At 47.1% G+C, this 71,842-nt stretch overlaps 3 protein-coding genes and 3 pseudogenes across 7 annotated transcripts; 4 read left to right on the top strand and 2 right to left on the bottom strand.

Moving 5' to 3' along the window:
* The window catches only part of LOC147974280 (wall-associated receptor kinase 2-like), a 1,462-nt pseudogene extending 307 nt beyond the window's left edge, over nucleotides 1-1,155 (top strand).
* LOC147974279 (wall-associated receptor kinase 3 pseudogene) lies at nucleotides 1,077-2,303 on the top strand (annotated as a pseudogene).
* A 21,788-nt stretch (nucleotides 2,304-24,091) lies between these two features.
* LOC147974278 (uncharacterized) lies at nucleotides 24,092-24,952 on the bottom strand. The gene has a single exon (XM_087519432.1). The coding sequence runs from the start codon at nucleotides 24,950-24,952 to the stop codon at nucleotides 24,092-24,094; it is 861 nt and encodes a 286-aa protein (XP_087375558.1).
* Nucleotides 24,953-53,425: 28,473 nt separating this feature from the next.
* LOC147974277 (wall-associated receptor kinase 3-like) lies at nucleotides 53,426-56,000 on the top strand. 5 transcript variants are annotated; one of them, XM_087517387.1, is made up of 4 exons: nucleotides 53,426-54,416; nucleotides 54,515-54,664; nucleotides 54,784-55,878; nucleotides 55,927-56,000. In XM_087517387.1, the coding sequence occupies exons 1-4, from the start codon at nucleotides 53,426-53,428 to the stop codon at nucleotides 55,998-56,000; spliced, it is 2,310 nt and encodes a 769-aa protein (XP_087373513.1). The 5 variants fall into 5 exon arrangements, with proteins under 5 accessions (XP_087373513.1, XP_087373511.1, XP_087373512.1 ...); XM_087517385.1 differs by adding an exon at nucleotides 54,699-54,710 and having other exon boundaries at nucleotides 54,784-56,000; XM_087517386.1 differs by having other exon boundaries at nucleotides 54,784-56,000.
* An 8,496-nt stretch (nucleotides 56,001-64,496) lies between these two features.
* Nucleotides 64,497-66,209, bottom strand: LOC147974276 (uncharacterized). Its single transcript, XM_087519416.1, has 4 exons — nucleotides 66,009-66,209; nucleotides 65,432-65,866; nucleotides 64,971-65,345; nucleotides 64,497-64,877 (listed from the first exon to the last, which is right to left on the bottom strand). The coding sequence occupies exons 1-4, from the start codon at nucleotides 66,207-66,209 to the stop codon at nucleotides 64,497-64,499; spliced, it is 1,392 nt and encodes a 463-aa protein (XP_087375542.1).
* A 723-nt stretch (nucleotides 66,210-66,932) lies between these two features.
* Nucleotides 66,933-69,871, top strand: LOC147974275 (uncharacterized; annotated as a pseudogene).
* Nucleotides 69,872-71,842: the final 1,971 nt, after the last annotated feature.

Here is a 71,842-nt window from a genome sequence, read left to right as displayed (position 1 = left end):
CACCATCAGGATCCACACAGTGCAGTCTGTAAACATGGGCGGCTGGTCCGGCCAGTGGAGCCTCGGTGGCGCTGAGACCAGCGGTGGGTTGTCATACTTCCTGGAACCGGGATACAACGAGCTCATCGTCACGGGCTGCAATGTGAAGGCAATGCTAAGGGGGAATGGGAGCCTCATCAGCGGCTGCACCTCTTTGTGCGGCGCTGGTTCTGTTAAGCCCGACATTTATTGTCGGCCAAACGGCAACGGCAGTGCCTGCACCACAATTGGTTACTGCAAGTCACCCATCGTGACTGCCAGCACGTCCTTGGGCATGGAGCTCAAGCGGCTCAACTACTGCCTTCCCAATCCCAAGGGCAGTGATTTGCCCGTGAATGTGCTCATCGCCCAGACCGGTTGGTTCGACTTACAGCAGTACTTGGACGTGGCTCTGAACATTACTACCAGCGACCACAAAGGTCGGGGTAAGGCTGATCAGCTCACTGTCCCCGTGAGTCTCGGGTGGGGGGTGATTCACGGCCCAGACAATTATCCTATCATCCGAGTGGAATGCCCGGAACACACAGCCCAGAGCATCTGCAAGAGCACCAACAGCTATTGCAGACAGGCCGCATACGGAGGCGCCTATTCCTGCCGGTGCATGAAGGGCTATGAGGGAAACCCTTACCTCACCGGAGGATGCCAAGGTAGCTTTGTTTACGTATCACTGTTTTTGTAAACTTGATTCTGTTTTTGCTTAACCTTACTCTTAAACAAGACAAGATGACATAGGTTGTGTACATGTAGAAGTCCAAGTCAAAGAGTGCGATCAGAATGGAACATATGGCTGCTTAGGCGACTGTGAGGAACTGCAGGGATCGTTCCGGTGCCACTGCCCCAAAGGAACCCGTGGCGACCCCACGATACCCGGTGGCTGCGTCAAGTCAGGTATGATGATCACCACATCACTAGACTGTCGATTACTGCGAGTGTGTGCAAACAATGAGACAATTAATTTGTTGGGTCGTCCGTTCTACCTGTACATGCTTGCTCAAATGTTATAGTAAACATATGTATGCCTATTTCCTAATTTTCAGGTAACTTGGACTTAATCATTGGTTTCTCGGTTGCTAGTGGCCCATGCATCCTACTTTTGATTCTTGGTGCACTCTTAATAACTCGTGATCTTAAGCAACGCAAGGTGATGGCGTTGAGACACAAGTTTTTTAGTCAAAACCGTGGACAACTGTTGAAGCAATTGGTATCTCATAGGGCAGACATCGCAGAGAGGATGCTCATTTCTTTAGAGGAGCTAGAGAATGCCACCAACAATTTTGATGAAGCTCGTAGGCTTGGTGGTGGTGGGCATGGCACTGTCTACAAAGGCATTTTGTCAGATCTGCATGTGGTGGCCATCAAGAAATCAAATATTGTGGTCAAGAGAGAAATTGATGAGTTCATAAATGAGGTTGATATGCTCTCGCAGATCAACCATAAGAATATTGTTAAGCTTCAAGGTTGTTGTCTTGAGACAGAAGTACCTTTACTCGCTTATGAGTTCATTTCCAATGGAACGTTAAGTGACCATCCTCACGTGGAGGCACCTAGATCACTACCTTGGAAAGATAGATTAAGGATAATAAGTGAAATAAGCAAAGCTCTTGCTTACCTCCACTCTGCCATTTCAGTCCCCATAATCCACAGAGATATTAAGCCTTCCAACGTACTTCTTGATGATGCCTTGACAGCCAAAGTGTCAGATTTTGGAGCTTCAAGGTATATCCCCATAGATCAAACAGGAACAACAACTGCAGTGCAGGGAACTATTGGATATTTAGACCCTATGTATTATTACACGCGACGACTAACCGAAAGTAGCGATGTCTATAGCTTTGGAGTCCTTCTTGTTGAGTTGCTTACAAGGAAGAGACCATCATTTTGTATGTCCTCCGAAGGTGATTGTATTGTCACTCGGTTTGTTGAATTACATGAGGATGACAATCTGGTCGATATACTGGATCCACAGGTTGTGGAGGAGAGGGGTAAAGAAGTGGAAGAAGTAGCTACTTTAGCTGTGTCGTGCATGAAACTGGTAGCAGGAGAGCGACCAACAATGAGGCAAGTGGAAATGGTGATGGAAGCTCTCCAACAACCTAAGGAGTGTGTACTGGGAGATTTGGCCGCTGCATCATCGAACTATCCATCTACGAGCAGAAGAGCAAAACAAAGTGAAGCGAGCAGATGTTATAGCCTGGAAGAAGAGTTCATGTTATCCGCAAGATACCCTCGGTAGTTCTGCTTTCTTGTGAGTGGATTTTGATCGATGTATGGTGCATCTCTGTTGTTATTGTCAGTTGTAAACTGACTAAGTCAGTATGCATTTTCTTTGAAAAATATGTTTTATTCTATTGTATTAACTTTTTTCAAATAGCTGTGTATATCTGAAACAATGAATTGGACTCTATTGTGTTCATTTCTCCTGCTCACTTGACCACGATGATCATCAAGAATAACCTTCGCTTTTATTCAAGAGAACAATCAAGAGATGTAGTGCAATTTATTGCACCTCTATTATCGATTGAACTACAAGTTGTACTCCCTCCGTTTCTAAATATGTCTTTTTAAAATTTCCAATATAGACTACATACAGAGCAAAAGAGTGAATCTAGACTTTAAAATATGTCCATACATCCATATGTAGTCAATATAGAAATCTATTAAAAGACATATAATTAGAAACGGAGGGAGCAGTAGTCTATCCCCGCAAAAAAAGAAGAAAAAAACTCATATTAGGCTAATGTCAACCTTCTCATAGTTAGCCGCTAAATACAGTTCGCAGACGAGGACGCTAGCTTGCTGCTACAGTGGTAATGTGGGAGGCTGGAAGTCTGGGCCCCTGCCGCGCCGATTGTCTAGTTATTGCTGTAAATTTGACTAATCTTTTGTATGTTTAGTCACGTGTACACTTGTGCGAAGTTCCACAAGCGACAACCTTATCATCTACACTTGTGCAAGCGACGCGCGATGTTCCGGATGTACATGAAATTGTCATGTATGCTATGCCTATTGATGAATGCACTTTGAGCGTTAAAGACGAGGTCGTTCATGTGTGGAGCAAGACGATGGGATAGGACTTCGGCAATAATTTTGGTCACCGCATGAATGAGACTAATTGACCTATAGTCAGCCACGCCCTCCACGCCCTGTTGGAACCGCCAGTCCCTCGCAGCTGCCCTCCTCTCGCGATCTGTTGCCGTGGCTCGAACCAACGAGGAAGAAAGAGAAGGAGGAAGAAGAACAGGGACACGACGAGGTGGTTTTCCGGTGCACAAACACCTTTCCTTGAGCACGAATTCAACACACACCCCACGCCATTACAACGATCGCCATGGCGACTCCTATACCTGGACAACACCGGGCCATGACCCGCACGCACCTGCCCACTATGCCACCCGGTCCGGCCCGCTCGACGCGAGCGCACGATGCGCTCCCGCGCGCTCCCCACGCCAAGCCCTCAACAGACCAGCGTGCTCGCCGCGTCCCCCGATCGCCAACGGCTATGCCGCGCACACGCCCGTGCGGTGTTCACCTGCATGGACACGCCCATGCACACCTACAGGCACGCCTACCCCGCGGACCCGGTGCACCCACTAGTAGAAAAAGGGTCAAATGTGAGACACATTAGTCCCGGTTTGTAACAGAACCGGCACTAATGTGTCCATTAGTGCCGGTTCCAACGGCTAGGCGGGAGGAGCTCTTTAGTACCGGTTCGTGGCGAACCTTTAGCACCGGTTCGTGCCACGAACCGGTACTAATGAAAGTGGTGGCAGGATGTAGTCAGAGTGGGGCCCCTCCAACACCTTTAGTACCGGTTCGTGCCACGAACCGGTACTAAAGGTGTTGGAGGGGCCCCACTCTGACTACATCCTGCCACCACTTTCATTAGTACAAGGTCGTCCTATATAAACCCTTCGTCCACCAGCACTCTGTTCTTCCCCCTTTCCCTCTCCCTCTCCTCTGTTCTTCCCTTCTTCCTCTCAAGTTCATCACAAAATTTGCCCCAAATTTGTCAAGATTTGCAGGCCCCCATCCATTCAAATGATCACAAAGGTTAGCAACTTTGTCCTTTCATCTCTCATTGCTAGATTAGCTCTTGCATTGGTTTATATAGTGATTAATTGTGGATTTTAGTAATTTGGGAGGAATTATATGTGGTAGTATTTGATTTATATGCAAATTGAGGTCAGAATAACACTTAGTTTGCATATGTAGGTGTGGTTTACTTAGTGCCTTCTAAATCTCCGTCGTAACCACCGTCGATCGCCCGCATTGTCCCGTCGCCGGCACCAACTTGTGGTGAGCCTCTTGTTCATGAAATTTTATATAAAAATTGATGTTTGTGTGATTTGGATATATAGTTACTCGTATAATTATCATACCCGTACGTTGCTTGTTATACATAGTGCCATGGTTTTGATATCCGTCCCCGTCGGCCCTCGTCCTTGTTATGATTCGGATGTGGTATATTCTCTTTTAAAACTAGTTGCATTTCGTGTTTATGACAAATTATGCCCATCAAGTTGACATAGATATTTTTTCTAGGAGGTATGTGAACCGGAAATTCCAACCGACCCTATTGTCGAGAGGTTAAATTTAGTTGAAAGAGAAAACGAGTACTTGAAAGAAAAATTGAAAATAATTGAGGGGGAGAAGATGGAATTGGAGTTGCATGTTGCCGATGTCGTCGATGATCACAAGATCAAGATGGAGAAAATGCGCTTCAAGATTAGAAAGATTAGAAAATATGCCATCGATAGTGAGGCTTGGTATCATTATGCTGTTGGATCAATTGTTACCTTAGTTGCGATCTTGATCGCATTTGTTGTTGCATTTAAATGCTTTAGCTAGGAAGTTATTTGTTTGTTGCATTTAAGTGTTGTATGAACTTTATGTATGAACTTTATTAATTGTATTAATTTGGTGTTTTCGGTTCTGTATATTGAAGATGGGCCGGCAATGGATGTATGATGACCGATGCTCTCCCGAGTTCATTAATGGCGTGCAAACTTTTCTGCTTGCGGCTGAGGCAAACAAGCGGGCGGATGGTTTTATGGCTTGTCCATGTGCTGGCTGTAAGAATGAATTAAATTACTCTACGTCAAGAACCATTCACGTCCATCTGTTTAAGTACGGTTTCGTGCCCCACTATAATGTTTGGACCAAGCACAGAGAAAGAGGGTTTATGATGGAAGACAATGAAGAAGAAGAGGACGACGACAGCTATCCTGGCCATGGGTTCCCAGAATACGATGATACAACAATGGGGGAAGAGGCTGAGCCGGTAATGCGGGAAGAAGCTGAGCCGGCAATGCGGGAAGAAGCTGAAGAAGAAGCATCAGATGAGCCCGTTGATGATCTAGGTCGGGCCATTGCCGATGCAAAGAGAAACTGCGCAAGTGATTTGGAGAAGAAGAAGTTGCAGCGCATGTTAGAGGATCACAAAAAATTGTTGTACCCAAATTGCGTAGGTGACAAGAAAAAGCTGGGCACCACACTGGAATTGCTGCAATGGAAGGCAGAGAATGGTGTATCTGACAAGGGATTTAGAAAGTTGCTGGTAATGATAAAGAATATGCTTCCAAAGGAAAATGAATTGCCCGAAAGTACGTACGAAGCAAAGAAGGCTGTCTGCCCTCTAGGGTTAGAGGTGCAAAAGATACATGCATGCCCTAATGATTGCATCCTCTACCGCGGTGAGTACGAGGATTTGAACGCTTGCCCGGTATGCGGTGCATTGCGCTATAAGATCAGCCACGATGACCCTGGTGATGTCGAGAGCGAGCGCCCCAGGAAGAAGATTCCTGCCAAGGTGATGTGGTATGCTCCTATAATACCACGGTTGAAACGTTTGTTCCAAAACAAAGAGCATGCCAAGGCGATGCGATGGCATAGAGAAAACCGTAAGAAAGATGGAAAGTTGAGAGTATCGCTGACGGGTCGCAGTGGACAAAAATCGAAAGAAAGTACGGGAAGGAGTTTGCAGATGACGTCAGGAACGTATGGTTTGGTCTAAGCGCAGATGGCATTAATCCTTTTGGGGAGCAGAGCAACAACCATAGCACCTGGCATGTGACTCTATGTTTGTATAACCTTCCTCCTTGGTTGTGCATGGAGCGGAAGTTCATTATGATGCCAGTGCTCATCCAAGGCCCTAAGAAACCCGGCAACGACATTGATGTGTACCTAAGGCCATTAGTTGAAGAACTCTTACAACTGTGGAATGGAACAGGTGTACGTGCGTGGGATGAGCACATGGGGGAAGAATTTGACCTAAAGGCCTTGCTGTTCGTGACCATCAATGATTGGCCTGCTCTCAGTAACCTTTCAGGACAGACAAACAAGGGATACCGCGCATGCACGCACTGTTTGTACGATACCGACAGTATATATTTGACTAATTGTAAGAAAAATGTGTACCTGGGACATCGTCTATTTCTTCCGAGCAGGCATCTCGTAAGAAAGAAAGGCAAGCATTTCAAAGGTGAAGCGGATCACCGGACGAAGCCTCGCCACCGTACTGGTGCTGATGTACATGATATGGTCAAGGATTTTAAGGTGGTCTTTGGAAAGGGTCCTGGTAGACAACCTGTTCCGAATGACGCTGACGGACGCGCACCCATGTGGAAGAAGAAATCTATATTTTGGGACATGCCCTATTGGAAAGACCTAGAGGTCCGCTCTGCAATCGACGTGATGCACGTGACGAAGAATCTTTGTGTGACCCTGCTTGGCTTCTTGGGCGTGTATGGGAAGACAAAAGATACACCTGAGGCACGGGAGGACCAGCAACGTATGCACGGAAAAGACGGCATACATCAGGGTCATGCAAGCTACGCTCTTACCAAAGAAGAGAAGGAAATATTTTTTGAATGCCTGCTCAGTATTAAGGTACCGTCTGGCTTCTCGTCGAATATAAAGGGAATAATAAACATGGCAGAGAAAAAGTTCCAGAACCTAAAGTCTCATGACTGCCACGTGATTATGACGCAACTGCTTCCGGTTGCATGGAGGGGGCTTCTAGCAGAAAACATTCGATTAGCCATTGTGAAGCTATGTGCATTTCTCAATGCAATCTGTCAGAAGGTAATCAATCCAGAAATCATACCAAGGTTAGAGAATGATTTGGTGCAATGTCTTGTCAGTTTCGAGTTGGTGTTCCCACCATCCTTCTTCAACACCATGACACACGTCCTAGTTCACCTATGCGAATAGATTAACGTTTTGGGTCCTGTATTTCTACACAATATGTTCCCCTTTGAGAGATTCATGGGAGTCTTAAAGAAATATGTTCATAACCGTGCTAGGCCAGAAGGAAGCATATCCAAGGGCCATGAAAATGAGGAGGTCATTGAGTTTTGTATTGACTTTATTCCTGACCTTAAACCGATGGGTGTTCCTGAATCGCGACATAAGGGCAAACTGGATGGAAAAGGCACGCTAGGAGGGAACAAATAATATGTACGGACGGACATTCTCTCACTCAAGCACACTACACAGTTCTACAGAATTCCGCCTTGGTGGCTCCATATATGGATGAACACAAGAATTTGCTATGCTCCAAACACCCGGAGCGGTCTGATGGCTGGATTACAAGTGAACAAACCAAGAGTTTCGCTAGCTGGTTGCAGACACGTACCATGCATGACGGCTCTATTGAAGATGACATGTACTTGTTGTCTCAGTTACCATCTTCGAATATAATGACTTTCAAAGGGTACGAGATAAGTGGTAATAAATTTTACACGATCGCCCAAGATAAGAAGAGCACCAACCAAAACAGTGGTGTCCGCTTTGATGCAGAAACCAAGACGGGAAAGGAAACATATTATGGTTATATACAGGACATATGGGAACTTGACTATCGACGTGGTTTGAAGGTCATTTTGTTTCGGTGCAAATGGGTCAATATGACACGAGGCGGGGTAACACAAGACCCGCAGTACGGAATGACAATAGTGGATCTGAACAATCTTGCGTATGCAGACGAACCATTCGTCCTAGCCAATGATGTGGCACAGGTTTTCTATGTGAAGGACATGTCTACCAAGCCGAGAAAAAGAAAAGATAAGGAAGCGAATGCATCGTACGATGAGCCAAAGCGGCACATAGCTCTTTCTAGGAAGAGAAACATCGTGGGAGTGGATGACAAGACAGACATGTCAGAAGATTATGAAAAGTTTGATGAAATTTCTTCATTCATAGTGAATATTGACCCGAGTATCCCGTTAAATGATGAAGATTTTCCATGGTTACGGCGCAAAGGGACACACGCGAAGAAAAAGTTTCACACCCAAAGATCTGGGATGTGATCGGCTTCACTATCATCACTTTCTTCTGTGTTTCACATCCAGGAGCGAATCTCTGTAATAGTTAGGGTAGTTATGTGTTCTGGCATTTGAAACGCGAAGAAATTTTATGTGCAAACAAATTCTTTCATGCCTTTACTGATTTTCAAAATTTAAGTTATTCACAAACTAGTGATTCACACTAATTTCAAATAATTCAAAATTTGAACTATTCAAATTTGAAAACTACGGGCACTAACAGAAAGTTTGTAATTTTTTGTACCTAAAGCAAAAATATTCACAAAGAAACTCTAAATACAGAAAAAACAACTCAAAAATAAATAAAACAAAAATAAATAAAGAAAAAAATAAAAAATTAAAAAAGCCCGCCTACAGGGCCAGAGCGGCCTACATACGACTAGAAACCCAACCTGTTGTTGGGCCGGGATGCAGGCCCGCAAAGGCCCAGTAGGCCCATAGGGCAGCACAGAACATGTAGGCCTAGTAGGCCTGCTTTGGAGAGTTGCTCGAGAGAGCTACCGCACGGGGGGTTATAAACCAGTGCGGACGCCCCTCGGCTAGCGAGGTGGGACTAAACTTGCCGCACCGCACCTGCACCAGCGCACCCCCACTACTAGGGAAAACCTTATACACAGAATGTTACCAGTAGCGATTGTTAAAAAGAGGCGCTACTGCTACTTAGCAGTAGCGCGTCTGGTAGAACGGCGCTACTGTTACCCGCTTAGCAGTAGCGCGGCAGGGACAGAACGCGCTACTACTATAATTGCCACACCGTTCCCGACGTGCTAGGTATAGTAGTAGCGCCCTTCTACGAACAGCGCTACTACTACGGGTTTTAGCAGCAGCGCGTTTTGCCTCCCCACACTACTGTTAAAGCTATTTTCACCTAACCCCCCGCGCGGCCTGACTTTCCTCTCCTCTGCTTCCTCCCCCAATTCTCCTCTACTATTCCTCGTCGCCTCCGCCTCGCGCCGTCTCCCCCGACCCCGCCTCGCCGCCGTCTCCCCCGACCCCGCCTCGCCGCCGTCTCCCCCGACCCCGCCTCGCCGCCGTCTCCCCCGACCCCGCCTCGCCGCCTTCTCCCCCGACCCCGCCTCGCCGCGCCTCGGTGCCGCCGTCTCCCCCGACCCCATCTCTTTCCCCGCCCTCTGTAAGCACTCTCCCCTTCCGATCCCTCTTCTCTGCTTAGTATGAACCCTAGCTATTTAGTGCTAGTTAGTATGAACCCTAGGCTATTTTTAGTGCTAGTTAGTTAATTACTTATATGGTAATTAGGGCAGTAGTTCCTAGGTACTAATTAGTTAGTAAGAACTAGGTACTAATTAGGTATTAGGTACCAGGAGTATTATTTATAGTAAGTTTATTTTTAGTAAGAACTAATTAAATTAATAGAACTCGTTAGTAAGAACTTGTTGCTATTTTTTTAGTTAAAGCAATTTTTTCTCGCATCGACGTGGACGATGCATATCCCGCATCCTCGTCGTCGAGTCGGTGGAGGACGACACCTGCTTGAAAAAATGGGCCATGTCCGGGACTGAGCTCCGCCGGGGTGGTACTGGGAGGCGCTACCTACCGGGGGGCGCAGGTTGGTGAGGAGCCAGCCTGTCGTTGACCCGAACCTTCTTTGGTGGCGGTCGCGTGGGCCAGTGACGGTCCAGAGGCTCGAGGACTCCGAGGAGGTGGTGCGTCACCGTGTCAGTGAGGACGCGCACGCCCGTCGCTACTTGTTTGCGTTGGAGCACAGGTTCTCTAATACCTAGCAGGTTCTCCAGGGATCTCACTGGAGCTATGATCCCGTGATGGTTCCTTCTCTGTGGGTGTCCACGGCCCGCGCCAATACCCGTCGTGTGCTAGGGTTTTAGTTATACTAGTGATGTTATATGTATGACACTATTCGGGATGTATTAGTGATAATATTCGACGATGTACGGACGCATGAGATGATTTACTTTTGCTTATTGAATGCATGCTAATTTGAGTCCTATAAGATATTTTGAAATGTATATCTTGTGTTGCTCAATATCCAAGTGGCCGGTCATGTTTGGAGGTTACACCTCCGAGTGGCCTATGTTTTGCCGGAGTGTTGATTCATTTCCGTTCCGGCAAATTTCAGGCGCTCGATATGTCCTATTTTAGCAAAGGTCGTGCCATATTTTTCCGTGAATTTTGGCATGACTTTTGCCAGAATATGTAGGAAATATCGAGTGCCCCGGATTTGTGTGTTGAGTATCCTGGTAGTTGTCTTCTATCGATTTTCAGTTAATGTTTTAACTATGAACATAGGAAATGTCTAATGACAAAAAGGATTTCGGTATTTGCAAATACTGCGAAGACAAGCGCTGCCTGTGCGACGGAATCTTCCAAGATGATGATAGGCGCTTCAGCATCAAGCTGGACGAGAACTTCGAAGTGGATACAGTAAGTCACAACGACAAGTCTTTTTTTGTAATTAAGCATGACATCTGCTTCATTTGCTTCAACTTATATATTTTTTACTATTCTACTAGCGTATCCCTTGCCATGCAAGAGTTTTTGTATTGGATAAGATAGGTTTTAGTCATACTATGGAGGTAAAGAAAGTTTACTTGAAGACCGAGCATGGTTATATTTTCCACGCAAAATTATACAATTCAGACGACTACACCTATGTTGGATGCAAAACATGGCGAGCACTATGCAAGACTTATGCATTTGAGCCTGATATGGTTATCACCTTTGATATTCGTCCGGAGGATGATATTGAAGGTAATACCGACATCTGGGTCGATGTGCAGACGCCTCCAGTTACACCATTATGTAAGTTTCTCAACCATATTTATGTCTTTGATATTGTTTATTCAAAAATAGTTGACAACTAATTTGTATTGTCAGCTTATTTCGGTGCAAGCAAACATGTCCAGCGCTTGGTAGACTGGACCTACTACTGTCCCAGGGCTGAACTAAACTGTGAGGAGCTAGGTCATTATGTTTCATGGCTTGAGAATCTTGATACTGTCAAGACAAATTTTCTTCCTGGACTTAGAAATGTTAGTACTGAAAACGTGCCACCAATAGTGTTCGTAATGAACTACGGTCACATCTATTTAGGAAGGATGGTAAGATTTTTAATATTTGTCCTCAGTGCATCTTTTCCATACATTATTTGTGAAGCTAAACTTCATTGCTATGTATGTTACCATACGATGTTCTTCAACAGGGACTCCTGATGAATGTTGTGCCTTATGGGATCGAGACTAAAGGTACCATGAGTATTATTAGCTTACGGCCAAGATATCCTACATGTTACTTTAGTGCATTCAAGATCAGCGATGAATGCTTAATAGTGCAAGAATGGACCAAATATGTGATGGGGGAGCGCAGAGAAGTACTAGGGGGCAACAAACAGATGTGCTACCCAAAATTAGGAGACAGGTTCATCTACATGCTCCAACTTGATCAAGGAGGAGAGCTACACATGTTTTATGTTATTTTACCTAAGAGAGAGCAGCAGGAGTGATTAGCTAGCTAGAAATGAGTTTGAGGATGATGATGTGCTACACTATTACTATGATGATAAAATAGCTAGTGTTGGTGGTAATGACTATGATGATTATTATTAGCTAGTGTTGGTGGTGATTAGCTAGGTAGAATGAGAGTTTGAAGATGATGATGTGTGCTACAATATGACTATGATGATTAAATAACTAATGTTGGTGGTAATGACTATGATGATGATTAAATAGCTTGTGTTGGCGGATTAGATTCAAGTGGAGGCAACATGTGGTGCACATCGAAAGTACTACTAGTCCAAACTAGATCAAGTTTGGATTTGTAGTATACTTTTGACATGCACCACATATTGCCTCCACTTGAAACTAATCCACCTTCATTTGACACACTATTATGGACATAATGATGTAAACCTCATAACTGGTATTGTACCAATATTTGTACGACGGCGCATAAATACACTAAAAATAAAAAAATAAAAAAAGAATACTAGTAGCGATGGACAGAAAACGCGCTGCCAGTAGTTGCATTAGCAGTAGCGTGGGATTGAACAAACGCTGTAGATACTTGTCCTAGCAGTAGCGCGTGCGGTCACGCTTTACTGCTAAGCAATAGTTGTAGCGCCTTATTAGTAGCGCCGGTGCCCGCGCTACTGAGAGGCCCAAAACCCTCGCTACTGCTAGGCTTTTCCCTAGTAGTGCCCCTTTAGTACCGGGTCGTGGCACCAACCGGTACTAAAGGGGGGCCTTTAGTACCGGGTGGAGCCACCACCCGGTACTAAAGGGGGCGCGGTTCCCGCCGCTTGGCCTGGCCAAAAAAGGCCTTTAGTACCGGTTGGTGGGTCCATCCTATATAAGAAAACACTTCAAAAAATTCAGTTTCTCATCTGCTTCTTCTCCTCTACCCCGTCGCCCGCCGCCCCCGTCTCCATATCCCTCGTCGCCGCCCCGTCCCCGTCCCTGTCGTCGCTGCCCCGTCATCCCCGTCCCCGTCCCCGTCATTGCTGCCCCGTCGTCCCCGTCCCCGTCGTGCCCATCGTCACCGCCGCCCCGTCCCGGCCCGGCCCGCGTCGTCCCCGTCCCCGTCGTTGCCGCCCCATCCCCGTCCCAGTCGTCTCCGCCCCGTCCCTGTCCCCGTCGTCGCCATCCCCGTCGTCGCCGCCCGTCGCCGTCCCCGTCGCCGCCCCCCGTCGCCTCTCGCCTCACCGGTGAGCACACACACACACATACACTTTGTTTTTCTGTTTTTTAGTTACATATACTTTTTTCTTCTGTTTTTTATTTATAGAAATATTTATAGAAATGTTAGAAATTTTTCTGTTTTTAGTTATAGAAATAGTTATAAAAAAGTTACAAATTTTTGTTTAGTTATAGAAATATTAGAAATGTTATACAAATGTTAGTTATATAGAAATGTTATAATTTTTTTCTGTTTTTTAGTTATAGAAATATTAGAAATGTTTTAGAAATGTTAGTTATATAGCATTGTTAGAAATGTTATAGAAATGCTAGTTATATAGAAAAGTTAGAAATTTTAGTTATCAAAATCCAATCATTAAAAAAATGTTACTTTTTGCGGGCATATAGTATTTGTTCTCGACGATGCCCGGCCCGCATCCTCGCCGTCGACCCTTCCGCGATGACGTCCGGCTGACCCATGTCCGGGATTGGGCTCTGCTGGGCTAGCACTGGAAGGTGCTGCCTGGAGGGGCGCGCCGCTTGATGAGGAACCCAACCCCGGGTCCCGTCGTCGACCATGATCTCCTTTGGTGGCGTTATCGTGGGACACTTTCGGAGCGGAGGGAGCCGGCCCCACCAGAGGTGGTACGTCGCCGTGTCAGGGAGGAGGACGAGCACGTCCATCGCTACATGGTTGCGTTAGAGGGCGGCAGGTTCTCCAATACCTGGCAGGTTCTTCAGGGATCTCACTTGAGCTATGATCCTGTGAGGGTTCCTTCTCTTTGAGTGTCCATCGCCCGCGCCGCAGGAACCGCGAGTGGCCTAGATTCTTCTGTAGTATTCGATCTTTATTAGCTACCTAGCCAGTGATGTATTAGATATATAATATTCGAGACGATGTATTCGAGATTATATATTATTTGAAATGATGTATTCAAGATTATATCTATTATTCGAGACGATGTATTCAAGATTATATCTATTATTCGAGACGATGTAATTTGAATACTAAATTGTTTTATATTTATTTTGGATTAGTTAAATAAAAGTTATGGCGGACAATACCGGCAGAGAGGGACAAGAGACCCTGTTCGATATCATACACCATCCTCACGGGCCAGATGATGATCAGAATGAAGAAGATTATGACGGCTCCGAATTTCTAAACAACACCGGGGAGGGTGATATGTTATTCGATCGTGACGACCGAATTGATGAAGTCATGAACTATGATTATGATGATGACGAAGAAAATGTTGATCTTGAAACAACAAAGACCGGCGAGGTATATATATTTATATAAGCAGGCATCTGGTGATCATCACATGTTTTAAATGACTTGAAGATATATTAACGAATTGACCTTTCTTCTTTCAGCCATCCGGATCGAGCAAATCTTCAGGCAACAAGAAACGAGGCCCGAACAAAAAGTTGAAGGAGGGTGTAAAGTACAATATCGAGGCCATCAAACCTAATGGCGAACCATTAGCGCCTAAGAAGATTGCGAACATGTTCATTCGTCAGTGCGGAGTTCTTGTGAAGGACCAACTCCCGATCTCCCTTCAAGCATGGAGAGAGTCAGCAAAACCACGTCCAGATGTTACTTTTGTCGACGACAGACAAAAAGGTCTGCTTTGGGAAACTCTCATGGAACATTTCACCCTACCAGATCATTTCACAGATGCAGATGTGGAGAAAGTCAAGGACGCTGCTCTTAGGAAGATGGCGGTTGCATTGAACAACCACAAGAATCGTGTATGGGACAAGTACGTCAAGGGAGGAAGGAAGACTCCAGTATTCGAGGGAACACTAGAGAAGCAAAGTGCTCATTGGGACGATTTCGTGAAATTCAAGGATTCGGAATTAGCTAAGGAACGGTCGAGAATAAACAAGAAGAATGCTGAAAAAAGGATAAGTTCCATAAGCTGGGGCCAGGTGGCTACGCGGTGGCAATGCCTAAGTGGGATAAGTCTGAGAAAGAGATGGAGGATGCAGGTGTCACTCCGGTTACTAGGAGCTGGCCCCCCAGGTGCAGGACTTGGTTCTATGTGCATGGGGGGGAGTTGAACCCAAAGACAGAGCCAAAGGCATGTCTGAACGGAGCCGACGATAAGCTACTTGTTGCAATAGAAGAGGCTCGATCGGGGGTGTTCCGGCCCAACAGAGAGAACGATGAGCTTACGCGTGCCCTGGGAAATCCTGAACACCCGGGAAGAACACGAGGCAAGGGCGCTATTCCGTAGTATGAGGGGTTTTCGGACTGGAACGCCGACTACAGAACCCGTGCGAGAAAGAAGATTGTGGAGGAGAAGAAGAGGAAGATGGAGGAGGAGCAGAGCAAGCTAGACTATGAATGCCTTCAAGGCCTAGAAGCAAGGCACGCGGACTTGGCAGTCAAATTCCGGCGCCAGCAGGAGCAGATCGACTCACTTAGCCAGCAAAGGGGGTCTCAGCAGCTGCAGCAACTAGCGGATGATCCACCATTGGATAGCACCGTCCCATCCATGCCGAGAAGCAGCGTGGGTTCCGCCCCGGGCGACGCAATGCTGGATAGATACCCCGTGGATGACATCATGGAGAACACTAACTGCGAGCTACACTTCACAATGAAGAACCTATCCATGAAGGTGGCGGATGCCGTTGCTTTTACAAATCCCCCCGAGGCAACCTTCCATTGCAACCGGATTCCAGCGGGCTATGCTCGTGTCTTGGTTGATGAGGTGGTGGACCCATATTCGGGGCTACAGCTTGACATTCCTGGAGGTGACGATGAGCACACATTGGGAGAGGCCATACATCGTATCATCCTATGGAGAAAGGATTGCATTGTCTTTCGAAGGCCACGGACACCGCGTCACCTGACTCCTCGTCGAAGTCCGCCACCGAGTCAGCAGACTCCCGCTCCTCCAAATCCACCAACGTGTGAGGCCACTCCTCCTCCTCCAAGTCCGGCAAAGTGTCAGGCCGCTCCTCCTCCAAGTCCGACACAGCGTCATACGTCCACTCCTCCTCCAAGTTCGGCACAACTTCAGGACACTCCTCCTCCAAGTCCGGCACAGCTTCAGGCCACTCCTCCTCGTCCAACTCAGCCACGTCAGCCGTCTCCTCCGCCTCAGCAATCACGGAAGAGAGCCGCCGCAGCTATGGTGCATAGCGGTACAAGTCGAGGTAGTACGGGAGGTACAGGCGGAGGCAAGCGATTTCAATATGGTCCAAGCAGCCTCGCGCCTCTTCCTCAGAGGCCTTACGACATGACCGAGGAGCAAAACAATTCCATAGTGCGGGCAGAAGTGGATGCCCATTTTGCACCGAAACCGCCACCGCCGCCAAGGGAGAAAGTGCCTGAGGAAAAGATTGACCACTTCATTCGTATGGCTGCACCACTAGCTCCCAAGCCTGTTGACACAGACTATGAGCGCCACCTCAGGAAGTTAAATCGAGAACGTCTATAGAAAGAGGCGAGCTCGAGCTCGAGCAAATCAGCTGGCAAAAAATGCGGTAAAACCGTTCCCCAGCTGGGAGAACAGGCGGCGCAATCAATCCCCCCGCTTGTTGTGCCAACAACACATAAGAGTACACGCTCCCAATATTATTGTGGGCAAACCGTTAACGTTCCCCAGCTAGGCGATGTGGTAATAACCGAGGAGCATATAAGGCAGGCTGAAATCCTCAAGATCACTGTTGGACAACTCCTCGAGATCGAGCCCATGCCTCTGCTTACAGAGGAGGAAATAAAATGGAAATATATCTGGGCCAACCTTTGGTTGAGCCAGACGAGGTCAAGAAGTTCCCAACGAGAATGTATGAATTGCATCAATGGTACATGAACATTACCAAGATTTCCAATCAAGAGTCCCTCATGGTGGATGTCAAGAAGGATCTTTACTACCATGAGAAAGCTGTGGCCGTTGAGTATTCTGAACTATTTCAGTTATACAATCAAGACACACTTGACAAATCTATCGTCAGTTGCTATTGTCTGTAAGTGATTTCTTTCTGTAATTTAAGTCTCAAGCTAGCTGTAGTGATCCTTTTGATCAATCATTACCTGTAACTATCCTTACTATATTCTTTTCTATGGTATTATGCAGGATGAAGATGTATGAAATGAAAAAAGGTGGACGCTATGGCATTGGGTTCATTGACCCAAACACCGTTAATGAATACACATGGAAATTAGATGCATATCATGAAAAAAGTGTAGAGGACAGCATGCTAGAGTTCTTGAAGCGCCTCAATAGCAATGAAGATACACTAGTAGAAAAGGGGGCAACGGTCCGGGCTGGGTCAGCCCATTAGTCCCGGTTCAATCAAGAACCGGGACCAATGGGGGCATTGGACCCGGTTCGTGAGCCCAGGGGGCTGGCCGGGCCACGTGGGCCATTGGTCCCGGTTCGTCTGGACCTTTTGGTCCCGGTTGGCGACACGAACCGGGACCAATGGGCCTGGCTCCTGGCCCACCACCATTGGTCCCGGTTCGTGGCCTGAACCGGGACCAAAGGCCCCCCTTTAGTCCCGGTTCCAGAACCGGGACTAAATGGTCGGTCCTCGTTGCGATTCACAGTTTAGTCCCACCTCGCCAACCGAAGGGCGCCCACACTGGTTTATAAGCCTGTCCCTCTCTTCATTGTTGAGCTCCTCTCAAAATGAAAATAGATGCCCCTATACAGGAAATTTGACCTAAATTCATAATGAATTTCTCTGAAATTCATGGAAATTGATTATGAATTTAGGTTGAATTTTCTGTATAGGCGCATCTATGTTCATTTTTTTAGTAATTTTAATCACAAACTTGAGATTCACACAAATTTCAAAGAATTCAAATTTTATCTATTCTAATTTGAAAACTAATGGCACTAGTAAAGTTAATCACAAACTTGAGATTCACACAAATTTCAAAGAATTCAAATTTTAACTATTCTAATTTGAAAACTAGTGGCACTAGCAAAGTTAATCACAAACTTGAGATTCACACAAATTTCAAAGAATTCAAATTTTAACTATTCTAATTTGAAAACTAGTGGAACTAGCAAAGTTAATCACAAACTTGAGATTCACACAAATTTCAAAGAATTCAAATTTTAACTATTCTAATTTGAAAACTAATGGCACTAGTAAAGTTAATCACAAACTTGAGATTCACACAAACTTCTAATTTCAAAGAATAAAATTATCTAAGTATTTTCTGTTCAAAACATTATAAGCAAAAGGAAACTTTAATAGCAAAAAGAATTATCATAAATATTTCTTTTGTTACAAACTAGTGATGCACATAAATTTCAAAGAATTCAAATTTAAACAATTCAAATTGGAAAATTAATGGCACTAACAGAAAGTTTATAATCTTTATTACCTAAAACCAAAAATAATAACTGAAAAACTAGTAAGTATTTTGCTGTTAGTAAAAAAACAAAAAACTGGATTTTTTTTAAAAAAAATGCCGCCTACTGGGCCACCACAGCATGCATACGACTAGAAACCCGCTAGTTGGGCCAGGATGCAGGCCACAGTAGGCCCAGTAGGCCCACAAGCACAGAGAATGGATTTAGGCCCGTAAGCCTGCAGTAGAGAGGAGCTCGAAGTGGTCGGCTCCGCAGGGCTTATAAACCACTCCGAGCCCCTCTCGGCTAGCGAGGTGGGACTAAACATCCCAACGCACCGCGGCAGTTCCAGTACACGCCCTTTGGTCTCGGTTAGTGGCACCAAACGGGATGAAAGGGAGCCTTTGGTCCCGGTTCGTGGCACCAACCGGGACGAAAGGCCGCTGCTTCCCGCCCTTTGGGCTGCCAAAAAGTGGCCTTTGGTCCCGGTTCGTGGCACAAACCGGGACTAAAGGGGTGCATTGGGCCCGGTTTGTGCCACGAACCGGTACCAATGGCTTTGCTATATAAGCAAAGACTTGGGAAACTTTCGCATTTCCCTCGCGGTTGCCCCCGACGACACCGAGCACATCGACGCCGCCAGGCTGCCCCGACGCCGTCCGCCGCCCCTGCCGTCGCCCCCGACCGCGCCGTCGCCGTCGCCCGTGCCTCGCCGCCCCGTGCCCCCCTGCCTCCTCGCCGCCGATGCCGTGCCCCTCACCGTCGCCGTCCGCCGCCCCTGCCGTCGCACCCGACAGCGCCGCCGCCGTCGCCGCCCCGTGCCCCCCTGCCTCCTCGCAGCCGACGCCGTGCCCCTCCTCGTCGATCGCCGCCCCGGCTTGCGTAATTTCCTAATTTAATTAGAATGTATAGTTAATTTAGTTGTATAGTTAGGATGTATAGTTAATTTAGATGTATAGTTAATTTAGTTGTACTTAATTTAGATGTATAGTTTAGATGCAAAAGTTAGAATTTTTTTCTCTTCATACATTTTTTTGGTGATATTATTGTTGCATATGCAAAAGTTTGTGTGTTCATATATATGCAAATAATATGTCAAATTTTTCATAGAATTTTTATGATTTTTTTGTTGTAATTTTGTTCATAGAATTTTTATTTTGTTCATAAAATTTTTATTGTTTTTTCTGTTGTAATTTTGTTCATATTGTGTAGGAATCTGAACATTATGTATGATCAAAGTCATTTATGTATATGTTCATATTTAGAAGAAAAAGAAGGAGAGAAAAAAGGAAAATAAGAAAAGGAAGAAGGAGAAGAAGAAGAGGAGAGAAATAACAGGAGAAATAAATAAGAAGATGAAAAAGAAGAAGAAAAAAAGAAGAGAAGAAGAAGGAATAGAGGAGAAGAAGAAGAATTCTTCTTGTTCTCCTCTATTCTTCCTTCTTCTTCTCCTTTTTTTTTCTTTTTTTTCTTCTCCTTTTCCTTTCTTCTTCTCCTCTTTTTTTCTTCTTCTTCCTCTTCTTATTTTTTGTTATCGGGTATGTCGTTGTCGACATACCCCCCCTCCCCGATAATTAACTTTTAGTAATTAGTACTACTTAGAAAGTGTTTAATGGAATTTGTTAGAACTAGGTAAACTTGTTTATTTTTAGTAAGTACTACATTATTCTATTTATAGTAAGTGCTTAGTAGTTGAACTAGTTGATTTAATAAAACTGGTTTATTTTACTATAGAAGTAGTTTATTTTTAGCAAGAAAATTAATAGAACTAGTTTATTTTTTTAGTTAAAGCAATTATTCCCGCATCGACGTGGACGATGCCTATCCCGCATCCTCGTCGCCGAGTCAGCGGCGGACGACACCTGCTTGACCAGATGGGCCATGTCCGGGACTAGGCTCCGCCGGGGTGGTACTGGGAGGCGCTACCTTCCGGGGGGCGTAGCTTGGTGAGGAGCCAGCCCGTCGTTGACCCGATCCTTGTTTGGTGGCGGTCGCATGGGCCAGTGACGGTGCTGAGGCTTCCGGACACCGCGGAGGTGGTACATCACCGTGTCAGCGAGGAGGACGAGCACGTCCGTCGCTACATGGTTGCGTTGGAGGGCAGGTTCGAGAATACCTGGCAGGTTCTTCAGGGATCTCACTGGAGCTATGATCCTGTGATGGTTCCTTCCCTTTGGGTGTCCACCGCCCGCGCCGATACACGTCGGGCGCTACGGTTCTAGCTGTACTGGCGATATGTATGATATATAGTATTCGACGTGTATTAGTGATAATATTCGATGTACGGACACATGGAGATGATGTAGTTTTTCTTATAATTGAAGGCATCCTAATTTGAATACTACTTTATTTTGCGATTTGATTTTTCTTATTGAATGCTCAAATTGGAGAGCACTATGTAAGGCATATGCATATGATTAGTTGAATAATAATGATCTAATTTAGTCTTTGAATTATGAACGTATAGGAAATGTTATCATCGGACGACGAAAGTCTCCCGGGGTAGTGCAACTGGTGCCACGATGATCGAGGTGAGTGCGACAGGCCTCACCTGGATGATGGTCGGCGCTTCAGCATTAAGCTCGAGGAGACCTTCGAAGTTGAAACGGTACGCAACGACGACAAGTGTTTTTTTTCATAATTAAGCATGACTTCAACTATTTCAACGTGTAATTTTCATCTTTTACAATTCGAGTATAGTTTATCCCATGCCATGCAAGACGCTATGTCTTGGAGAGGATGGATTTTGAAGACCATGAATATTTTGAAACGAAGAAAATTCACCTAAGGACCCATCATGATGTGGATTTTGAAGTAAAGTTGTATAATGCTAAGAGCGTAACCCATTTTGGTTGCAAAAATTGGGAAGCATTTTGCAAATTGTATGGTTTTGATGAGGGTATGCTTGTCACCATGGATCTTGGTGATCCTAAAATCGAGCAAGACAATATGGACATTTGGGTCCTTGTTGATACTCCTCCAGTTCTACCGCTATGTGAGTTTCTCAAACATAGTTAATTATTAATTAATTTATATTGTTCATTTCAAAATAGTTGACAGCTTATTTCCATTGACAGCTTATTTTGAAGTATCAAAGAATGTGCAGAAGATGGTAGATAGAACTTACTACACCGATGGCTCTGAGTTAACATACAAGGAGAAAACTCATCTGGTTGGATTTTGTAATGATCTTGAGAATTACAATATCTACAATCGAACTGCTCAACATTATGGTCAATACGTGCCACTAGTGCACGTGTTGAACTACGGTAACTACCATGGAGATACCATGGTAAGATTTTTTACTATTAGGACATCTGTGCATCTTTTTGCATACTTCTAAAACTAGTACATCATTGCTAACTACGAAGTTATTACTATGTTTTTCAACAGAGAATCCCAGAGGATTGTGTGCCTCATTTGATGTATCAGAATGGCGGCAGCCTTCGTGTTTTGAACATATATCCAGGTCATCCTATGAATCTCAACTGTCCATACCGGATTTCAAAAAGAAGTGGAGACATGAAAATCAAAGGATGGAAAAAATGTATGGACAGTCATAATGAGCTTCTTGGAAGCAAAAGGAAGCGAGGCGTAAGAATTGGAGGCAGGATGATCTCCATTCTTCATAATGGAGAGTCAGGGTCTATATTGTTTTATGCTATTTTACCTTAAGTGTGTTTAGGTCCTACCTGATACTGATGATCATGTGCTAAGAACAATTATGTAGGGTTGGGTTCGATGACTATAAGGATGATGATCGTATGACTTATTATTAATAACGAGTAGAAGTTGTATGATGATGCTTGATTAATTAGTAGGACTTGTTATTATATATGATGATGTATGATGCAAGCATGCATGAGTAATTATATATATATATATATCTACGGGTGAAATGAACATAGCAGTACCATAGGTAAACCAAGGATGAAGATATAAGAGAGGACAATTCTCTCTATTAGCTAGCTAATAACAACCTAAAAATAACCCCCTAAACCCATAAAACAGCCACTTTTTTTTTAAAAAAGAAAAACCTCAGCTCCAGCCAGCTGCTGACGCGTGGAAGCCTTTTGGTCCCGGTTTATGTCATCAACCGGGACCAAAGGCCCCCCTGCCTGGGCTGCCGACAGCGGCCACGTGGAGGCCCATCTGTCCCGGTTCTGGTTTGAACCGGGACTAAAGGGTGAGGGTATTAGTAACGACCCTTTAGTCCCGGTTCAGGAACCGGGACTAAAGGCCCTTATGAACCGGGACAAAAGGCCAGTTTTCTACTAGTGATATACTACTTCCTTACAACTTTCAGTGAGTCACACTGTCTTGTACTACAAATTCTCTGTTTTTTCCTACTAGCTAGCTACATGTTTTTGCTTACATATGCCCGCTTAATTAAGACATGCAAACGTGTGTGCATGCAGATTTCACTGGATCTTGTGTATCATTAAAGTTGACGCCGGAACAGTTGAAATACTGGACTCCCTACTCAAAAAACAAACTGACTACAACGTCTAGTATGGGATAGTCAACAGGTAATTTCAATCATTATTAACTGTATATCTCGGCCTGTTTAGTTCGTCATTTCTTGATATGAACTATTTAATAACCCCTTTATTCATTTTCTTTGTCAGCAGGCAGGGCTTGGGCAAGGTTCATCAGCGTCACTCCAGGCCAATGGAAACGAAGACTGAAATGGTTTCGACCCAAGGTAAGTATTTAAGTAGTAGTAGCTAGCTAGCTAGCTGCCATATCTTTAATTATCATGCTTGATTAATTATTATCTGATCAAATTCCATTCTCGTAAAGGCCCTTGAGCAGGCGCAGGGGACTGATCTGTGTGCATACTGCGTTTGTGAGAACATTCGCATGATGGCGTCCGAAAGGAGCAGATCTCAAAGACAGGAATGGGTACGTTTGTCAGAACACTATTCACAATTTTTACACCATTATCGATATCTAGTCACACAACTAATACACATGCATATTGATCTCCTTCTTAACAGTTCAGAGAGGTGCGGGAGAAGCTCCTACCAACGGAGCGCGTACAAGCACTTCAAGAGGAAATAGCGGGATTTTTGCTCGACCAGGTCATAAATCCGAACGGAGAATACTATTACCCGCTATCGCCCCCATGAACCACTTCCAATTGTCATTGTGCTCCGAAGGCACCAATTAGGCTAATGCCACTGGCTCCGAAGGCAACATAGTAGGAAAAATTGTATATAGCTAGCTAATTCTATATATATATATATACATGTGTGTATGTATGAATTAATATGGTGGTTTGTGAGACATTTGATAATATATATATGATCGGTTCTACTAGAAATTCTATTTATATATATGCATAACGTGTACAATGTGTAGTATCGTAAAATACCAGCAAACGAAAAAGAATTAAATGGAAAACACAAAATTAAATGAAAAAGAAATGATAAACCCAAAACCCCCCAACCTTTTAATACCGGTTGGTGTCACCAACCGGTACTAAAGGGCTCCCTGCCCCCGGAGCTGGCTCGTGCCACGTGGTTGCTCTTTAGCACCGGTTCATGCTGAACCGGTATTAAAGGGGGGGGGGGCTTTAGTGCCCACACTTTAGTGCCGGTTACCGAACCGGCACCAAAGGGCCTTACGAACCGGTGCTATTGCCCGGTTCTGCACTAGTGACCCGACCTGTCTGGCTCGCGCCCATACACACGCTAGTCGAGCCTAGTGCACCGCCGCGGCTTATTCACCCAACACTCGCGCCCTAAGCCGCGGCTCATAGCAGTCCGGCGTCCTTGACGTCGTCCACCAGCAGGGCTCGCTCCGGCGCTAGCGCCTTCTTCATTTGCAGGCATACCCGCTTGAAGTGTCCACGGTCGCCGCATTTGTAACAGCGACCGTGCCGGTTTCCGCCGAAGCCCGACGCCTCGCTGCACACGTCATCGTCGTCCCGTGCTCCACCTCGTCGCTGCTCCCGCGCCCTCCACTGCGCCGCCATGTATAGCAGCTCGCCGTCAGCCCGCTCGCCGCCCGCCTGTCCGCGTCGCCGTAGCCGTTCATCGAAGGCCTTCAGGCGACCCAGCGCGTCCTCGAACAACAGCGTGAACAGGTGGCAGAACTGCTCCATCTCAGCAACCGCCGCGTACAGGCGATCCGGGACGCAGTCCAGCAGCTTCTTCACCATCGCCGCGTCCTCCAGCGCCGATCCCAGCCCGGCGTAGCGCGCCGCCATGCTGCTGATTTTGCTGGCGAAGTCATCCAGTGTCTCGCCGCTCCCCATCCGCAGCAGCTCGAAGTCGCTCCGCAGCGTAGCCGGCCGCGCCGCCCTGACACGATCGGCCCCGACGAAACGTGCCCTGAGGCTGGCCCAAACCTCTGCCGCCGTCTTGTTCGAGGCCACCTGCAGTAGCAAGTCCTCCGCGAGCGCCCCGAGCAGGTAAGCTCTCGCCGGCTTGTCCTTCTTGGCAATCACCGCCGCCGCGGCGTCCTCCGGCACCACCACCGCCTCCCACAGCCCGGCCGTGTCGAGGTTCGCCTCGACCTTGATGGCCCACGCCGTGTACTTGTCACCGGTTTGCTGCGGCACCGCCTGCGGCAGCGATCCACCCGCACCGCCGCCGTAGGGGACGATCGACATCGCCGGTGCGCCCCGACCTTAACCTGGCTCTGATGCCAACCGTTGGAACCGCCAGTCCCTCGCAGCTGCCCTCCTCTCTCGCTCTGTTGCCGTGGCTCGAACCAACGAGGAAGAAAGAGAAGGAGGAAGAAGAACAGGGACACGGCGAGGTGGTTTTCTGGTGCACGAACACCTTTCCTTGAGCACGAACTCAACACACACCCCACGCCATTACAACGATCGCCACGGCGACTCTTATACCTGGACAACGCCGGGCCACGACCCGCACGCACCTGCCCACTACGCCACCCGGTCCGGCCCGCTCGACGCGCACGCACGACGAGCTCCCGCGCGCTTCCCGTGCCAAGCCCTTAGTGTGCTCGCCGCGTCCCCCGATCGCCAATGGCTATGCCGCGCACACGCCCGTGCGATGTTCACCTGCATGGACACACCCACGCACTACATGCACACCTACACGCACGCCTACCCCGCGGACCCGGTGCACCCGACGCGTCCGGCTCACGCCCATACACGCGCCAGTCGAGCCCAGTGCACCGCTGCGACTTATTCACCCAACACGCCCTCCTTTTTGGGTATAAGCACGACGTAGGCGGAGTTGACCCATTGAAGGCTAGAAGTGTGCAGTGAGTCGAAGCTCTGGATGGCTCTCATGAAGTTGTGCTTAATGTATGTCCCACACTTCTTAATGAAGAGTCCTGTGAGGGCATCCGGGCCGGCAGCCTTGTCGCTAGGCAATTCTTTGACGGCCTCCGAAACCTGATGTTCTGTGATAGCATTGCCAAGATCATGCAAGTTGAGCGGCTTGATGGTAATCTTTTAGATTATTTTCACCTTTTCCCCATGGCCTCAGAAAAGTGGTCCTAAATTATTTTCACCTTTTTCCATGCTCGGTGACCCACCCTTGACAATGCTTGATTCGGTGAATGTGGTTTTTTCTCTGCCTAGCATTGATTTGGTGATGGAAAAATTTCATGTTTGTTAGCAGTAATCTTGAGTTATTAGTATTTTGTGTTCAAGTTATAAGTAGTCTCATCAGGGTGGCCGGTGATTAGGCTACGTGTATAAGGTCTGTACGTTAGAGAGTCTTGGTTGTTTTCATGTTAGTTTGGTTAGGATTAGTCGTACGTATCCATGTTGAGTCCGGCTAGGAGTTATTTGGTTGTTCAGGCGTGTTGGGTCCGTGTAGTATTAGGACAACTAGTATGTCTAGGATAGCTTTAGGTCGGTCAGGTCCTGCGTATATTTATATGCAGCACGTCGTGAGGTTTGTAACAATGTGAGTTCAGAAAAAGAAAAAGGAAATAAAGAGAAACAAAGGCACGATAAGGGCCATTGGCTATAAAAAAATTATGCGTGTGTCCGTCGTATTGTGATGTGATAGATCCTATGGCTGGAATCCCAACAATGTGCTGAGTAAATAGGCAATTTTTCGACTAATTTAATCCATAGATAAATCACTAGCATGGCATTGACTAAAGTGACGACGTACTGACTCTGATCTAAACATGCACGTACTAAGCAAACAATAGACAAATCTACACATACTACTAGTACTGCTAATACGAAAATAAACAGGAGCGGAAAAAACGCGTTATACCCTCCAGTAGGCCATGCAGACGCCGCGGCGGTGGTGGCGGCAGCAGTGTCCTCGGCGGCCTTCTTGTCGGCTTCAGCTTTCTCGGTGGCGGCACGTTCGGCGTCGGTGGACATGGCGATCTTAAGGGCGACGCGGACGTAGAGGAAGTAGACGAACAGCGAGCAGTCGCGTAGTCGCTTCCCAAAAACCTATCCGCCCCTCTCCCGTACAAGAACCGGAGGGACGGGGTTTCGGAGACCTACTCTCCCGTCGACCGTGTACGCGGCGGACGGGATGGAGTCACCGGCGGCAGCAGCAGCAAAGGAACGACGGTGGGCAGTGCGCATGAGCAGATGCGATCTGATCGTGGCGGCTAGGGTTAGGACACACCGCACACTTATATAAGCGCAACCGCATGGAGACGTGGGCTCGACTCACGTCCGTGACAGCCCACGATCCAACGTCTCAAATCGTGGCCCAGCTGTCAGAGAACTCTCCTTTAGTGACTGGCAAAGATCGGGATGAATACTTATAGATTTAAGATCCGCAGTTTCCTTACTAGAGAATTCACCCTTATTTTTAGGAACATACATAAGCTTGACAATTTTAGTAGGTGGACTTGGAGTATTCTTTACGGAAGAAAAAGCGGTTCCCAAATTAGTATTGACACAAGAAAATTTTTGAAAGCAATAAGAGGCAATGGATAACGTTTCGTCTCCAAAGATGGGACGTTCCCTACCGAAACCATGATGCTTGTTGTGAGAAACTCTGGTTTGTGAGAAGTATATACCCAAACCTGCCCCAAATGGGACAAAAAAATTACCACGGCATGTTGATGCCGCTCCATGATAGCATGCCAGGTTTCATGAATTTCGGACGAGTTTTGGATTTACTAGAATTAAAAATGAGGTATCTCAATGTTTGCGGCCGAGTGACGGTGGCAGGGGTGTTTGACATTCATTCCCATTTCTTGCATGGGACTTAAGCATGCACCTAAGGACAAAGATTTGATTTTTCAACCAATTTATATGCAGTGAAGCATGTGCATATAATTCAAATTTGAATTATGCATATAAATGCATTGAAAACTCAGTTAATGCATAAAAATGTGTAAACGAACCCTGAATACAAAGGTCTAGCAATTCAAACAACGTCCATTGCCGTTGTGACCCAATTATGTAATTTAAATCAAGACAAAAAATCAAGTAGATCCTACACAGTTTATTATAACCAACCGTGTGAGATGCAGCACAAAATATCTTGAAACACCGTCGGAGTATAGTACGCATATGGCTTACGCGAGAAGGTGCGACGGCTACAGTCCACAGACCGCTCTAAATAAGGGACCGTGTGTGATGACACTTTGCACGTCAGTTTTTTCACAGAAACGATTCCAAATTTTCGGCTTCCGCGGAAATATCTACCTCCCCGCCCCTCCCTTTTACCAAAAGCCACATTTCCCATGTTTCCGCCTTCCTTTTCAAGTTGAAACCTTCACTCCTTCCTTGCAGCGCCGCCTCCTCGCCGGTGACCCTCCTTCACGCTGCTCGGCTTCGCCTATCTAGGCAGGTAATCCACACCCGACCCCCATCCTCCTCCTCCTTCCACATCCCACATGCCCCGACCGCAGATGCGAGCGCGACACCTTCCACCCAAATCACCGAACCCCCCACCAAATAAGCGTCGCCCGCCGCGACGCAGTTGGTTTCTTTAAGCGACAATTTCTTGCGTTTTCTCGACGCCACCGTCGGTGCCTTCGATGAAGACTACGAGGTGTTTTCTCAGCGTGCACGTGCTTACCTCATGTCGAGAGCCAGCAGGTTGGTGCCTGGAGCGGCTCAGGCAACTCACTACTACGACGAGGGCACCCACGATGCGGAGGCCTCGCCCTCTTCCATGTCCAAGGAGCCAATCATCATCGATATCTCTAACAATGAGGAGTAGCTTGTCTTATTAGCTCACTATAAGGACACATGTTCAGTTTGCTAGCAACTGCCTTTCCTTAACCAATTCTATTGGATTGTGATATCTACTTTTACCATGCAATCGTCTGCTCTAGAGTATATGTTCTATATGTCGTGCAATGTGGTGTTTAGTTAACTGTTTGGTTCAATTCTACAAATATGATGTTCAATTCTTCAGGGTGCAATTTTCCAAGTTGTCAAGCATGCTTGGTTTGGTTAACTGTCTGATCTTCTATTAGGAGTATGTTATATTGTGCAATGTGATGCTCAATTAACGTTTGGTTCATTTGTTGTGGTGTTTAGTTAACTGCTTGGTTCAATTCTATAATGCGATGTTCAATTGTTGTGGCTGCATTCTGTTATTGTATACCATGTGAGAAATAAATCAAATTTGGTTGTACTAAATACATGAGAAACTAATACAATTGCTATATTTCCATGTTGTTAAGCATGCTTGGTTTGGTTAGCTACCTGACCTTTTAATAGGAGTATGTTATATTGTGCAATGTGGTGCTCAGTTAACGTTTGGTTCATTTGTTGTGGTGTTTAGTTAACTGCTTAGTTCAATTCTACAATGCGATGTCCAATTGTTGTGGCTGCATTTTGTTATTGTATACCATGTGAGAAATAAATCGAATTTGATTGTACTAAATACATGAGAAACTAATACAATTGCTATATTTCCAAGTTGTTAAGCATGCTTGGTTTGGTTAGCTACCTGACCTTCTAATAGGAGTATGTTATATTGTACAATGTGGTGCTCAGTTAACGTTTGGTTCATTTGTTGTGGTGTTTAGTTAACTGTTTGGTTCAATTCTGCAATGTGATGTTCAATTGTTGTGGCTCCATTCTGTTATTGTATACCATGTGAGGAATAAATCGAATTTGGCTGCACTTAATACATGAAACATATACAAGTGCTATATTTCCTAGTTCTTAATCATGCTTGGTTTGGATAAATGGGTTTTCCATGTGGCTTGAATTGATCTGATGAATCTGCAATGTGCTTATTTATCATCAAGATATTTTACTAATAGCATGCGAACCCTTACTTAACCTGATGACTAACTACTTTATATGTGTTGTAGGGAAACAAAGGAAAGCACTGAGGTTTACAAGATGGTACTAACTATTATATCTTATCTTTTTTTATTCCTTTGCCTCATTTCCAATATAGAGAAGATATCTATGCACATCCTTGTTTTTAGGGTTCACTGATGATTACCTCTCAAACCAGCTCTATAGTCAAGAGGCGAGGAAAGTTTTCATACAACACCCACGGTTCAATATTGATGTGTTCTTGAAGAGGTCGAAGGATGGACGGTTAATCATCCAAAGGCACTAGCCTAAAGTTGCAAAGACCTTCAACATGAATGAAGGCTCAATCTTCGCCTTCCGCTTCAGCAGTTAAACAGATGAGATGCATTTGTTTATGTACCGTCTATGTTGCTAATTTCAAAAGGTTCTAGACGTTGCATGTGAAACTTGGTGCTGGTGCAGTTGTGTAATAGGGTAGCTAAGTGCTGAAGCTATATCATGTTGTACTTGGATGTATTTCAATTATGAAATCCTGCTTTCTTAATATGGAAATGAAATATATTATATGCTTAATATGAATGTCAATTAGATTAGTAAATGGATAATTAATAATAGGAAAATTAACCTGTTAATTGGGTTTTCCTATTGCAAACGGTTATTGAGAAAACACCGTATGCGATAACCTCAGGCAACGCACACAGTTTCTAGGAATAAACCTTGTTGGATCAATGAACAATCACACACGAGATTCTCTTGAAAACTGTTTGCGTTACGCCACCTTGCGTAAACGTTTTCCTTGCAGCGACTGTGTTGGATGTACATACAAACGGAAACGTTTAGCGAGGACTGACTGTGTGGGATATACTTGCGATCGGAAACAATTTCGCCTGTATAATTACATTTTTTTAAGAAATATTGTACGTATTTCCGTATTTGAGTGCTCGTTGGTCGCAGATGACCTCATTTTGCCGAGCGTGTGTGCAAGGAGGGCATATCCCCGACGGTTTCGGGGTCGTGTGAGAAGGACCCCCCTATCGTAGTCACTCACTAGGTGACGGTTCCGAACGCCATTGCGGAAAGGGGTTAAAAACCGTTTATATAGCACCGGCGTAAAAAATGTGCGTCTAATGGATAAGGAAGAAGCAGTCTATGCCACGTCAAAAGTGTGCGTCTAATCATCTTAAGAAAACCACACAAAATATGACAAGTCGGCAACAAAACCACTTAGGCATAGATCTATCCACTTTTGGGGTTAAAACCATAACAAATTGGAATTCAGGGGGTTATTTGTCCATCAGGCTACATTTGGGGGTGCAAAATGGGCTTCTTTCTAACCCTTTTGTCTAAAAGAACATAGTTAGGCCATGATCTGGGCACTTCTTTCAAGAAAAACGGTTATTATACAACAATTTGAGTACCATCTCGTCGTCATCCCTGCATTTTCATCCGGACTAGGGGCATAATCTCAATGTCTTTGGAGCATATTCAAAACTGAAACTGAACAATCACGTTTTGTATTTTAGAAAGACAATGATGCGGATCAGATTACAAATAGAGAGTCATGCATGTTGGATTTTGAACCGTAGATCAAATCACCCGAGCAACCACGTACGTGCAAAAACTAGCCAACCAAGCTAGCAAGCAGGCAGCTGGATGGATTATCCAAGCACACGTACCTGCAACTCCTGTACGTCGAGCTGGCTTGAGCTAACGATTGACTTGATCAATTCAACTTCAGCTCTCGGCGGAACCTCACGTAAAAGTAGCGAACGAAACAACAAATTGAGAGACTTTTTGTGATAGGTACAGAGGCTTGTTCTTCCTGGCTACTTTTTCTTTATTGCTTTTTTCTGGTCTACTACAACGTGGGGGTAGAGTATATATAGCAGCTAGAAACTAACCTACTCTGTTAGGTAGTAGGAGTACACTACCGGAACAGGGCTCTAAGCCGACAGCCAAATGTATGCCGACGGCCATCGTCGGCCTAATCCGAGCTATGCCGACAGCTAGATCCTGGCCGTCGGGCTATCCCCGTCTACGCCGACAGCAGCCGTCGGCACATCACAGCCGTCGGCTTATTCCGGACTACGCCTACAGCTCCCGTCGGCATAGATGCGGGCCCGCCGACAACACTCATCACGGCCGGCTAACGACGTCAAATCTATGCCGACGGCCGTGACGGGTGGCCGTCGGCATAGATACGGGTGACACGTCACCGATCCAGAGCGCACCGACCAGGACCTATGCCGACGGCAGCCGTCGGCATAGCTGACACGTCATCGATCCGCGGCGCTGTCCATCTGCCCTGGCCGCAGTAGTTTTTTTTTCTTTTTTTCTTTTTTCCATATAGTATTATTATTAAGTATACAGTATGTGTTGATAAGCATACATATAGATTGTGTTAATAAGCATACATATTGTATGTGTTAATAAGCATATAGTAAGCATACATATAGTTTTTTTTTCTTTTTCTTCACTGTTTTCTTTATTATTATCATTTAACTAACTTACATACAGTATGTGTTAATAAGCATACATACATTATTTTTCGGTTCTGTATAGAGCGGTGTGACCCCCCTCACGAACGGTGCCGCCGCCAGCCGGCAACTGGAATGGGGAACAGCCGCATCGGTTCTATACGAAGGGGACTTTGCTCCAAGTGTTCATATATATCGGATGACCTACCACAACCGGATGGTGTTATGCCATGTCCGAAGAGGCGGCACGCATCTCTGGGGTGTGGCCCCGTCACGGACGGCGCCGCCGCCGGCACCTGGAGGAGGGGAACGGACGCGTCGGGTCTACATGGAGTGGATGTATCTGTGGGTTTGGCCCGGATGTTGCTCCCGGGTGTCTCTATGGGCGGACCTGACACAACCGGGTGGAGAGGTCCACTGGTCAAAGCCCGTCCGTGCAAAGTCAAAGGGCTAGATCCCGTGGTCAAACGCTACAGGGTTAGCTGGGACGGGGGCCCTGGGGGTAGCAATGCCACCGGAGCGTCGTACCGGGCCCTCATACATGCGGGGTGGTGTTGTGGCATGTCGGAAGAGGCGGCACACGTCTCCGGGGTGTGGCCCCCGTCACGGACGGCGCCGACGCCGGCACCTGGAGGGGGAAACGGACGCGTCGGGTCTACACGGAGAGGATCTTGCTGTGGATCTGGCCCGGATGTTGCTCCCCGGTGTCCCTTTGGGCCGACCTGACACAACCGGGTGGAGAGGTCCACTGATCAAAGCCCGTCCGTGGGAAGTCAAAGGGCTAGATCTCGTGGTCAACCGCTCCAGTGTTAGGCGGGATGGGGGCCCTGGGGGGTAGCAATGCCACCGGATCATCGTACCGCGCCTCATACATGTGGGATGGTGTTGTGGCATGTCCGAAGAGGCCGCACGCGTCTCCGGTGCGTGGCCCCCTCACGGACGGCGCCGCCGCCGGCACCTGGAGGGGGGAAACTATCGCATCGGGTCTACACGGAGTGGATTTAGCTGTGGGTTTGGCCCAGATGTTGCTCCCCGGTGTCCCTCTGGGCTGACCCGACACAACCGGGTGGAGAGGTCCACTGGTCAAAGCCCATCCGTGCAAAGTCAAAGGGCTAGATCCCGTGGTAAAACGCTACAGGGTTAGGCGGGACGGGGGCCCTGGGGGGTAGCAATGCCACCGGAGCATGTCCGGGGTGTGCCCCCCTCACGGACGGCGCCGCCGCCGGCACCTAGAGGGGGGAAACGGGCGCGTCGGGTCTACATGGAGGGGATCTTGCTGTGGGTCTGGCCCGGTTGTTGCTCCAAAGTGTTCCTATGGGCTGAGCTAACACAACCGGGTGGGGAGGTCCGCTGGTCAAAGCCCGTCCATGCAAAGTCAAAGGGCTAGATCCCGTGGTCAAACGCTACAGGGTTAGGCGGGAGGGGGGCCTAGGGGGGTAGCAATTCCACCGGAGCATCGCACCGGGCCCTCATACATGCGGGGTGGTGTGGTGAAATGTCCGAAGAGGCGGCACGCGTCTCCGGGGTGTGGCCCCCCTCATGGACGGCGCCCCCGCCGGCACCTGGAGGGGGGAAACGGACGCGTCGGGTCTACACGGAGGGGATCTTGTTGTGGGTCTGGCCCGGATGTTGCTCCAAAGTGTTCCTATGGGCTGACCTAACAAAACCGGGTGGGAAGGTCCGCTGGTCAAAGCCCGTCCGTGCAAAGTCAAAGGGCTAGATCCCGTGGTCAAACGCTACAGGGTTAGGCGGGACGGGGGACCTGGGGGTAGCAATGGCACCGCAGCATCGTACCGGGCCCTCATACATGTGGGGTGGTGTTGTGGCATGTCCGAAGAGGCGGCACGCATCTCCGGGGTGTGGCCCCCGTCACAGACGGCGCCTCCCCTCCCCTCTGTGTGGTTCCGGGAGAGGAAAGGGCTGAGCGGTTTAAAAAAAATTAAAAATCTATATGAAATAATAATACATAAAAAAGGAAAATTATAACTATAAAAAAAATTAAAAATCTATATAAAATAAAAAGAATAAATATATAACTATAAGAAAACATTAAAAAATTTATATAAAATAAAAAAGGAAAATAAAACTATGCCGACGGCAAAGCCGTCGGCATAGCTTAGGCCATACGGTAGGCGTTACGCGGATCAGTGACGTGGGTAATAAAAAAATATAAAAAAAAATAAAAAAAAGTATGCCTACGGCTAAGCCGTCGGCATAGGTGACACGTGGCCTCCTCACGTATGCCGACGGCTTAGCCGTCGGCATAGTCTGCCTTATCCACCCGTGGGGCGAACCCCCTCCACTCATTCCCCATCGCGCCCCCGACGCTGCGCCGCTCCCCGCCGCCCCCACGCTGCGCCGCCGCTCCACCCGCGCCGCTCCCCGCCGCCTGCCGCCGCCCGTGCCCCTCCCCGCCCCTCGCCCCGACCCTCTCCGCCCCTCCTCGCTGCGCCGCCGTCCACCCGACCCCGCCCCGGCCTCCCAACCCCACCCCGACCCCACAACACCGCCGTCCACCCAGCCCGCGCCGACCCCTTCTCGCGCCGCCGCCGGCCGTAGGGCTCCCCGCCCTGGCTCGGCCTCCCGGAGCCCGCAGGCCGCCCCAACGAGCACTCCTGGGCGCGGCTTCGGCTGGCCCTGCTTCGACGAGCACTCCCGCCCCAGTGAGCTCCTCCCTCCATCGCCAGACGCCGCCGTGCCCGCTCCCAGCCCTAGTGAGCTCCTCCCTCCATCGCCAGACGCCGCCGTGCCCGCTCCCAGCCCCAGTGAGCACCCGTTGTTCTCGTTGCTTGTGTTCATGGTGGCTGGATGAATAGATAGATGCTAGATAGATGGATGGATGCTAGATGAATATATAGATGGATGCTAGATGAATAGATAGATGGATGGATATTTAGATATATACTAGATAGTTTTGTGTAGTTTTATTAGGTATTTACATACATACTAGATGGTTTTTACTAAGTTTGTGAATATAGATGAATTAGATGTTGGGCAAATTTGTGATAGATGGATGGATATTGGTCAAGTTAGTGTTATGGTCATGTTGATTCCTATATAAGAAGCAAATCGAGGCACTTGGTTTCTAAAATACTTAATAAAGATTTTTTTTTTGCAATTTGACATTTTGTTTCATGTCGATTCATAATGTTGTGCCAGATGGTTAATGTGAGGTGAAGACCTAATTTTTTTCACTTGATGGAATTAACAGGATTTGTGGTCTTCCCATCTTCGTGGAGTGACCGTCGACGTTGGAGGTGTTGGTCTAGGATCGTCCCTCCTTTGATCGACTACATCCTCTACATCGGAGGGTGAGCAGCAATTCCATGACCCCGTCCACTTTTTTTCCATGTCACTAGATTAAATTTTCACATCAAGTCGCGTAACCTAGGTCTCCCGTCCGAAAGGGTTGCATCGATAAATATGCATTCAATTGCATATTTATCACCACAGCTCTTTCAGATTGTCCAGCGCTTTCCACAGACAACCCGAGGATGTGTAGATTGGGTACGTTGTTCATGCTCTACCCCGTTCCGAGACAGGATTTCGGAGGCGCCTCCCTGTTGTTCTCCGGATGCACATTCTCTTGGCATTTTGCCGAGACGTGTATCTGGAGAACAGCGGGGAGGTGCTGCCGAAATTTTGTCTCGGAACGGGGTAGAGCGTGGACAACGTACTCAATCTACACATTCTCGGGTGGGATTAGGACCCATCTTTACCTATTAGAGATGTAGGTGGATTAAACGCGGTAGAAACTGAAAATTTGATGTGATTAATTTAAGTGAATCCTTAATTATGTTGTGTGGGTTGCAAAAAAGCAGAGGATGGCAGATAATCAGTGGATGTACAGTGGTTTTATCCGTCGGAATCGAGTAACATCAGAGTGGATCGCGAAAACCGATGTGTATTTGAAGGAGATATTCCGTCGTCCAATGAGAATTATCCCACCATGCCCCTGTGCGAGATGTGCCAGACGTCACCGTAGAAATCAGACGGACATGAGTGAGCATCTTCGCACGCACGGATATATGCCAAACTTTGACATGCCGCCGATAAACATAGCCGAGCAGGACCGTGGTAGAGAGGAGGTGATGCGACAACGCATCGATGGATATGAGGACGATGGGGTCAGGGACATGCTAGATGATGTCATTGTTGCAGAAACGGCAAATGCGACACCTTCAGAGAATGAACCGGAGGAGCCGGAGGCAACCGCAAAGGCCTTCTTGGAGGTCTTGGCCTCGTCGAAGAAACCTCTTTATGCGGGTGCGAAAATATCTCAGCTGGATGCCATCTCGCAACTGATTGCAGTCAAGGCTGAGTACGGCTGTAGCCAGAAATGCTTCGAAGCATTCCTGGGAGTATGGGCTAACAGCCTCCCTGAGGGTCATGAACTGCCGAAAAGCATGTACGATACAAAGAAAATCATGAAGGCACTCTCTATGGATTATGAGAAAATAGATGTTTGCCCGAAGAATTGCCTTTTGTTTAGGCACGAGTATGCGGATGACAAGTACTGTAGGAAGTGTGGTTCGTCTCGGTACATTGAGGTGGTCGGTGAGGATGGTGAGAAAAAGCAGCTAACCATCCCCGTTAAGGTTCTTCGATATCTTGATTTTATAAAAAGACTGCAGTGCCTTTTCATCACGAAGGAGTCTGCCAAAATGATGAAGTGGCACAAGGAAGGTATAAGGTACAATCCAAAAAAAATCATACATCCATCGTGAGGGGAAGCTTGGAAGTCATTCGATGAAGAATACCCCAAGGAAGCAGCCGAGGCTGGGAATGTCAGAATAGCCATATCAGGTGATGGGTTGAATCCATATGGTATGTCGTCCAATCCATACAGCTACTGGCCTGTGTTTGTAATTCCGCTCAATCTTCCTCCCGGTGCCCTAATGCAACGGAAGACCATGTTCTTGTCGCTCATCATTCCGGGGCCTGACTACCCGAGGAAGCAATTGGGTGTGTTTATGCAGCCGCTTGTGGATGCTTTGCACCATTCTTGGTACTTTCCGAGGTTGACATACGACCGGGATTTGCAGAGAAATTTCTTGATGAAACTTTGGTTGCACTATTGCATGCATGACTTTCCCGGCTATGCTCTATTCTGCGGATGGTGTGCAAGTGGTAAGATGCCATGCCCAGTCTGCATGCAGGCTCTGCGAATGATTTGGCTGAGTAAGGGTGGCAAGTATGTAGCCTTTGACCTGCATCGACAGTTCCTCCCTCCAGACCATCCAGACAGGGAAGACAAGAAGAACTTCACGAAAGGCCGGGTTGTTCATGAAGTAACCGAGATTCCAACATTTTCGGGGGCAGATGTTCTTGCTCAGCTAAAAGCTCTCAAGCCTAAAGTCAAAGGCAAAGCCAAAGCCAAAGCCAAAGGCTTCGAGGGATATGGTGAGACGCACAACTGGACGCACATTACCCCCTTCTCGCAGCTTCCCTATTTCAAGGACCTCAAACTTCCTTACAATATTGATGTGATGCACACCGAAAAGAATGTGGCAGAGTCACTTTTCCACACGATCCTCAACATTCCTGATAAGACGAAGGATAACGTAAAAGCTAGAGCCGATCAACAGAGAATTTGTGATAGACCACGCCTGAACATGAAGCCTCCCACAGGCGGTCGTAAAAACTGGTTCAAGCCAGATGCTGACTTTGTCCTTAAACCGCCAAAAAAAAAGAAGTACTTATCTGGCTGAAACAAATTTTGAAGTTCACCGATGGTTATGCATCGAATATAAGTAAGGGAGTCAATCTTTCAACGGGCAAAGTGACCGGCCTAAAGAGTCATGACTACCATGTATGGATTGAGCGGATAATGCCGGTGATGGTTCGAGGCTATGTCCCCGAGCATGTCTAGCGAGTGCTTGCCGAGCTTAGCCATTTCTTCCGCACGCTCTGTGCTAAAGAAGTAAGTAAAGAGGTGATTGAAAAATTGCATAAGAAGGCACCGGAGTTGATAGTCAAGCTAGAGAAGATCTTTCCGCCAGGCTTCTTTACTCCGATGACACATCTCATTCTGCACCTCGCGAACGAGGTATTGTTGGGGGGCCCTGTGCAAAATCGCTGGCAGTACGGCCCTGAGAGGCAGAACAAGCATCTCCGACGGAAATGTGGAAACAAAGCTAAGATTGAAGCTTCCATAGCTGAGGCAGTTATCCTAGAGGAGGTGTCAGACCTCAGGACATCATACTATCCAGACCATGTTCCCCATCTGCATAACAAGGTGCCTCGATACAATATAGAAGAGCCCAAATATCAACCCAGGCTCGATCTATTCAACGCGCAAGGTGGGAGGGCTGGGGCCTCGAAATCTTATAACATGCCACGACAAGAGTGGGAGGACCTCATGTTCTATATCTTGCACAACATCAAGGAAGTTGAGGAAGTGTGGATGAGGTAATACCACTACACCATTCCTTTATGTCTTCCACATCATCATGTTTCATGTTCACTTAGTCCCGGTCTAACACCGCTTATCTTTTTTTAGTGATTTCGTTCAAGAGGAATGGACGGGAGTGAATCCTCCTACTGAGGCGGAGGCACTTACTCTTCTCCGTCATGGAAACCCTGGACGTAAAAATTTTGTTGCTTGGTTCATGGAGAAAGTAATTTTCCACAATCCCCTATTAAATACCTACTTCAACATTTATTAGTTAACCGAACTAATGCACGCAACAATTTCCATTATACTTGTAGGGAAAAGATCCGAACATATCTATGGATGATGAATTGAGATGGGTTTCCATGGGTTTTGACCCTGCCGTCGTGACATGTAAAAAGTATGATGTGAATGGGTATCGCTTCCATACAGAGGAGCACCAAAACAGCCGCCCCGATCCCAAAACTATAAATACTGGAGTGTACACCCCCGGTCAAAATTCAGTAGACTACTATGGAAGGGTACAAAATATATACGAGGTTAAATTCCGCCAGGGGCGTGAGACCCTAAGTCTGCCTGTGTTCAAATGCCGATGGTTCGATCCGCAGGAGGGGGTAAAACATATGCCTTCCATTGGTTTGGTCGAAGTTAAACCATCAACCGTCTATGCCGGAGCCGATCTCTTCATTGCGGCTACCCAAGCTACACAAGTATATTATCTGCCTTACCCATGCCAGAAAGTGTATCTAAAGGGTTGGGAAGTTGTGTTCAAGGTGTCGCCACATGGTAAGCTACCAGACCCGAATGAAGACGATTACTACAACATTAACCCCATGACATACGAGGGAGTGTTCTATCAAGAGCAACCTGATGATGATGATGATGATGTGGTTAGAAACGATGACGCTAGACCATTGGGTGATGATGATGTGGACCCAAACGTCGACGATGCACGGAATGATGGTGAGACCATTGTCAATGAAAATGACATACTTATGCTAGAAAAGTTAAACGAAGACGCTGACGACGAGGAAGAGCCTCCACCTCCGTCGGACAACGAAGATGATATGATTTATAGTGATGATGAGACGGACCGAGAAAGAGGTTACAACAGTGATGATTCATATGGGTTTTAGCAGATGTACGTTTCAAGTATTTTTTTCTATAGTTTAGGAATATGCCTTTTTATGCATTTTTATTAATGTGTTTATTATCATGCCTTTTCCTTCATTTCATTAATTTACTAATTGCTTTTTCTCTTTTCAATGCAGGTTCGTGGAACATGGGCAAGGGGAAGGCCGACGGCGTGGGTTTCCTACGCAAGGTCGTCGGCCTGCCTAGTCAGAGTGGTCGAGCACGTAATCCTCCCCCTCGGCTACTTGACGATGACTCCTCACAGGGAGGTCGAGGGAGAGGTGCCCCTAGAGGAGGAGGGGGCGGGGGGAGAGCCTCTAGAGGACGAGGTGCTGGGGGAAGAGCCACTACAGGGGGTCGCGGCCAGAAAGAGCGCACCCTCACCGACTTAGGGGTGTTGTCTTCGAGGCCCTCCTCTAGTGAGGTACCCTCCTCTAGTGAGGCAGGCGAGGAGGAGGAGGAGGTGGAGGAGGAGGCAGGCGAGGAGGAGGAGGAGGAGGTTGGGGAGAAGGTTGGGGAGGGGGAGGCAGGCGAGGAGGAGGGTGGTGGTAGGGATGATGGTGGTGACGGGAAGGGGGTTGACACGAAGGGGTGGCTGCGTGGCAACGCAAAGCTACCAAAGCAGGTTCCTGCTACTGAGGAGTAGAAGTGGCTCATTGAGCCCACGGAAAAAGAGTAAGTGGTTCATTATGTTGCTTGTCACATGCTTATTCCGGTTGTTATTTATTTTTCTTGTCACATGCTAATAGTTCATTCTTTTGCAGCAACTGGATATATTCTAAAGGGGTCCGTATTCCCAACGGCCTCATCACCGTCTTGCTGAAGTTATATTGGCCGGGGTTGTACTGTCCTGATCCAGTCAGGCAGCCGGACCGTCGGGTTTTGGCCAGGAGCTGGGACCACTGGGAAGCGGCCCGCCACGCGGACCATGAGACCCATGCCAAGGCCGTGATCACTACTTTCTGGGTGAGTTCTCTTCAGAAGCACAAGTCCATTCTAGTTTCATGAATGATTTAACTCATGAATTCTCCCATTCTTGTTTCATGCATGATTGTAGAAATTCTATCGAGTTCTTCCGGAGCACAGGGCTAGAGCGGATCAGATCGTGCTGCGCCAATGCAAGAAGAAGGCCCGCCAGATGCAGTACGAGGTGCGCTATGTGGCCATCTCCACATACTACCACGACTATCTTGGTGTGAAGATGACCAAGGAAGAAGCGCGGAGGATGGGCATTACCTTGGAGAGGCCCGAGTTCTTGGCGGTAAGTATAAAAGATTTTTCATTATGCTTTCATATATTATGCTTTCATTATGCTTTCATTACCTTGTGGTACATTATGCTTTATGCTTTATGCTTCCATAACACCAATTTGGACACACCTACATGCCATTATGCTTTTATTATGTAGGTGTGTCCAAATTGGTGTTATGGAAAAGACGAGTCCTGGGCGGCATTGGTGGATCTTTGGTGTGATGAGGCTGGAGCCTGGGCGGCTATGAGAACCAAAAATAAGGCTAACCGAGGGACGGAGGGAGTACATGCTCAGGGAAACCGAAACCACTATCTCCACAAGGCAGTTAATGTATGACTAACCCCATTAAACATTCTTCTTCTTCTATTTACCATCACTTTCTTATGTATGACTAACCTCTGTTTGGTGGTGCAGGAGGAGAAACTGAAGCGGCCGCTCTCACACATGCAGGCGTGGGAGATCGCCCATACGCAGAAGGACCCCAAGCCTGGCGAGCCCAAGTACTACGGCAAGAAGACCGCAGAGAGGAAGAAGGCCTACTCCGAAGCGTATCTGGAGTTACATCCTGACACACCTGACCCCATTGCGGCGCCTCTGGACGACATGGAGGTGGTGAGGATGGGGCCCAAGGAGCACGGTCGGGAGGTGGTTCTCGATGCTGTGATCACTCCTACTATCTCCTACACACAGCTTCGTCGGATCGACCCGAGCCTGAGCCAGCGCACGAGCCAGCCAGTGACCAGTACACAGTACCTCTTTCAGGAGCAACAATCTGTAAGTATTTTCCTTCTTATCTTCATTTCTCACTTCATTTTCCGCATTTAGTAGTTTTATGAGTTCCATCATGTCATACCGTAGGCCTATATGGAGTACACACGCCAGGAGACCATGGCGTGGCATCAGAGGCTTTATGAACACCAAGTGCAGAGGGATAGCCAGATGCAGCAGGCTTTTCAGGATATGGCGGCCGGCAGGTGTCCTCAGTTCCCTCCAGCACAATGCCCTCCAGCACAACCAGTGCTGATGAGCTTTGAGGAGTTTGTGGCACAGAACGCTGGCCCCTCGCCGGTTAGTTCATCCCCAATCTATTCACCCAAAGCATGTCATGCCTTTCAACACAGTCATATATCCCGTGCATATGTCTTTTCAACATCCAGGGAACACGTGGATCTACCGTTGGCGGCGGTCTTCGCAGCACTCCGGAGACACGGAGCCCGACCACTCCGATCCACGGAGGCGGAGGCGGAGGCGGTCTTGGCGGTAGCGCTGCCGCTAGCACTGACGACCTGGGCTTTGGCCGTCTTGGCGGTGACGACCTCCGCGGTGCTTGATGATCCTTGTGTGGTGATGATCATTTAGATGACTTGTGTGTGGTGATGATCATTTAGATGACTTGTGTGCTTCTCTATATGCTTATGTTGGTTGTGATGATGTTCATTTAGAGACTTGTGTGTGATGACGCTTATGCATGTATTGTTGTGATGGTGCCGGATGATATCCCGTTGTGTTTTATATGTCTATCTCATCATATATATCTGTTGATATGTGCTGCTATTTGAATTGAATTGATCTGAAAACAAACAGAAAAAAGGAAAAAAAAAAGCAAAAGCAAACTATGCCGACGGCTAGGCCGTCGGCATAGGGCTAGCGTGAACTCCCAGTAGCTGACACGTGGGCGCCTATGCCGACGGCATAGCCGTCGGCTTAGTTTAAAACTGTGCCGACGGCCAGGCCGTCGGCATAGGCGCCCACATGTCAGCTACTGGGAGCTCTGTATGAAGGACTATGCCGACGGCCTGGCCGTCGGCTTAGTTTCAAATTATGCCGACGGCCCGGCCGTCGGCATAGACCTGGTCCTAGAGCAGCGGCTGGTCGCCACGTGGCACCCCTATGCCGACGGTCTAGCCGACGGCTAGGCCGTCGGCATAGGGGTGCCACGTGGCTATCAGTCATTGGGCAGACTTGACGGCGGCCGCCGTTAGGCGTGATAGTTGCCGACGGCCGGGGCCGTCGGCATAGATGTACGGCCCCCGTCGGCGTATCATATATGCCGACGGCTTTTCTAAGCCGACGGTCTCCCTGGCTGTGCCGACGCATATGTTGCCGACGGCCCTATGCCGACGGGGGCCGTCGGCATAGGTCTACCCCGACGGGACTCAGGCCTATGCCGACGGCCCTTGCCGTCGGCATAGGGGGCGATTCCGGTAGTACGTACTACTCGGACACACGTCCACAAATCCATACTTGAACTAGGGATTACGATGACAGGTCAGGTCCACTCGTCAGGCCGAAGTGGCACGCGACAATGGCTGCTAGGTGACCGATGTTACATGCACACTGAGGCATGCTCTCAAACATCTCGCCGGCCTGATGCCCTCCCAGCTGACAACGGCCTCAGATTGGAGCACCTCCTTCTTGCGCGCGCATGCACCTACAGGTGACCGGCTACTATAGTGGTTCAAGGAATAGGCAATGCTTCGTCCTTGAATCCTGACATACGCAGCATGGGCATGGAAAGCGGGGCTGGCTCAATACCCAGACCCATCAAGTTGAGTGGACGTATCAGCTATCATGGCCACCCATTGCTAGAGTTAAGCATCACAGACGGACCATATGTGCTCAGATGTGCCATGTGACGATGATAGTGGTAGAGAAAATAACTGGAATGTGGGAAATGCTCCTTGTACTTATATACATGCTAGTAGTATCTGGTTCTTTGCTCATCGGAGTTGGAAGGATTGGCCCGACTGTTGGCTTTTGATCTTACGATCAATTCACCAGAGCAGCTGCGGCAAGCGTACGTGCAAGCTAACTCAACGAAGCAAGCAGGCTAGTAGCTTAATTGATCTAACAGTAGCACTAGCACATGAACGTATCGCCGTATACTTCCGTACGTGCACCTGGCCTGGGAAGCTAGCTCTCTAGCGACAGGATCAATTCAATCTACAACAGCAACTCGTAACTCAGCGAACAGAGGAAATATTTGGTGATAGCTATAGGGGCGTGTCGCTCCTGGGCTTTTTCTTTGTATTGCTTTTTCGTTGTGGTGTTGATTACATGGGGCTTTACATGGCTATATATAACAGCCAGGACTAATAAGAGCTAACCTACTCGGCTACTGTTTTGAGTACTACTCGGACACTAGCACGAGCACTACTCGGACTTAGTACACGGCGTGTTTAGCTCTAACACCGACGGCCAGAGTTGTTGTGCATGACACGGACGTACACATGCTCTGTGGAAGTTCTTTCAACTGTACTCAGTGGGAGTCCAGTGGTCAAGCTCGTCTCTCTTCTCGGGAGACCCATTGCTGATCGAATAAACTGATCTACACAATTAGTAACGCAGGCTTACAGTGAAAAGCAAAACACAAACAAGCTAACTGTGTAGTGTAGCTTGCCCGGGTGAACCAATCCAACCTTCTAGTGCAATCACTCCACAGCAAGGACACGAGAACCGGACATCTTAAGCAGAGCAAGCCGAATACATTCCCACTTAATTGTTGAGAAAAAAGTAGCTCAACACATTCATTGTGCTTTAATATCTATTTTCTGCATCATATCAGGGTGACCGGAGAAATGGACGTACATATATATGCTCCTCCGACATCTTTGTGACACCATATATAGTGGAGAATCTCAAGCTGTCACAACATAACTCAGGGAGGCAAGATCTGAACTGAGTTGGCTACCCAATGCTAAGTACACGCATATGCAACAGTGTTGTTGTGTGGATCATACATATACATGAGTACATACATACTACTAGGAGCCTACGAACGTGAGGCATTGGGAACAAGAAAACATGAAGGGCACAAAGTACTTGTATATTTTGGAAGCTCTTTGGCAGAATACTTTTTCATCCACTGCCCCTTATCTATCTACTTGGGTGGATCTGGCCGGCGGAAATGCAACACGGGTTGTAGATGCTCTAATGAACCTGCTGAATTGACTTTTCATGGAAATTTGGGGAAACTGAACTGTGACGTTCCCGCGTGGGCCCACAATGGTGCCTGATCGAGAGGCGTGGAGCCTGATCTGAAGAGCAAGCGACCGGCGTAAGACTCGGTCGTTTGGCCGTTGTTAATCGTTTGCCTTTTCGTTTTGTCCAGTACTCCCTTGGTTCTTAAATATATGAAGTTTTGCTAGTTTGATAACTACCAAAACGTCATATATTTAGGAATTAGAGGGAGTATTATATAAGTCTTGAATGCTTGGAGCATACTATATAGTTCATGTGTGCAGTGTTTCGGTGCCCAATCATCTGCATCCGGTTAGAAAAAATACAAATAAAAATAAAAAATTCCAAATGTTTTTTGCATGGTAGAAAAATTGTTGCATGAGGTCCGCTTCAATTTTCAGATCATTTGGCCATCTTAATAGCTCTCAGCAAAAAAGAAAAATCGATCAGAATAGTGCACGAACAGTAAACTTTTTTAAGACCTCGAATTTGTCATTTTTGCCGAGAGCTGTTCAGATGTCCAAATGATTTAAAACTAGCAGCGAACCTCACGCATCAAATTATCTACCATGAAAAGAATGGAATTTTTTGAAGTTTTATAGTATTTGTTTTGATTTTTCCCATTAGCGTCGGTGCAAATGAGCCTCTAGGCTCAGAAGTGGATTATCGCTCCTGCATTATATTATTTTTAAATGACACTCCATAGCTGCAGTTTAATAGTTTCTATTTTTATACATGGTTGTTTATGTAAGTCCGCCATACTACATTTGATTGTAATTATTTTAGTTTTTTTGCAACACGTACTCTCTCCGTTCCATAATGTAGTGCTTATAGATTTTTACAAAAGTCAAACATTACAAACCTTGACCATATTTATAGAGAAAAGTAGATACATCTAGAATACCAAATGCACATTATTGAATACATCGTGAGTTATATTTTCACAACGTACATGTTTGGTATTGTAGATGTAGATAATTCTCTTTATACACTTGGTTAAAGTTGACAAAGTTTGACTTCCATAAAAATCTATAGGCACTACATTGTGGAACGGAGTGAGTACTTATGTATTTCTCTTAACAGGGTTCCTGAAGCAACATGTTGGGTATCGCCTAGTTCATATATTACTTTTTTTGCGGAAGTAGTTCGTATATTCCTAATGAATGAAATTGACACAGGAATCGGCTAAGAGTCTTTCGAGGGTTTCTTGCGTCAGTAGGTATTGACAAAATTATCCGGTTTTATCATGGCCTTACTATCACTATGGAGCCCAACTTTTAGGCAACCGAGTCAGCCTCTGTCAGATCGTCCCCGGCAGGGCCATTTCTTCCATTCTACTCGTCCCCAGCGGCTGGCACGGGACAGTCGGGCGAGCAGCAACGCTGGGCCCAGCGGCGTAGCGACGGGTGCTCGGGACGGTAGCGTGGGTGGCATGTGGCTGTGCATCGACGTTCTAGTTGCCCTATGGGCTATGGTGGAGTGTGGCGAGGCAGCGTGTATGCGGGATTCCGGTCAGATCCGTCCAGATTTGTCTCCTAGGTTTAGCATGCCGCGAGGGAGGTGTCTGGATCCCGTCGGAGGTCTCTGCTTGGGTTGGTCTACGGCGGTGTGGTGCCGGCATCTCGTGGCGTACAATGGCCGGTCTACGGTGCGGCGTCGGTTCGTCTGCCATTGGCTCGGTTGGTGTCTTGGTGTTTGTCAGCGGCGGCTGGGCGTGGCTAGTCTGGCACCTCTCGGCGTTGAGCGGGTTGTTGGACTAGGTAGGTGTGGATCCGGCCAGGCGGTGGCATATGGGGTGGTGGCGGGAGGCTCCGATAAGATCGGCCCACCTGTCACGGGCTCACAGCCACAAGGGGTGCTGGTCATGGACAAGGTCCACTCCCCCATTTTCACTTTTCCCCGCGACCTAGCTCCTCCCGGTCCCTGGTCGCGATGGTCATGCCGGTCGATGCCGATGGTTCGGGCGTGACGATCGATGCTTCGCCTGCGGCCTTGGATGCGCTCAAGAATGAACGGTCTCTAGAGCAGCATCCCTTGTGGAGGGCGCCGCGGTGCTCGTGTGGGCTGGAACCGTGGCTCGGTTGGACGCTAGCCACCACGGCTGTGGGGGCGATGCTACCGATGGTTGTTGACACTCTGTGATGGTGGTGTGGTGGGCATTTTGGGTCTTCCCGCTCTCTGACCAATAGTGGAGCATGCCGGGGTGAAAACCCTGTCTGGCATGGGCCAGGCCGACAGAGGCGAGATCCACGGCTGTTGTCCACTTCTTGAAAACTCAATTGTGGTTGCTTCGGGTCCTTCATCGTGCTCCGTGTGAAAATCTTGATCCAGTTGCTCGGGCGGTGGCGGCACTTCGGTGTCATTGATCTTCATGAACACACCACCTTGGAGTTCGCGTCTTGTCGACGTTCAACTTCGCCTCTTCGCGGTGACTTTCACGGTTCAGTGGTCCATCGACTCCATAGTGTTGCTTGGTGTCTATCTGTGGTCTACATCGATTTGTATGGGGTATAGTCGTTGATCTTTGGCATCCTTGTATCTTCCCTTGTATTGTGTGTGTCAGTGTGTGTTGTGGTGTCGGGTTGGGTGCTGGTTTGTGTTGAGCTATATGTTGGAAGCTGCTTTATATATAAGGAAGGGCGAGAAGCCATTTTTTAGATAATGAAGTTCCAATATATTCTAATCATTTTCTCTACACTCGCAGCTCCAAATTACTATCAGGGAAAAAGTATTCTGGATGTAAATCCATGTAACTTACTTCATGCCCTAATGTCATTCAAGACATTATGAGGAAAAGAATTGAATTTCTTATTCAAATTAAATTATCTATTTAGCAATTATTTCAAAATGTTCCTCGAAACTTGAAATGCATTTTTTCGAACATGGATAAAAAATAGGTTGCTAAATTTCGAGGTTGGGACTAAAAGCTGGTCCCGGGAGTCCGGAGTGGAACGGCCGCTTATTATAAATCCTAAATTCTAAAAAATGTAGCTGCACTTTTTGGTGATCCTGAGCACACACCCTTCCGAACCGTCGGATCAGGATCCGATCGCCAGGTGCCGCACTATCGGGTTGCGGAGCGAAACATCTACGAACGCCCTACCGACAAGTCTCCCGCACCTTATCCACTCTACTCAAGCCCCGCACCTCCTCCATACGCGGCCGCTCCTCCTCCTGGCCACGTGCCCGCCAGCCGCGCTCATCCTCCCGGCTACGCGCTCCGCCGCCTCGCTCCTCCAGCCAACTCCTGACACCGCGCACTGTGCCAAGCACACCCATCTCGTCTGCGGCTACAAGGGTGTGAAATGCGACCATGGCAGCTTCTTCTCCCAAATCCACCGTTGCGTTCATCGATTCCGTGGCGGAGCTACCGGAGGTTACTAGATTTTAGGAGGCGTGGGGAGAAGAGGGAGGAGAAATACCACTCTGCGGAGAGAGAGGGGCCAGAGCGCCATCCGTGCGCGGTGACCACCAGGCGGAGGTAGGAGAGAGGGGGTCTGGCCGGCGTCGCTCCTCCGTGCGCCGCGCTCGTGCAGGAGCGAGGGCTCGAGAAGGTACCCGCGCGTCCGTGCAACACGACCACCTCGCATGCAGGAGTGGGAGGCGCCAGATCCGGGCCAACGCCGCCGCGCGATCCCAAGAGCTCTGACCAACGGAAGCAGCCGCGGGATCCTTCACTCCGGTCCCATGTTTTCCATCGCCGAGCTTGGGTCGGGGTGGACAGAAGGGAGGGCGGTCGACGGGCGAACTGGGGATTGGGGACGAACTGCTACGTCGGCAATTGCTCCAGTTCTCGTACACGGACCGAACACAGGTATGATTTTCCCCAATACGTACGTGCTTCTCGCACCATCACATATTTGGTTATTGCCCAGAGACAAAACTATGATTCTGGCGTACTGTTGTGGGTGCCTCAAAATCAAAACTAGGGATTCAAGAGTAGGTTAGTCGCAATATTCAGTATTTTCAGCGATGACTTTTTTCTTACGCAAGTTTGGTTTGGTCTGGCTCACTCACGGAGGTGGTGAGGGGTTGAATTGGGTGTTGTACATAATGCTCTGATTGATGAATGAGCCTACCAATTTTTTTTGGCAAAATCTGCTCACCATGATCCTTAGTTCTTGCTTTCAGCATGAATCATGCTTACAGGTTTAAGGCGGCTGTACGAGACAGTACAATGCCGGCATATCTTCATCCTGCGGCAAGTTGGCTCATAGAGCCTATTTTTTGTCTATTCAATAGTGCTTGGCTAATTCAATGTTTAATTCCAGTCGCTTACAACCACATATGTACTTAAAATCATGGTTAATTTTTTAGTAATAAGCGACATATGCAAATTCATATGGATTATCCGGCATATTTTTGTACAGAGATGGTTGATGTTTGCTTACTGCACACTTTGTAGTATTTTCTATTCTTGTCTGGTACAAGATGCATGCTGCCTAAACTGCAACCACTAGTTTCCTAGGGATGAAGAAAGAAGTTGTTTTGGGTAAACTTCACACCATTTTGTTGTCTAGGGGATATCGATGAAGTGGCTAAATGATAACCACTAGCTGCCCAAGAGAAGTGGTAACTTGCCTTAGTCATTGTCAGCGGTCGAGGAATTGGGCCTCAAATCGCCGGTAAGCGTCATTGATTCCCTCACACATGCATTTTATTCCACTCAAATCGAGGTCAGATTGGACCGAGGGGATGTGGGGGCATGTTGATTTTGGGGGGTGGGGTGGGGGCAGTTTTCATGTGTGCATGTGGTCGTGGGTATGTGGCCGACGGCGAGGCGCACACGGTGTAGTATCTCACGATAGATCTCCCCCGCTCATCGTTCTGAACTACGGTGGTATGATGGTTTTTGGTCAGGGACGTGAGTACGAGTTGCCTGAATTTGTGTCGCGAGTTGTCGGAATTGTGTTGCCAGATCCCCTTTACGACGAAGTTGTAGGGATTTTTAAGGGGGTGCCATGGTGGAGTTGCAGGCGTGTTAGCCCTAGTTGCTTGGATTTCTGGAGCGAGTTGTTAGAGTCTTGCTATGAGCTCTTATCGGATCCTTCTACTGTGGAGTTTTGCTACTAGTCAACGCATTCAACTTTTGCTTACTTAGAGTACAAAAAAACTCGGACACACCAATGCGTTGCTTACATTAGGAATATTTTTATCGGCCCGAATGTCACATAGTTGTTGATCTTCGAGTTGAGAATTTGAGCTTTTTTGTGTAGTTTTTTATCCTAAGTAACAAAACTTGTCTGCCGGTTGTTACTGAATTGCCTGATATTGTTCAGAATTTACCCAAATGGGCTTTAGTTTTTGTTACTTAGGATGCATGACATGGTTCCAGGACTTGCTAGTTGTTTTCATTTAGTGCCCTAGAAGGCTAGAAGCTTTCATACCAGCACAAGATTGGATGAAACTCAATCCTAGTTGGTTGTTAGTTTTTTTAGAAGTTGCCCAACACTCTGTAGGTAGTTGCCTCAGATAACACATGAGTGGGGGTAGCTGTTTTTTGACCCTGGGCGGAGATTGAGCTTTTTTGTGTCTGGGGTGAAATACTTCAGATAATGAACAATCCTAAACTTTTGCTTTATGTTTTTTTTGTTTACTTAATTGCCTGACATGGTTTAGATTTTCGTTAATAGTTGTTACTTAGGTTGCTTGAGTTTTTGCCAAAACTTGCCCAGCATACTGTAGATAGTTGTCTCAAAATAACTCTGATAATGAACAATCCTAAAGTTGTGTCTAATGTTTTTGTTATTTATTTGGCCGACATGGTTCCTTTTTTTTCTTTAATGGTTGTGTACTCATTAAACTCGTCAATGCGAGATCAATGAATTATAAATTGATACTACTACTAACTATGTTGCCTACAATCAAAATAACGAATAGATCAAGTCTACATTTTTATCCTAAATAACTAATAGATCAAGTCGACAATATTTCGATTGTAGACTTGCCTGCAATCAATATTAGAGTTGTGTTGCCTACAAACAAGTAGAAGAGTTGTTTGCCGTTTCCTCATGAGAGACCAGAATGCAAGTCAGACTGTTTTGGCATAAGCAACTCCCCCTAAATGGGTCTTCCCCCCCCCCTACCCCCCCCCCCCCCCCCCCCCCGCCTCCAGCAGAGAATATGCACAGTCCCTATCATCCATTAGGAAATAGTTTTCCTTTGCCCCTATGTTACATGGCAGCACAATTTTTTGCCTGCAATCAAACACACAGTTTGCCTACAATCACACTTTTTTGCCTCAATTTAATATCTATATTGCCTACAATCACACAGTATTTTGCCCCAATGTACTATGCATAGTCAGGGGGCATGGCCTCTTTTTTTTGTCCCCCTTTGTTTTTTGCCTGGATTTAGATGGGGTTTGCGCATGTCTCACTGCCCCCACCCCTTATCAATATGTTCTCATTAGGTTACAAGCCAGTTAACTAACACAATATAGGTTCAGATTTTTTTTTCCTGAAACTTGTAGGCAAATTGCCTACAAACCAGTAGTAGTTGCTCTTGACTACTACTTTTACTTTTCTTTAGCAAGCAAGCTAATGAGTTTGCTATAGAATCTATGGAAATTGCCTACAAACCCAGTATGAGTTGCTACCTTTTTCAATCTCGTATTTTTTTTAAAAAAAATAGGAGTTTACCTGGATATACTATGCAAATTGCTTAGATCATATCACAACTTGCTTCCAATCACAAACGCATTTGCCCAGGGGGACACCAACTTGATGTTCCACAGAATATAGGACCACATTTCTTTTGCCTGAAATTTGTAGGCAATTGCCTGTATCTACTAGTAGTTGCTCCTTACTTGCACTTTATTTTATCATTTTTCTTTGGGGCAAGCAAGCTAATGAGTTTGATGCAGAGTCCATTTAGTCTTTGCTCTTCCTTACTTGTTGATTTCGGGGGTCTCTAAGAACCATAGGGCTAGCTGTGGGTGTAGGAGATCCGAGATCGGGTTGGAGTGCATAAGCACCTGATGGGGGTGCAGGACCTGAGGCGTGTTTCCTTTTTTCTGCTTGTTTTGTTGCAGGGGGAGCACTAAATTATAAAACAATGTCAAAGCAACCTTTTTTGAGGTTTTGTGTACATGCCATAGAAAGAAGCTTCAACAGCCACTCCTAGGTAAGCTTCGCACAACCACAAAGAACTACCAAATTTATTTCTTAGCAAAAAAATGGTTGCCTCAAACTTATATGCATTTTGCCTGCATCCTAGAAGTACTTGCTTTTTAGTACTCCCTCCGTCCCAAAATAAGTGACTCGACTTTTGTACTAGTTTTAGTAAAAAGTCGGGAAAAGTCGAGTCACTTATTTTGGGATGGAAGGAGTAGTATTTTCCATCTTTGCAAGCAAGAAGCTTTGCCAGCCACTTCTAGGTAAATTTCATAGAACCGTAATAGCTTTGCAACTAGTATTTTTCTGCCTCCTGAGTAGCTCGCTGTTAGCTCTCCTGTTACAACAAAAAAATGAGTTGCCTAAAACTTATATACATATTGCCTACATTACAGGAAGACTTGCTTTTAATTTCCCCTTCTACTTTTTTTGCCAACAAACAAATTAGCTAGCCGCATAAATTGGTTTTCAACTCATAAAATTTGCCTGCACCGCAAGCACAAATTGCCCAAACAGTAAACAAACCAAAAGAAAACTATCCTACTGTTGATTTTGTTTTCAGAAACAGAAGTTGCGTGGAAGCATTATGAAAATTGCCTACAACACGACAGTACTTGTCTGACTGAAAAGCCACATAGGAGTGTCAGACAAATCTAGCAAAGTGTCTCACAACCATTTTACTAGGATCTTCACTACTGTAGGCAACTCTTTCTTGTTGGATCCCTGTTTTTCCTGAACAATTAGAACATCTTTTCTTAGGATTTTTAATGCCTATTTTACTGTTGAGTTGGGGGGATGTATGGATGGGGTGGATGTGCAGGGGTACCTGTAGCACAAAATTGATGTGAGTTCCTTAATTTTTTATGCAGTTCTTGTTGCATGGTGGCTAACAGAGGAGGCAGGGGCGACATGAGCTTTCATGTGGTTCGAGATCTGGGAGGAAGAAGACCAGTGAGAAGATGAGGCATGCGATGGGTTGGTGGGAAGGACAACATGTGGGACTTTTTTTGCACGTGACCGGGGAAGGGGAGTGGTGCTAGTTGGTGCGCGAGAGATCTATTCTTTTTGCTGGTTGGTGTGCGGGGGCACCAGGTGCTAGGACTTTCCTTTTTTGGTTCCTCTTTCTGGACAGGGGATGATATTTTCCTTAAATGGGGTGTGTGCCAGGGAACTACAGGGAGCACGCGTTTGCTGCCTAGACACGTCCATTATAAATAGAGTGAAATCCTGAGGTAATCTGCGTTGATGTAACGAAAGCGAAGGGCCACAACAATGACAAAACGCCCGACGTAATGGACTGCCATTTGGCAAGAATGGACGCCTGCTTGCTGACTTGTCCGCATAGAGAAAGATGAGGTGGACGAGGTTAGTAGGCAAACTCAGTGATTAACTTTGACTGGAGTACAGTAATAGGTAGATATATGTTCGTTCGCTCTCACGAGCCGGCGCTCTGACGTTTTAAGTAATAGTTCTACTATATATAAATAGCAAAATTAGTGAAGATCAGCTAACTCCGGCAACAAGAGAATTAGACAATCCCTCGCAGTGCCGACGTACGTCGTGATGCAAACCAGATGTGTATCCGTCGCAGCAGCGGCGCTGGTGCTGCTGATCTCGGCGAAGGCAGTCGCCGCAGGGGATCCCCCGGTGGTGATAGGGCAGCCGGGCTGCCCCACCAGCTGTGGCAACGTCAGTGTGCCGTACCCGTTCGGCATGGGGCCGAGCAGGTGCTACAGGCCAGGGTTCAAGCTCACCTGCGCCAACAACGGAAGCAAGCCCCCGCAGCTCCTCCTCGGCGACAGCAGCACTGGCAAGTTCCAGGTCCTCGGCATCTATCTGAAGAACAGCACCATGCGCGTCGTCAGCCGTGGACTGCATGCCATCAACATGAGTGGTGGCTCCGGGCGGTGGAGGTGGAACCTCGGTGACACCGTCGGCGGCGGGGTGATGTACTTCCTGCATCCGGGGTCCAACGAGTTCATACTTATGGGCTGCAACGTGCAGGCAACATTGAAGAGAAATGGGAGCCTCGTCAGCGGCTGCGCCGCTATCTGCCCCCCGGTCGCTGGTGGTCGGTTTGCCGCATATGTTGCGGCGCAAAGCCCCAACTCCAGTACCTGCTCCAACATCGGTTGCTGCCAGTCGTCCATCATCAGCAACAGAATGTCCTACAGCGATTCCTACGGCGGGTACCTCAATCGGCTCAATGACACAGAGCATTATAAGTATGTGAAGAACGTACTGCTCATCACCAAGGTGGGTTGGTTAGAGCGTAACCTGAGAGTGCTTCTCAACTTTACATACAGTAACAATGCTCGCTCGCAGCGGAAGGCTGCTCAGATCAGGGTCCCTGTGGTTCTCCAGTGGGCCGTGGCGCACGACGTCACGGTGTATAATTTTTCACGAACATGCCCCCACGACACAGAGCGGAGCTTATGCAAGAGCAAAAACAGCAAATGCCGGGATGCCGCATATTGTGAAGACAGGGGAGCCTATTCCTGCCTGTGCAAGAAGGGCTACGAGGGCAACCCTTACCTCACCGGCGGATGCCAAGGTAACGTATTTTACGCGTTGCTATCTTGTAAACTTGATTTTATTTTTGCTTAACATAGTCTTAAATAAGACATGATTAATTTGATTGTGTATATGCAGATATCAAAGAGTGCGATCAGAAAGAAAAACACGACTGCTTTGGCGACTGTGATGAATCACCGGGATCGTTTCTTTGCCGGTGCCCAGCAGGAACACATGGCAACTATAGTCTACCTGGTGGCTGCGTCGAGCCTGCAGGCAAAACCAAAGGTATGATGAAGACAAACCTGTTAAATACTACTAGTGCGTGGAAACAGTAATGGTAAATATACATTGTTGAGCAGACAATAATGGTAAATATATGTGGGTGTGTATTGTTCAATCTCCAGGGAACTTGGGTTTAATCATTGGTCTCTCCGTTGCTAGTGGACCATGCATTCTACTATTGGTTCTTGGTGCAATCCTAATAACCCGTGCTCTTAAGCAACGCAAGGCACAGGCGTTGAGATGGAAGTTCTTCTGTCAAAACCGTAGGCAACTGTTGAAGCAGTTGGTATCTCACAAGGCGGATATTGCAGAGAGGATGATCATTTCTTTAGAAGAGCTAGAGAAGGCTACCAACAATTTTGATCAAACTCGCAGGCTCGGTGGCGGAGGGCATGGCACAGTCTACAAAGGGATCCTGTCGGACCTTCATGTTGTGGCCATTAAGAAATCCAATATTGTTGTCAAGAGAGAAATCGATGAGTTCATAAATGAGGTTGCCATACTCTCACAGATCAACCACAGAAATATTGTGAAGCTCCGTGGTTGTTGCCTCGAGACAGAAGTCCCTTTATTGTCTTATGAGTTCATTTCCAATGGAACACTCAGTGATCATCTTCACACGGAAGAACTAGAATCGCTACCTTGGAAAGATAGGTTAAGGATCACAAGTGAAATAAGCAAAGCTCTCGCTTACCTTCACTCTGCTGTTTCAGTCCCTGTAATACACCGAGATATCAAGCCTTCTAACATAATTCTTGACGATGCCTTGACGGCAAAAGTGTCAGACTTTGGAGCTTCAAGATACATTCAAGTGGATCAAACAGGAACAACAACTGCGGTGCAAGGAACTATAGGGTACTTAGACCCTACGTATTATTATAATGGACATCTCACAGAAAGTAGTGATGTTTATAGCTTTGGAGTCCTTCTTGTTGAATTGCTTACTAGGAGGAAGCCATCTTTGTATAGATCCACCGATGGCGACGGACTTGTCAAGCAATTTGTCGCACTGCTTGCGCAAGGCAATCTGCCTGAAATTCTAGATCCGCAAGTTGTAGAGGAGGGTAGTAGCGAAGTGGAAGAAGTCGCTACACTAGCTATGTCATGCGTGAAACTAAGAACAGAGGACCGACCAACCATGAGGCAAGTGGAGATGGTGCTCGAAGCTCTCCAAACACCCAAGGAGCGTGTCTGGGCTCATTTGACAGAAGAAACAGGCTTGAAGGAATATGCAACAACCGGATATCCATCAACAAGCCAACAAGCAAACAAAAATGAAGCAACGAGGTGTTATAGCCAAGAAGAAGAATTCCTGTTATCCGTGACATTCCCTCGTTAGTTTTGATTTCTTGTAAGTGACGTTTTAGCGACGGTGCGCTCTTTCATTTATTGTGGATTAGCATGTGTTATTGTATGAATATGTGTGGTGAATATAACTCTATTGTATTAATGAAAAAGAAAATTTTGAATGCACCCAACTCCGTTGTTATGATCTATACACTAGCAAAGGCAACGTCTTCTCCTAGTGTCTGGCCATTTACTGAGCATATTTTTACGGACCTCTTCATTTTTCTCTCTTTCCTACAAAAAACAGGAGGCCCCTGCGTCACTCAATGCGAGCCACACAGGCAGCTCCCTGTCTTCGTGTGTCGGCTACATGACAGCTTTTGGTCCATCGGCGAGGGGAGGGGGGGTTCAACTGTCATGCTGTGGTGGCTGCGTATATGCGAATGGTGGCTGGAACTGGTTGATTTCCTGGATCCACCTTCCCCGTATTTGATGGGTGTGGTGGTAACGAGGCTGGTGTGATCGGGGCCATTATGGTTGTGCCTCAAGGCAGAGTAGACGGGGCCTCATCCAGCGGGTGGTGGCGTTGCTCTGAAGGTGAGATATATGCTTGGACGACGGAATAAGGCGTGGGCCATGGTTGTGCAGCACCTATGGTGGATCGTCTAGTTGGGCTGGGGAGCTGAGACGTTGATGGCCATGATCTCATCCGCATGTGATTGTTATGATTGGACATATGATCTTTGATCTTTAGATCCATCAGCAACAACAAGTATATTTTGCTGACTGATTCTATCGGCACAAACGACGGAGCATGAGGAAGGTGCCAGCAGGAGCGTCCTGATTTAGGATTTTTGCTGTGCCACTGACTTTCGTTGTTCAGAGCCTTTGGTGGTGACCGACTCCTGTTGCTGCTTGGTTGGCTGCTTCTGCGAGCATGATCCTCATTTGCATGCATCTCACGTCAAGACCGTGCTATGCATGTAGCTGCTGGGGTCTTGCTCGTGTCGTTATCTTGTTGAAGGCATTACCCGGACTTGTTCTTTAGGTGCAAACCATTGACTAGGCCTTCGGTGGTTGGATCTGACAATGGCGACGCTTGAGCGTTCTTCCTTCCTCAAGACGTTGATGTTAGTTAACCCTTCACATTGTAATAGTGGCATGTGCAATATAAACTACGATAAGTATCGCCCTTTCGACACTCACCACGAGAGAATATGAGAACGACACTTGCAAGAGGCACTCTTAACTAAAGTTTGGGGTACATAGCTCACCACCAGATGGCTACCATAGCTTTTTTTTAGAATGAGAAGGCTACTATAGCTCAACAGGCATCGCGGTCGTGGATCAATATAAGTGTGGCCCATTTGACCGGGTGGAGCACCCACGCACCAGCACTTGAGACTTTTTTTAACTAAAAAAAACTCCGCCTTTAAGCTTTTCATAATTTCAATCCAACAAAAAAATCACACTCAATACAAAGTTACAGAGCATACCAATAGTGTAACGTTCCTTCTCACATGATCACAAGATCTCATGTACAGTATTCATACACACATACAAATATTACAAGCCACACACACACACAGACACACACACACACACACACACACACAGACACACACACACACACACACACACACACACACACACACACACACACACAAGGAGTGACCGTTTGCACCTTACTGTACGGCTAACCTCACAAACAACAGCAATCTGTAGTGGCCAAATTTATACGATTGCATCCCCAAATTGGGATTGAAAATAAGGTACACACATGTTCCCGAAAGAGTGCATGTACTGACCAAAATCTACTTGGCACTCTTGCAAGGCTTTTTCATCAGTTGTGTGCTGGTTCTTCCTCATATGTTAGTTCAACATATATTGCGCCTCAATAACGAAAACTCAAAGCAACTGCAACTTTACAGCAGCTCAAACATAATACAGCCTGACAAATGACAAAGCACAGAGGAGTATGATTGATTTACCAAGCCACCATGTCCATGCGCTAAAACAGTGCCGTCAGTTAATTCAAATGGAACTACTTATGGATCCCCGATATATGAGAGAAATGCTGAATGCATGCAATGCAAGTAATGTTTTGGTTGCAAATACACAAGGTACATACAAACCGAATAATTACAGTCCTGGATTAAATTTCAGTACTTGCCTCAACAACAACAAAAAAATCTCAAGGCATCTCTGAACTGTGCCAGCAGTACAAGGCAATGCAGCTCATATCACATTAAGGTAGAAACATATGACTGATCGAAGGTGCTACAAAATTGTTGCGTAACAACTATCATACTTTTTACACTCAAACAAAGCTCACAATTAAGGATTTTGCCCTAATTTTTAGCAGCTATTAGTTTTTTATCTTGCCATTCTACGTGGATTGTACATATTTGCACAACAGTTTATAACAAAACAATCTAAATTTTATGTTCACATGCAGCTAATAGTAATTGTTGAGTTGGCATTCATGATAAACTGGGAACTATTTACACAACATTTGGTTTGAGCTTTCGGTGCCAAATGGTGTCTACTACTCACCTTTTTTTTCGAAAAGGGGGGTTCGCCCCAGCATCTACATCTGAACGATGCATACGGCCAATATTATTAAAAAGCAAAAGGTCCAACAATAGTCTCCAAGTCTTGTCTACTACTCAGCTGAGCGCAGAATGGGACATTCTGTGCTATTATGCAGGCAGGAGGATGCTCTAAATCAGGAAACCTTGCAGAACAGTGGATAGATAAATACATACTGTTCTTGTCCATTCCGAATATCCTTGACCATGGATCCATTTAATTTGATCAACTTAGATACTTCATAAAGTGACCATGCTTCTTAAAGGTATACATAAAAAAGATATGTTTAGAAAGAAAAGATAATAATATCACTGATAGTGGCGAGAAGCACAATACTAAAATAAAGTGAAAGCACATTCGGGAGGATGTGCTCACTCGTTCATTACTCCTGACTTCAAAAGGGTTCGCACTAAGGCTGGAAAAAACCCATTGAACATCTTGACAAGGTACAACTCCAACTCACAGGTTCCATTGATTCCAGCGTCATGTTTATGACCATGTTCAAGAATATTCCGCATGAACCTGATTTGATCACGCAGCGACGCATGGTATTGATCACGCCGAAAGCCTCCATGATTAATACCAGACCTTTTATTGTAAGCGTACACATTTTGGAGAATAGTAATAGTGTCCTTGTCTCCCAGCTTATTGTCCCTTGTTTCTGATTCCACTATTGTTTTCCAGGAACTAGGATAACCAGTCAGTTTTGGTACCACAATATTGTCCAATAGTGTATTACAAGCCTCAGGTGTGCATGGTGCAGATGGATCAAAAAGGTTTCACAACCACAAGAAGGCATGACCGTGGGGTGGTTAGTCAAATACTCAATGAACCATCTCTTGTCAACAAAGATTTCTTCTGCTCCTTCTAGTTCTTCTTTGAGATTGACAAACATAACTGGCAAATCATCACCCTCCTTGTAGAATGGTATCAATATCTCAGCAACTTTGCAGGTCACTGACCATAGCCGCATGCATGCTCCGCCCTCTACCTTTGAATGGCTTTTGTATTATCTTCATCTGGTTAAAATATTTAAACTTAGTTTTAAGACGCATCAAATCTTTTTGGACCATTCATTTCTCTGGCAAAGCAAGTAGTTCACATGTAAGTACCAGTTAAATAGGTATCAATGCATTTTTAAACAGAACATAAAAGGGCATAGTGTAGTTGGAAGGTCTTTACCATATATGGATGTAGCATGAAGAACAGGAGCCTTACACATGAAAACTCTACATGCCTGAGAACTCTCCTATATGGGTATGATTTTTCCAGAATTATTTTCCGTACAAACAGTGCAGAAACAACACGTGACTAAGCTTGCAAAGTGGTCAATAAGTTCACCAATCATGTCATTGAATGTGCAAGTTAAGCGCACACACACACACACACACACAGATATATATATATATATATATATATATATATATATATATATATATATATATATATATATACATACATACATACATACATATATGGATACAAATTAAATATACCTATGTTAGTAAATGAACACTTTGGAACATTTTTTCCGCTGTTCTTACCTCGTAATGTGACGAATCTCTTGTGTCAACTCGGTTGCTCTTAGATTTGTGTCCAATAATCATAATGTTTTCTTCACTGAATTCGCCATCCCAGCTGATACGATTGGAATGATTTGCCGATATACCAACCATCAAGATGTGCATAAAACGGCTCCCATGGAAAGTTGGGGCAACAACAGAAGTTTTGGCCCCAATTGAAGGCACATGTTGAACAAGAGGACCGATTTTCCTGAAGTCTCTAGACATATGCACGCTATATGAAAGACAAATAATCATTGTGTTATGTAAGATAAAAGAAAGTGGGTTTGTGTAACCATTTCCTAAAGATAGGATATCAGACCTCTCTGGGAAGTCAGTAAAAGATAAGCGTGTCCCATTAATAGTTGTTTCCTCTTTTGCATAACCTATATCGCTTAGGAACTTCCTTACAAAATTTTTGGCACCAGGTAGTAGCCAAGGATGAAGACTGAAATGGAAACACGGAGATTGTTCCAGCAGTTCATTTACACAAAAGACACATATTTTTCCAACACTTAATTTACACACACACACACACACACTGGTACATATGTGTAGAGATAAAAGCAGCTTTAACTAACGAGCAGTATAAAAACTGCATGAAACGGCTGTTGATGATAGCTCTTATCAGATCAACGACGACACATGATTTGCACATGTGTTGAAAAGAGACATCCATAGTGTAGGCCCCGGGCTTGTTATTGATCATCTGTGTCTTCGCATGAAGCTGGTCTTTGTAAAACCCATCAGATCTGAACATAACTCAGTCCAGGCGTTCATTAATTAATCTCTTTTCCGAACTAAATAAGAGCTTAGTAACATTTTGGAAGGTATGTATGTGCTTATGTGAGGTAATTGAAGAATTTACCAGACCAAATCAGTTGTCTCTCGACATAATTGAACTTATCCACCGTTGCGGGCAGCTGATACTGAACCCTAGCAGTAGAAGGAAGAAGAGTAGGTAGATCAGTTTCCCCGACCTTTGTGCTCTGCTGGTGCTGCCAATCGCCGCCGTGTGGGGTGCTGGAGCAGCTGAACTGGATAACGTGCGGCGTGGCCGCCATTGGAATTGCTCTTGCCCACGCCCAGCTGTCCCATCAGCATCCTCCTAACGACCACGCTTGATTTGTGGACACGGCAACGGTGGCGGGGAAGCAGGAGTAGGAGCAGGAGGGATTAGGGTTTTTTGGGGGCAAGAGCTTATATACCGAGCAGTGCCTGTTTCTGCACCGTCCAACGTTGTAGCCGTCCGTGGCCGACGGCGGCATGACTCTGACCGGGATACTTCGAGAATCCTGGCGGTGCTGTGCCATGGTAGCCTGGTAGGGCCAAGAGGGCAGAGTCACCTACCTCCATGACGGGGCAGCCATCTTCTTCCTCTTTTCTTTTCTGGCCAGAATGTTAGGTAATCTTGTCGTAGAGTCATACGTGTAAGAATTGGAAACATAGTTTCCACAGAGTCGTGGCTTGCAGCCACTTATGTTTACGTGAGCGTCTAGTACTAGGAGTCCTAGTTTGACTCAGTTTAGGATTGTTGGGTTAGCTAGCTTCAGGTTTGGTTTGGCCGTATAGGAGTGCAAAGTTAGATTAGATGAGAGTCCTAGTCCGGATAGGTTTACTACGTAGGGATCTGGCCGTGTATATATATAGATGTACAGGGCATAGATTTGTAATACCGTGAAGAAAACAGAAAATAAAAAGAAAGAAAGAAAGGGCACGATACGGGCCCTTGGCTATCAAGTTTTGTGTGTGCGTGTTCTTCATGATTTGATGTGATCGATCCTGTGGGCAAAGTTCCAACACAGAAGAGAATTGGTTGACCATCTTCTTTTGTGCTGGGTAGGGCTTGGGCTTCTGATCATTTGGTTGGGCATCTCTTTGTACTTTCTTTTATTTATTACAGTATTTAATTAGTCTACTCAGGACAAAACAATGTTAAACCTCTTGATTACTTGGTCAACTCTTCTAGCTACCAAGGACAGCATCTTCTTCTTCTTTGTAATATTTGGTGGGCTTCTTATTTCCCATGCGAAAAACCTTCTGCCGGGGAGATGGCTCTGGCGACTGGCGACGCCCCTGGCGACGCGGGAGCTGCGGCTGCCCTGCCGCCGCCCCTCCTCCCGTCCCCGCCCTCGAGCCCCGCCCCCTCACCGGTGTCCGCCGCCCCCATCCCACCGCCGACCCCTTCCTCTGGCTCTCCGCGGGTGGTGTGGGTTGACATCGCCGAGGCCGACGACGTCACCGCTGGCCGCCCCGTCGTGTGTTGGGACCGCGTTCCTCCCAAGGCCCCGCCGCGGCAGCCGCCTGACCACGCCGGTGGCCCTACTCCCACGGGTGGGAGTTTGGCCGCCCGTGGGTCGGGACGGCGCCGGCGTCTCCCTCCTGCCGCCTCTCCGGCACGGGGGATGCAAGGTGTGGCCTTTGGGTCAGGGATGCCCTCCCGGCGGTGCCGCGCTGGCAGCTGGGGTGTTGCCGGCCGCGCTGACCGGGGCCCTGCTCTCGCCTCCTGGAAACCCGCGCCCCCGGCCATGCCCTCCTCTGCTCCGGCCTGTCCGACTCCGGCGATCCCGCCCGAGCTCGCTCCGGTCCTCTCCCGACGGGCACCCTTCCGGCCCTTCTTCCCATCTCGTGGTCCCTCCGGGCCCCACCCTCCGGGTCGCATCCCCGCTGATTAAGCTATGTACCTAGGGTAGGGGCATGGACCTGTCCTAAGTGCCCTACCCAAGGACATCCCTAGAAGAAGTCACCTTTCAGTCGACTTGGAGGTATCCCACTCGACGGATTCAAGACACTCGACCATGGAGCTATCACTCGACCACTCGACTGCCAGGAGATCTAAAGTCACTCCGCACGCAAACGGTCGGTCATTAAGTAGCTTTTATGGTCATCATATCACTTTATTAGGGGCGTTACCAGTAACCCTCAGTCTTAATGTACTTTAAACCCTGCATTACTGAGGGCTGGAGGGGCCTGGCGAACTCTATATAAGACACCCCCTCCTCAGTATCAAGGGTTCGCACCCCTGTAACTCATACGCACATAATCCAATCGACCGCCTCCGGGCACCGAGATGTAGGGCTGTTACTTCTTCCGAGAAGGGCCTGAACTCGTAAACCTCGTGTGCTTACAACTCCTCCATAGCTAAGATCTAGCCTCTCCATTCATACCCCCCTCCATTACTGTCAGAATTAGAACCACGACAGTTGGCGCCCACCGTGGGGCTGGAGTCTTAGCGCCTAGTTGGAGAAGTTGCGATTTTCCCGATCTCTTTGATCATGGTTTCGGGCGGAGCTTTGGTCGAGGGCCGCGAGGTCTGTCTCGGCGCGCTCACGTTCATCGCCGACGACTCCGCTTGGCTTCAGGAGGCTCCACTCGACATCGACGCGCTCCCCGTCCACGGGGCGACGCACTTTCGCGCATGCGTCCGTGGTGTCCTCCTGCGGCAACCGTCGACTCAGTATCGGTCGGCTCCTGTGGTATCTCCCCGCCCTGTCTCCCGCCGGCGCAAGTGCTCCGGTCGGTCGAGGCTTCAGAGGTGGGTGAGGCATGCGGTGTCCCGCCAGTCGGCCATCCCATAAGTCACGGCGATCGAGTCCGACGAGTCCCTCTACGGCCTGTTCGACCTGTCGACTGGCTCCGCAGAGACCGCGTTTGAATGCGACAGTAGTGACCCAGCGGCGGAGGTTTTGGTGATCGATGGGTCGCGCAGTCCCCCCGGTTTCCCTCGCACTGACGGAGGCGCAGCTGGGGGCGACCCGTCGCGTTCCCACGAAGAGTATCTCCCCGAGCCTCTCACGTCATTGCAGCGAGAGGAGCTTCGCCGCCGGAACGTGGATGCACTTCACACTCCTATCGTTGGAGAAACCCCCGAGGCCCGGGCCTTGGAGGACGCGCGCCTGGCTAACTTGGCCATGCGCACTCGACTGGAGAATATCCAGCGAGCACTCGACGAGCGAGCGCGTCAACGGGTTCCAGAATCCAGTCGACGTCAGCTCTTTCCACCACCGCTGGTATATCGAACTCTGATTCAGAATTTAGCAGTTGCAGCTCGTATAGCGGAGTCCATCCAGCCCTCTCAGTCAGAGGCTGGCAGAGGCTTGGAACAAATCAGAGCATTACTCCGGGCAGCAGGAGACCAGAATTCCGTCGTTTCTCAGTCGCGGAACAGGATGGATAGCCGATCCATTGCTGCAGATACAGTCCAGTCGGCTCACAGCCCAAGATCGCCCCCGAGGCGTGAGGGACGTGGAGACCGGCGTGATCAGCACAGAAGGAATGAGCAATATGATCACCGATTCGATCGTGATGATCGACGTCGAGTGCCAACCCCTCCCCCGAGGAGTGGGTCACATGCGCCTCGACAGCAGGATGACAGGCGCCCTCATATTCTACTATTACCCAGAAATGGTGGGGATAGTCATCTTCATCTTGGGCAGAGCCTTGGGCGGCTTGGACGGCGTCGCGCGTGGGTGCTTGGGAGCTTTTTCAGTCGGCGCTGGAGAAGAGGTCCGAGGGCGCTTCGACGACTGCCCAACAGGGGCAGTCGCCTTACCACGTTCCCGCGCAGGGTCGTGTGTAAGCTTGGATCGCCTTTCCGAGCGGGGAGGTTCGACTTCCTCCTCCTCCTCTTCGCTGGAGTCGTCGTCGTCATCCCCCTCTCCTTCGCCGTCAGATTCCCACTCTCCTTGCTCGTCTCCACTTTCACCTCCGCTCGCGTCTCCCTCCTCGGCTTGCTCCTGTGCTCCATTGGGTGTCGAGTACATCTTAGTAATAGCCTGGAAGACAGAAAACAAGACAAAGGTTAATCGACCGATTCAAAGAGAACAAATAAAGAAAGCAGGATTACAGTCGGAAATGCAAGGTCAGACCTTGTCCACTTCGTATGATTGGTCGAGTGGAGGAATCCTCCTGGCTCCTCGGGGGTTGTCCTTGTTCCCTGTGATACTCGACAGCCACCCTTCCAGCATCTCGTCAGTGACCTCCTCCGGGTGAATCCGAGTGGTGTCTTCAAGACCCGAGTACATCCACATCGGGTGGTCACGAGCCTGAAGCGGTTGGATGCGCCTCCGAACGAAAACCTCCAATAAGTCCATGCCAGTCACGCTCTCGTGGACAAGCTGAACCACTCGACCGACCAGCACCTTGACTTGCGCCTTTTCCTCCGGCGTCACTTTCAGAGAGGCAGGTTTTTGTGCACGGTTCAGAGAGAAAGGGGGAAGCCCAGTCGACTGTCCTAGGGTCACCTGGTCCTTACAGTAAAACCAGGTCGACTGCCAACCACGGACTGACTCGGGAAAAGTGATAGACGGCCCTTATTGACTTAGGGCGCCTCGCTTTCCGCCGCCCCTTTGGCCCCCTTGAGGTTGCGGCTTGGGATGCCCTCCTCCAGGACATCGCCCTCCTCCCTATAGACGTTGCCGACTCCCCGGACGCCATCTCTTGGCGACTGGAACCCTCCGGCTGCTTCTCCACCAGATCCCTCTACGCGGCTATCGCCCCATCGACGGCCCCCGAGCCCTTCAGTTTGATTTGGGACATCCGCCTGCCCCTGAAGATCAGGATCTTCCTGTGGCAATGGATCCGCGGCCGCCTCCCGTCCGGCGTTGAGGTCCTTAAACGCCACGGACCTGGAGATGGGATGTGCCCCATGTGCGGCACGGTAGAGGATGCCAACCACATCTTCTCGTGCTACACGGCACAGTTCCTTTGGTCCTGTTTCCGTGAAACGGTTGGGGGCCAGTGGTGCAACACCAACGTCTCTGACCTGCTTGCGGAAATTCAGGCATATTAGATGGCTGTGCGTGGGGATCCTTGCCTGGACGCTATTGACTGTTCGCAATAAGCTTGTCATACAGAAGGTGCCTCTTCGGCGTGCTACTGACTCCATCTTTAAATTGTGTGGGTACTTGCAGCTCTGGCAGCAGCTTAGCCGCCCACAGGACCGGGACGTCATCAGCACTCTCCTCGCCGACCTTCGATCGATGGCCTTCCGCTTGGCGCCCCCGCTTCCCCCGCCACCCCCGGAGCCCGAGTAGATGCTGTGTCACTCCCGGCGTGTGTGCCTTTTTGTTTTCTTTTAGGGGCTTGTTGAGCTGTGCCCTCAGCATTAACCCTTTCTCTACTTATTTGTCTGGAACTTGCGTGTGTGTGTGTGTGTTTGTGGTCTTGAACCTTGTTGGATGTTGGCTTGGGCATTTGCTTTATATATAAAGCGGGGCGAAAGCCTTTTTCGGTATTTCCCATGCGATAAATTCTTCTCTTTATTTGAATGAAAGCTCTGTCATGGCAACAAGTGCTCTGAAGGAAACAGAGATATTTAGAATGGTTGAGCTGATATTTTTGCGCCTTCCAAATTTTATTTCATTTTCCACTTGTCCTCCAGCTTAATACGAAATAAACCCCAACAAGTGTAGGAATTTTCCACATATCTGGACCTATGCTAATAATCCGTTCAGGGCCGTCCAAGGGCCTGTGCGAGCTGTGCGCTCGCACAGGGCCCCCAAAATCCAGGGGCCCCCAACTAGGGTCCATATACATATATGTATAGTCTGAAAAAAAATTCAGTTTTAGGCCTTCTTGGGCCTGGTCCGGTCAAGTCTCAAGCGATACGCTTTCCCGTCGCGTGGATTGATCGATCGTAGATAAAACGACAGCCCCAGCGCAGTACATTCCGTAACTTCCGCTTCCTGTTCCCTGCCTGATGGCTAGGCTTTCCATCTCCCCATCGCTTCTAACTGAATCGGCGGCTCGGTGGCGATCGGCCGATCGCGTTGCAACCTTGCAGGTTCAGCGAGGCGACGGGCAAGAAGCGGACTACTTTCTAGCGCTGGATGCCGTCGCGCCGGCGGGCGGCCGACACTGCCGCGGTGCCGCCCAACAGGAACAGAAGACCAACCGGTGTGGTGCCCTCCCTGCTCCCTACGCTCTCCCCTTTTCTCTAATTTTGATACAAATTACAAAGTTGTTTTAATATGTTTGGGAACGATTTTTTGTGCAGTCGTTCAAGTTCAGAAGTAGCCACAGATTCGAGAATTTCAGTAGTTGCTCGTACTATCGTCCAAGTACAAAATCAAGGTTCTATCTGATTGTAAGTTTTTTGAACTACCTATACATGTCACAAGCCTATATTTCATGTGAGCTCATCAGTTCAAATAAATTGAAAGAGTATATATTTCATTGAAACAGAAATAATCATGCATTCTAGTTCTGGAAGAAAGTATGATTCTGGTGCCTTCAAGCGTAAGAAGAAACATAAATTAGAAGAAGATGCTGAAATTCAAAGGGGTGCTCTTGATAAATGGGCTGTGATAGTACCCCAAAATAATTCTGAAAATCATACTCCAGATGGTAATATTGATGATGGTCACGATGATAATGCAGTAGAGGTTGAGGTTGTCACTGCAGAAATTCATGAAGGTGATCATGGTCTTGCTGATAATGCGCAAGAGGTTGAGGTTGCCGCTACAGAAATTGATGAAGGTAATGATGTCAATATTTTAGATGAATATCATGATCCTAATATTTCGGATGACATGAATAATTCCGTTCAGCCTGATATATTTGATCCTAGAAATTGGGATGGACTTGATCCGAAAAAGATTGATATCTTGCTGCAAAAGGGTCCTAAAAGAGAAGATATTGAGTATGGTCCTTATGACAAGTTCTCTAGAAGGTTTTCTGCATTATCATTTAGTAGAATTCTCCCAAATGGAGAAAAGTTTGACAGAGAGTGGCTTGTGTACAACAGCGGCCTCGATAAAGCATTTTGTTTCTGTTGCAAATTATTAAAAAGGGGGCATGTGAGAGGACAGCTAGCAAATGAGGGTTTAAGTGACTGGTTTCATCTTGGGGCTAGACTAAAAGAGCATGAATCAAGTAGAGAGCATATCACAAATATGACTGCATGGTATGACTTCCGGCTCAGGATGCAGAAGAATCAAACAATTGACAAAGTTGCTCAGCGAGAACTTGAAAAGGAAAAGGAGCATTGGAGAAAAGTTTTGCTCAGGATTTTGTTGATTGTAAAATTTCTTGCAGAACATAATATAGCATTTCGTGGCAGCAATAGCAAGTTGTACCAAGAGAGCAATGGGAATTTTCTAGGACTGATTGAAATGTTGGCTGAATTTGACCCAGTTATCAAAGAGCATGTTGACCGCATCACCAATGAAAAAATTCGTGATCACTACCTTGGCCCTTCTATACAGAATGAGTTAATAAACATGCTCGCTACTGCCATCAGGTCAAGAATCATTGAAAAGGTAAAGGAAGCAAAATATTTCTCAGTTATTCTTGATTGTACTCCTGATGCAAGCCACCAAGAACAAATGTCTTTGATAATTAGGTATGTAGATACATCTTCTGCTTCTGTTTGCATCGAAGAATCTTTCTTAGGATTTTTGGAGGTGAATGATACCACTTGGCAAGGTTTTTTTAATGTTCTAGAAGAGGAGTTGAATAATCTTAGCCTTGATGTGGACAATGTGAAGGGCAGGGTTATGATAATGGGTCAAATATGAAAGGAAACAATTAAGGGGTACAAAAGAAATTTCTGGACAAATATCCAAGGGCATTTTATTCAGCTTGTGGTTGTCATAGTCTAAATCTGGCACTATGCGATATGGCAAAGTCTTGTCGTAAAGCAACAGACTTCTTTGGAATTATACAACGCATCTATACAATATTTGCTAATTCGACTAAACGATGGCAAATTCTCAAAGATAACTTAAAGAAGTTGACTGTGAAGTCATTGTCATCTACTCGTTGGGAGAGTCATGTTGAGAGTGTTAAGGCTATACGGATTCAAATGCCAGAAATAAGGGAGGCTTTACTACAAGTGGCTGAAACTGATAAGGATCCAATGACAAGTAGTGAAGCACAATCGTTGGCAGAAAATGAACTTGGTGGTTTTGAATTTTTAGTGTCAACAATTATCTAGTATGATATATTATCCGCTGTTAATTTGGTCAGCAAGCAGCTACAATCAAAGGACATGCTTATTGATATTGCAATTGAGTCTATACAGGGTCTGCTTTCCTTTTTCAAGAAGTATAGAGAAACTGGCTTTTCAAAAGCATTGGAAGATGCAAAAGAAATTGCACTTGAGATGGATATTCATCCAGAGTTCCGCACCAAGCGGAAAATCAAAAGAAGAAGACAATTCGATGAGGGTGCAGATGATGCATCTATTTCTTCACAATCTGCAGAGGAGTCATTTAGGGTCAATTATTTTCTACAAGTGGTCGATCAAGCTATAGTTTCACTTACCAGGAGGTTTGAGCAATATCAGGGGTATGAAAAAACTTTTGGTTTCTTATTTACTTCAGATAGGCTGCGATCTATGGATGATAAGAGTTTGCTGGCTGCTTGTATTAATCTTGAGGATGCACTTAAGAATGGAGAACACAAAGATATTGATGGAGCTGAATGGTTTTACGAGTTAATTTTCATCCAGAATTTAGTTAAGAAATCTATGGGCCCCATTGATATTCTTGAGATTCTAATGAAGCGCCCCTTCTATCCTAATGCTATTATTGCGTACAGGATTTTGTTAACCATTCCTGTAACTGTTGCAACTGCGGAAAGGAGCTTCTCTAAACTCAAGTTGCTGAAATCATATTTGCGTTCAACTATGACACAAGAAAGACTCAATGGTTTGGCGACAATAGCATTTGAAAATGATGTCTTGGAGAAGATTAATTATGAAGATGTAATTGAAGATTTCATTTCAAGGAACACAAGACGGATGACACTTTTCAGTAGAGAATGAGGTCAGTTTATTGGTTTTAGTATTTCGCATTGATACTTCAGAATATTCTAAGCATTGGATGAAATAATATAAATTTTAATTACATAATTAGGTGATTATGCTTTCGTAATTGTATATTTTTTTAAATTTAGGGCCCCATTTTTCTTTTCGCACCGGGCCCCCGAATTCCTGGAGACGGCCCTGAATCCGTTGACCTCTAGATTGAAATAAACACAACTCCGTCGGTCCCTGAACCTCACGCATCAAATTATCTACCATGAAAAGAATGGAATTTTTTGAAGTTTTATAGTATTTGTTTTGATTTTTCCCATTAGCGTCGGTGCAAATGAGCCTCTAGGCTCAGAAGTGGATTATCGCTCCTGCATTATATTATTTTTAAATGACACTCCATAGCTGCAGTTTAATAGTTTCTATTTTTATACATGGTTGTTTATGTAAGTCCGCCATACTACATTTGATTGTAATTATTTTAGTTTTTTTGCAACACGTACTCTCTCCGTTCCATAATGTAGTGCTTATAGATTTTTACAAAAGTCAAACATTACAAACCTTGACCATATTTATAGAGAAAAGTAGATACATCTAGAATACCAAATGCACATTATTGAATACATCGTGAGTTATATTTTCACAACGTACATGTTTGGTATTGTAGATGTAGATAATTCTCTTTATACACTTGGTTAAAGTTGACAAAGTTTGACTTCCATAAAAATCTATAGGCACTACATTGTGGAACGGAGTGAGTACTTATGTATTTCTCTTAACAGGGTTCCTGAAGCAACATGTTGGGTATCGCCTAGTTCATATATTACTTTTTTTGCGGAAGTAGTTCGTATATTCCTAATGAATGAAATTGACACAGGAATCGGCTAAGAGTCTTTCGAGGGTTTCTTGCGTCAGTAGGTATTGACAAAATTATCCGGTTTTATCATGGCCTTACTATCACTATGGAGCCCAACTTTTAGGCAACCGAGTCAGCCTCTGTCAGATCGTCCCCGGCAGGGCCATTTCTTCCATTCTACTCGTCCCCAGCGGCTGGCACGGGACAGTCGGGCGAGCAGCAACGCTGGGCCCAGCGGCGTAGCGACGGGTGCTCGGGACGGTAGCGTGGGTGGCATGTGGCTGTGCATCGACGTTCTAGTTGCCCTATGGGCTATGGTGGAGTGTGGCGAGGCAGCGTGTATGCGGGATTCCGGTCAGATCCGTCCAGATTTGTCTCCTAGGTTTAGCATGCCGCGAGGGAGGTGTCTGGATCCCGTCGGAGGTCTCTGCTTGGGTTGGTCTACGGCGGTGTGGTGCCGGCATCTCGTGGCGTACAATGGCCGGTCTACGGTGCGGCGTCGGTTCGTCTGCCATTGGCTCGGTTGGTGTCTTGGTGTTTGTCAGCGGCGGCTGGGCGTGGCTAGTCTGGCACCTCTCGGCGTTGAGCGGGTTGTTGGACTAGGTAGGTGTGGATCCGGCCAGGCGGTGGCATATGGGGTGGTGGCGGGAGGCTCCGATAAGATCGGCCCACCTGTCACGGGCTCACAGCCACAAGGGGTGCTGGTCATGGACAAGGTCCACTCCCCCATTTTCACTTTTCCCCGCGACCTAGCTCCTCCCGGTCCCTGGTCGCGATGGTCATGCCGGTCGATGCCGATGGTTCGGGCGTGACGATCGATGCTTCGCCTGCGGCCTTGGATGCGCTCAAGAATGAACGGTCTCTAGAGCAGCATCCCTTGTGGAGGGCGCCGCGGTGCTCGTGTGGGCTGGAACCGTGGCTCGGTTGGACGCTAGCCACCACGGCTGTGGGGGCGATGCTACCGATGGTTGTTGACACTCTGTGATGGTGGTGTGGTGGGCATTTTGGGTCTTCCCGCTCTCTGACCAATAGTGGAGCATGCCGGGGTGAAAACCCTGTCTGGCATGGGCCAGGCCGACAGAGGCGAGATCCACGGCTGTTGTCCACTTCTTGAAAACTCAATTGTG

This window comes from Triticum urartu, chromosome 4A (genome assembly GCF_056163025.1).
Source record: "Triticum urartu cultivar PI428250 chromosome 4A, HENAU_Tu73, whole genome shotgun sequence".
Lineage (NCBI taxonomy): Eukaryota > Viridiplantae > Streptophyta > Magnoliopsida > Poales > Poaceae > Triticum > Triticum urartu.
The sequence above is the reverse complement of the archived record's forward strand: the minus strand, read 5'-3'. Positions and strand labels throughout refer to the sequence as shown.

Coding starts and splice junctions, on each gene's coding strand:
- LOC147974278 (XM_087519432.1), bottom strand. CDS start 24,952: ATGTCGATCGTCCCCTACGGCGGCGGTGCGGGTGGATCGCTGCCGCAG.
- LOC147974277 (XM_087517385.1), top strand. CDS start 53,426: ATGCAAACCAGATGTGTATCCGTCGCAGCAGCGGCGCTGGTGCTGCTG. Junction 54,417..54,514: donor CCTCACCGGCGGATGCCAAG/GTAACGTATTTT, acceptor GTGTATATGCAG/ATATCAAAGAGTGCGATCAG.
- LOC147974276 (XM_087519416.1), bottom strand. CDS start 66,209: ATGCTGAGGGCACAGCTCAACAAGCCCCTAAAAGAAAACAAAAAGGCA. Junction 65,346..65,431: donor AAGGGGCGGCGGAAAGCGAG/GCGCCCTAAGTC, acceptor TGTAAGGACCAG/GTGACCCTAGGACAGTCGAC. Junction 64,878..64,970: donor AATCATACGAAGTGGACAAG/GTCTGACCTTGC, acceptor TCTGTCTTCCAG/GCTATTACTAAGATGTACTC.